Source organism: Salvelinus namaycush, chromosome 38, assembly GCF_016432855.1.
Source record: "Salvelinus namaycush isolate Seneca chromosome 38, SaNama_1.0, whole genome shotgun sequence".
NCBI classification, from domain to species: domain Eukaryota; kingdom Metazoa; phylum Chordata; class Actinopteri; order Salmoniformes; family Salmonidae; genus Salvelinus; species Salvelinus namaycush.
This window is the reverse complement of record NC_052344.1, coordinates 918537-990625: the sequence shown is the minus strand read 5'-3', so window position 1 is coordinate 990625 and position 72089 is coordinate 918537.

Sequence of the window (72089 nt, the reverse complement as noted above, 5' to 3'; positions counted from 1 at the left end):
CAGGTTTCTGGCTTGCAAAACGACCACCAGGGTTGTCACTAATGACCACAGCCACAAAGTAAAAATTGGCTGTATCATAAAAATTTATGAAAACTAAAATGTGCTTTTTGATCTTAATTCTAGGTTATGGTTAGGCATACGTTTAGCAGTGTGGTTAAGGTTAGCGGTTAAGTTAGAGTTAGGTTTAAAATTAAATGTTAAGAAGAGAAATTGAAGAAAGACAGTCCATTCGAAAAGTATTCAGACTCCTTCGCTTTTTCCACATTTTGTTATGTTACAGCCTAATTCTAAAATTGATTAAATACATGTTTCCCTCGTCAATCTCCACACAATACCCCGTAATGACAAAGTAAGAACAGGTTTTAGAACATTTAGCAAATGTATTACAAATAAAAAACAGAAATACCTTATTTAAATAAGTATTCAGACCCTTGCTATGAGACTCGAAATTGAGATCAGGTGCATCCGGTTTCCTTTGATCATCCGTGAGCTGTTTCAACAACTTGATTGGAGTCCACCTGTGGAAAATTATATTGATTGGACATGATTTGGAAAGGCACACACCTGTCTATATAAGGTCCCATAGTTGACAGTGCATGTCAGAGGCTGATGGACAGGGAGAAAATGGCAACTGTGCTTGAATTTGAAAGTGTGGCAAGTGAAGTGTGTGATAATAAATGGAAAATAGCGAAATCAAAGAATGGAACAAAATAAGCAAAAGTTGTAGTAGAAGACAAGGACCGGTCCAATAATGCATTTCTTATAGGACTGTGTTTTTGGACAAGGAGATTAATTTGGGAAATCCATTTGTAATATTGAGGACTGTGAAGAAAGCAGTGGGAAAGGTGGATTCAAGCAAGGTAACTAGAAGCGGCCCTGTTTTGGTTAATTGTATTGATGAAGAACAGAAGAAGCATGCACTGGATCTGGCAAAATTGTCAGAAGTATAATGTATTGATCCTCGGAGCAGGGCGCCTGCCAAAGGAGTTATAGCTGGAGTATCGTTGAATATACGTAGATGAGTACCTTAGTCAGAAACTCCCAAGAGTGGTTAGTGCACGTGGTCTGACCCATATGGTAAATGGAAGGAGAAAAGCCTGTCGACATTATTGTAATTTGAGGAGACTACGTGAATATGTGAAGCTTGGATTTGTGAGGTATGTGGTTAGAGCATTTGTGTCCAAACCAGTACAGTGCGGGAATTGTAAAGGATATGGTCATGTGTCAGATGTTTGCAGACGGTGGAAGTATGATCTTGAACAATCTGTGAATGGAAAATGTTGCAACTGTGGTGGGGATCATACTCCGGACGTCCTTGAGTGGCCTGTTAGGGTGAAGGAGGTCGAGGTGTCACGGATCAGGGATGCGCAGTGGATCTCCTATGTGGAGGCAGTGAAGAGAGTTGAAGATATGGCTGTGGATGCATTGCAACAAGCTGATAGTGTTTTAAGTCAATCGCGTGATCTGAATGCACTCATTGTGAAGGTGGATTTTGTGGCATTTATAGTGACAGCGATTAATTTGTACAGCACAAGTGTCTAAGAAGCCAAGAAGTTTTTGGGGCTCCAAGGCTTCAGGGCAGAGCATTACAAGGACCATTGTTGCTAGGAAATGTTCTGCCCTCACAGGAGGCTTCTGAGCCTGTGTTCTGAACTGATTTCAATTAGGTTTTTACAGGAAAGCAGGTTGATTTTGTTTAGTTCATTTCTTTTGTGGTAGTTTGTATGATATTGTATTTATTTTTACCCAAATGTTTTCCTTTTTGGGATCCTTATTATCCACCCGCTCAGTAGGTGGCGGAATGGACATTTAATTGTTGTGAACGCCATTATACCATAGAAGAAGAAGACGTGCATGTCAGAGCAAAAACCAAGCCATGAGGTCGAAGGAATTGTCCGTAGAGCTCCGAGACAGGATTATGTCAAGTCACAGATCCGGGGAAGGGTACCCACATATTTCTGCAGTTCCCAAGAACACAGTGGCCTCCACCATTATTAATGGAAGAAGTTTGGAACCACCGAGACTCCAAACTGAGCAATCGGGGGAGAAGGGCCTTGGTCAGGGAGGTGAGAGATGGGAGAACCTTTCAGAAAGACAACCAACTCTGCAGCACTCCACCAATCAGGACTTTATGGTAGAGTGGCCAAAGGAAAGCCAATCCGCAGTAAAAGGCACATGACAGCCGACTTGAAGTTTGCCAAAAGGCCCCAAAAGGACTCTCAGAACATGAGAAACAAGATTCTCTGGTCTGATGAAACCAAGATTGAACACTTTGGCCTGAATGCTAAGCGTCATGTCTGGAGGACACCAGGCACCACTCATCACCTGGCCAATACCATTCCTATGGTGAAGCATGGTGGTGTCAGCATCATGCTTTGGGGGTGTTTTTCAGTGGCAGGACTGGGAGACTAGTCAGGATCAAAGGAAAGATGAACGAAGCAAAGTACAGAGAGCAGAAAACCATAGCAGGAGTGGCTTCGGGACAAGTCTCTGAATGTCCTTGAGTGGCCCAGCCAGAGCCCGGACTTTAACCCGATTGAATATCTCTGGAGAGACCTGAAAATAGCTGTGCAGCGACGCTCCCCATCCAACCTGACAGACCTTGAGAGGATCTGCAGAGAAAAATGGAAGAAACTCCCCAAATATAGGTGTGCCAAGCTTGTAGCATCATACCCAAGAAAACTCAAGGCTGTAATCTTTACCAAAGGTGCTTCAAGAAAGTACTGACTAAAGGGTCTGAATACTTATGGAAATGTGATATTTCCGTTTCTTTTGTTGAATATATTATGAAAAATGTCTAAAAACCTGTTTTTGCTTTGTCATTATAGGGTATTGTGTGTAGATTGAGGAGGGGAAAAGCAATTTAATCCATTTTAGAATGAGGCTGTAACATAACAAATTGTAGAAAAGGTGAAGGGGTCTGAATACTTTCTGAATGCACTGTAGGTGGGGTTTTGATTTTGTGGCTGTGGTAACTAGTGACATCCACAAACCAGGTGAGAACGACTGCCCCATCTCATTGAAACCCCGGAAGTTCAAGGGTGACCGCTGTACTGCAGAAAACAGGATCCCCCATTATAGTGAATGGAACAATTGCAATCTTTGTGTAACCAATAATTGCTTCTAATACACCAGATGTATGTCTTCAACCAATTATTTAATAATTGGTTATACGTTATAAGGATAATTTAGTTGCTAACGGCTGAACTACACTCCAATGTACTTTGAAACAACATACTTTCAAGAGTTGTAATTTGTATTTTTAAAATACTTTTCTAAACTATTTTGTTTTATAGCAGTTCATATTTTGTGGCTCCCTTTCACCCTGCATTGGTGTCAGAAGACCGATGAGACTATGGTGTGATGAGAGCACGTGTGACTCCCTCCATTCCTGTGGCGGTCCTAATGAGAGCTAGTTTGATCATAGCACTTGATGGTTTTTGCGACTGCACTTTCAAAGTTGTTGAAATGTTCCATATTGACTGACCTTCATGTCTTAAAGTAATGATGACTGTCGTTTCTCTGCTTATTTGAACTGTTTAGTCACAATATGGACTTGGTCTTTTACCAAATAGGGCTATCTTCTGTGTAACTGATTAGCTCAAACGTATTAAGAAGGAAATAAATTCCACAAATTAACTTTTAACAAGCACACCTGTTAATTGAAATGCATTCCAGGTGACCTTCTCATGACGCTGGTTGAGAGAATGCCAATAGTGTGCAAAGCTGTCGTCAAGGCAAAGTGTGGCTACATTGAAGAATCTCAAATGTAAAATATATTTTGATTTGTTTAACACTTTTTTGATTACTACATGATTCCACATTTGTTATTTCATGGTTTGATGTCTTCACTATTATTCTAATTTGTAGAAAATAGTGAAAATAAAGAAAAACCCTTGAATGAGTAAGTGTGTCCAAACTTTTGACTGTTATTGTATATATCTGTACATTTTGGTAATTTAGCAGACATTCTTGTCCAGAAAGACTTACAGTCAGTGCATTCAACGAAGATAGATAAACAACAGCATATCACAGTCATAAAACGTTTATGTTAACTGTTACTGAGAATGTTTTTGCTGTTCAGCGGGCTACTTGCAATTTGTATTTTAAAATACAAAATACACCTATTTTAATGAGATACATTTCAGTTTATTTTGGTGCATTGATATTTATGATATTTTGTAATAGTTTTTTGTAAATGTATTTAGAAATGTTTGGCCATCGCTGTCTCCAATCTGTTCTCCATCCAACTCATATCAATGGGCTACCATTGTAATAGGAATCCTCTTCCTCCATAGTTCTGTGTCATTATGAATATAGTGGAGCCCCATTTGACCTCTCATCCTGACACGCCACAGCAGCCCATGATGCATTTTTCCCCCCATAAAGCAAAGAGGAAACCAGGTCTATGATATGCAGGGCCTATTACAAAGAGTTCATGTTTTATTAATGTATCTTGGGGAAGGGCATGGACTGTGGTTGGGGTCAAAGGGGGGTGATTACTAGGAATGAATAGTAATTAGGCTCTCTCTGCATAAGGATGGAGGGATTAAGGAAAGACAGATACCCTTTTTATATCTATCATTTCCATTATGGAATAGGAGGAAAGCCTTAGTGCATTCATCATGCACCATGTGTCTTTACTTATGTGTTTCAGTATCAATGAGCCATTTTAAGATGTCCCATTATCAATTCTATCCAGTTTAGCCTAAGGAAAAAAAAACGCATGGTGAGTGGGTGTTCGTAAGGAAAAAGCTGTGTACTTTTTCCATCCTAAACACCTGAGTCTGATTCGACCTTGGCTGAGTTGGCTCAATAATAACACAGGACTGACTTTATCCAGTTTAGCCTAAGGAAGAAAAAACATGGTGAGTAGGTGTTCGAAAGGTGAAAGCTGTGTACTTTTTCCATCCAGTCTGACTCGACCTTGACTCGTGTTTGTAACGTGCGCTTTCCACCACCTTTATCACCGCTGCTCTGGTGATAACCCTTGTGTACACTGAAGAGCAAAGAGAATGTGTATAACATTAGAGACTTCTCTGGAACCTAATTTTCTGATGGGCATTCAACATGGCACATTATTCCCTATAAAGTGCAATACTATTGACCTGAGCTCTATGGGCCCGTCTCAAAAATAGGGTGCCATTTCATAGCAACATGTATCCGCCCACCTGAGGTTCTGTCTTTTTTCAGCCATTTACAGTATTTCCTGTCGCACTTAAATCTTGCTAAATCGATTGCTGTCTTTTTATTCCTGCAACTCTTGCTTGTGCCTGTCATTTTATCATTTTAAAGTTACAACCACGGAAATGTTTGTAACGACTTGTCAAATGGCTGAAATGGGTTCAATGGAATACATTGTCTTTCCATTGCATCTATGAGAACGCATCATCTCGGGTACGTACAAATAAAGAAAAACTCTTGAATGAGTAGGTGTGTCCAAACTTTTGACCTTTTACTGTACGTCACAAGAAAGAGAAGGATAACTTTATTTTGATGGGTGTTCATTGTTTGTGGAATTGAAAAAAAGTTAAACTTGAATACAGTTGAAATGTTTACAAATTAGATGTGCTGAAATGAAAGCAACTTCTGAAAATGAACACTGATTATTGTGATATTATGTCTGATCTTGCAAAAATTGTAAAGTATATATATATTGATGTCTAGAGCCAAGTTTGTTGATTTTTAATCAGCAGGGTATCCTGCTATTGACAAACTTGTTAAATTATGCGGCAGAACGTGAAAACAACAGTAATTAATGAGGCGCGGTGAGTAGAGGTAGGCCTAGACAAGTTTTTGGTGGTTGCAGCCCTGTTCCACCCCTTTATGTTAATCTATTCAGACACATATAATTGTCTTTATTTTAACACAAAATAATAAAAAAACACCTGATACCATTAGAAAGTACATTCTAAGAAAACTAAAGTGAAATTTTACAAGAAATTGAACCGAAATCCCTGATCATTCATTATTTGTTTGTGACAGTAAAATGTTTTATGTGCTAAAATTCAGTCAATCTTTGGTTGATAATTTTTTTTTGAAAAGTTTGAACTATCTTCATCCATTGTACAACTGTTGCATTCATTATATATATATATATATTTTTAACAATTACGATGGACGTTGATATTTTCAGATGTAGCCTATATGTGCATATGAGTGCAGCTAGTTTAAATACATTTGAAGTTGGAAGTTTACATACACTTAGGTTGGAGTCATTAGAATTCGTTTTTCAACCACTCCACAAATGTCTTGTTAACAAACTATAGTTTTGGCAAGTCGGTTAGGACATCTGCTTTGTGCATGACAAGTCATTTTTCCAACAATTGTTTACAGACAGATTATTTCACTTATAATTCACTGTATCACAATTCCAGTTGGTCAGAAGTTTACATACATAAAGTTGACTGTGCCTTTAAACAGATTGGAAAATTCCAGAAATTTATGTTGTAGCTTTAGAAGCTTCTGATAGGCTAATTGACATCATTTGAGTCAAATGGAGGAGTACCTGTGGATGTATTTCAAGGCCTACCTTCAAACTCAGTACCTCTTTGCTTGACATCATGGGAAAAGCAAAAGAATTCAGCCAAGACCTCAGAAAAAATATTGCAGACCTCCACACATCATCCTTGGGAGCAATTTCCAAACACCTGAAGGTGCCATGTTCATCTGTACAAACAATAGTACATAAGTATAAACACCATGGGACCACGCAGCCGTCATACCGCTCAGGAAGGAGATGCGTTCTGTCTCCTAGAGATGAACGTACTTTGGTGCGAAAAGTTCAAATCCCAGAACAACAGCAAAGGACCTTTGGACCTGGAGGAAACAGGTACAAAAGTATCTACATCCACAGTAAAACAAGTCCTATATCGACATAACCTGAAAGGCCACTCAGCAAGGAAGAAGCCACTGCTCCAAAACCGCCATAAAAAAGTCAGACTACGGTTTGCAACTGCACATGTGGACAAAGATCGTACTTTTTGGAGAAATGTCCTCTGGTCTGATGAAACAAAAATAGAAATGTTTGGCCATAATGACCATGGTTATGTTTGGAGGAAAAAGGGAGAGGCTTGCAAGCCGAAGAACACCATCCCAACTGTGAAGCAAAGGGTTGGCAGCATCATGTTGTGGGGGTGCTTTGATGCAGGAGGGACTGGTGCACTTCACAAAATAAGATGGCATCATGAGAAATGAAATTTATGCAGATATATTGAAGCAACATCTCAAGACATCAGTCAGGATGTTAAAGCTTGGTCGCAAATGGGTCTTCCAAATGGACAATGAGCCCAAGCATACTTCCAACGTTGTGGCAAAATGGCTTAAGGACAACAAAGTCAAGGTATTGGAGTGTCCATCATAAAGCCCTGACCTCAATCCTATAGAAAATTTGTGGGCAGAACTGAAAAAGTGTGTGTGAGCAAGGGGGCCTTCAAACCAGATACACCACCTCTGTCAGGAGGAATGGGCCAAAATTCACCCAACTTATTGTGGGAAGCTTGTGGAAGGCTACCTGAAACGTTTAACCCAAGTTAAACAAGTTAAAGGCAATGCTACCAAATACTAATTGAGTGTATGTAAACTTCTGACCCACTGGGAATGTGATGAAAGAAATAAAAGCTGAAATAAATAATTCTCTCTACTATTATTCTGACATTTCAAATTCTTAAAATAAAGTAGTGATCCTAACTGACCTTAAACAAGGAATTTGTACTAGGATTAAATGTCAGTAATTGTGAAAAACTGAGTTTATATGTATTTGGCTAAGGTATATGTAAACTTCCGACTTCAGCTGTAGTTTCAGGAGTAGCCTTACTATGGTGCACTTCAGTTGTGTCAATGCAAACCTATTGTATGCTAATGGTAGTGTTCTATTTTACTAGCTTGATTTTGCCACAATAAGTGACACAAAGGACTCTGGTCTAGCAGGGTTTCCCTAACTCTGTCCTGGGTCCCTGGACGTTTAGTTTCCCCCCTAACACTACACAGCTGATTCAAATACTGTAATCAAAGCTTGATGATGAGTTGGTTATTTGAATCAGCTGTGTAGTGTAATGGCAAAAACCAAAACGTGCACCTGGGGTATAATGACACCCGGAGGTATTATTCTCTCAAGTTGACACACATGGAAGGAGGACTACATGCATTTGAATAAGTGGAAAGAATAAAAGGAGATTGTACTATATAGAACACAACTATCTATCCTTTAACTATGGTACAATGAATACATGGTTATTCCCTCCTGATTTTTCTCTCCCAATATTTCTCACTTCATATAGGAAACTCGTAGTTTTGCAGGTGTAATGTCTTCGACACTGCAGCACCTTACAAGGTGAGAACCTTCACATGCAAGCTCTCAATGCTTCACCTTAAGTGTATTGGGAAATTTATTTACCCTTACTTACTGTAGCTTACTGTAGATATTCGCTATTAGACATGCGGAGTGAATCTGTCAACACACATCTGGATAAAAAGGTGCTAAATAGAACTATATACAGTGCATTTGGAAAGTATTCAGACCCCTTTTCTTGTGACGTTACAGCCTTATTCTAAAATTGATTACATTGTTTTTATTCCTCATCAATCTACACACAATCCCCATAAAGACGAAGCAAAAACTGGTTTTTAGATGTTGTTTGCAAATGTATAAAAAAACAAAAAAATGAAATATCACAATTATATAAGTATTCAGACCCTTTACTCAGTACTTTGTTGAAGTACTTTTGGCAGAGATTACAGCCTTGAGTCTTCTTGGGTACAAGAAGATACAAGCTTGGCATACCTTTATTTGGTGAGTTTCTCCCATTTTTCTCTGCAGATCCTCTCAAGCTCTGTCAGGTTGGATGGGGAGCGTTGCTGCATAGCTATTTTCAGGTCTCTCCAGAGATGTTCGATCGGGTTAAAGTCCGGGCTCTGGCTGGGCCACTCAAGGACATTCAGAGACTTGTCCCAAAGCCACTCCTGCATTGTCTTGGCTGTGTGCTTAGGGTCGTTGTCATGAAACTTCGCCCCAGTCTGAGGTCCTGAGCGCTCTGGAGCAGGTTTTCATCAAGGATCTCTCTGTACTTTCTCCGATCTTCTTTCCCTTGATCTTGACTAGTCTCCCTGCCGCTGAAAAACATCCCCACAGCATGATGCTGCCTCCACTATGTTTCACCGTAGGGATGGTGCCAGGTTTCCTCCGGACGTGATGCTTGGCATTGAGGATAGAGTTCAAAGTATTCGATATTGGTTTCTTCAGATCAGAGAATCTTGTTGCTCATGGTCTGAGAATCCGTTAGGTGCCTTTTTGCAAACTCCAAGCGGGCTGTCATGTGCCTTTTACTGAGGAGTGGCTTCCATCTGGCCTCTCTACCATAAAGGTCTCATTGGTGGAGTGCTGCAGAGATTGTTGTCCTTCTGGAAGGTTCTCCCATCTCCAACGAGGAACTCTGGAGCTCTGTTTGAGTGACCATCTGGTTCTTGGTCACCTCCCTGACCGAGGCCCTTCTCCCCCAATTGCTCAGTTTGGCCGGGCGGCCAGCTCTAGGAAGAGTTAGTGGTTTCAAACTTCTTCCATTTAAGAATGATGGAGGACACCGTCGTTTGGGGGACCTTCAATGCTGTAGAAATGTTTTGGTACCCTTCCCCAGATCTGTGCCTCAACATAATCCTGTCTCTGAGCTATACAGACAATTCCTTCTACCTCATGGCTTGGTTTATGCTCTGACATGCATTGTCAACTGTTGGACCTGATATAGACAGGTGCGTGCCTTTCCAGATCGTGTCCAATCAATTTAATTTGCCACATGCGGATCAACCAATCAAGTTGTAGAAACATCTCAAGGATAATTAAATACTGGATTCACCTGTGCTCAATTTAGAGTCTCATAGCAAAGGGTCTGAATACTTATGTAAATAAGTTATTTCAGTTGTTTATTTTTTATACATTTGCTAAAATTCCTAACAAACTGTTTTTGCTTTGTCATTATGGGGTATGGTGTGTAGATCGATGAGGGAAAAAAATATATTGAATACATTTTTGAATAAGGCTGTAACGTAACAAAATGTGGAAAAAGTCAAGAGGTCTAAATCCTTTCTGAATGCAATTTAGGGATCTATAGTTTTTCATAGTTTTTACACTTTTTGGTGCTAGGTGGAACGCTTTGCAAAAGCGTTCTCCCTCTAACCTATTTATGTAGAGATCTTCATAGATTAAGATAGCGCCGGAGAAGAAGGCTGACGTTTTACGTGTTCCTTTCCAATTGTGTTTTTTCGTTCGTTTATTTGCGTTGTTTGCAAATTATTTTTTACTTATTTTGTATATAATGTTGCTGCTACCGTCTCTTATGACCAAAAAGAGCTTCTGATCATCAGACCTGCTATTACTCACCACAATCTGGCAAAATCCTTTGTTTCCTTTAACGAGTCCGACGAGCCCGACGTGAATGACATACTGCTTTCCCGGGAACAGGCCCAGATCTCCGTCATTTGCGTGAAGAGAAGGCGGAGAAAAAGGGGCCGGAGGGCCTTCTGAGAATTCGTAGGCGATCGAATAAACCCCCACTGCCTTCTATTCTGCTAGAAAACGTGCAATAAAATTGATGACCTACGTGGAAGATTAAACTACCAATGGGACATTCAAAACTGTAATATCTTATACTTCACGGAGTCGTGGCTGACGACATTATCAACATACAGCTGGCTGTTTATAGGCTTTATTGGCCGGATAAACGAGCGGCGTCTGGTAAGACTATGTATATTTGTAAATAACAGCAGGTGCACGATATCAAAGGAAGTTTCAAGGTTTTGCTCGCCTGAGGTAAAGTATCTCCTGATAAGCTGTAGACCACACTATCTACCTAGAGTTTAACTGCATTTTTATTTTCTGTCATACTACCACAGACTGAAGCTGGCATTAAGACGGCACTCAATGAGTTGTATTCCACCATAATCAACCAGGAAAAAGCTCACCCAGAGCCGGCGCTCCTAGTGGCCGGGGACTTTAATGCAAGGAAACTTAAATCGGTCTTACCAAATTTCTATCAGCATGTTAAATGTGCAACCAGAGGGAAAAAACTCTGGACCACCTTTACTCCACACACAGAGATGCATACAAAACTCTCCCTCCATTTGACAAATCTGACCATAATTCTATCCTCCTGATTCCTGCTTACCAGCAAAAATTAAAGCAGGAAGCACCAGTGACTCGATCAATAAAATAGCGGTCAGAAAAGCAGATGCTAAGCTACAGGACTGTTTTGCTAGCACAGACTGGAATATGTTCCGAGATTGCTCCGATGGCATTGATGAGTACACCACATCAGTCATTTTGTAACAGCACTAGCTGTTCCGGAAGACTGTGTGATTATGGTCTCTGCAGCCGATGTGAGTAAGACCTTTAAACAGGTCAACATTCACAAGGCCGCAGGGCCAGACGGATTACCAGGACGTGTACTGTAAGCATGCGATGACCAACTGGCAAGTGTCTTCACTGACATTTTCAACCTCTCCCTGTCCGAGTCTGAAATATCAACATGTTTTAAGTAGACCACCATAGTCGCTGTGCTAAAGAACACTAAGGTCACCTGCCTAAATGACTACCGACCCGTAGCACTCACGTCTATAGCCATGAAGTGCATTGAAAAGCTGGTCATGGCTCACATCAACACCATTATCCCAGAAACCCTAGACCCACTCCAACATATGTGAGAATGCTATTCATTAACAACAGCTCAGCGTTCAACACCATAGCGCCCTCAAAGCTCATCAATAAGCTAAGGACCCTGCGACTAAACACCACCCTCTGCAACTGGTGGTAAGGGTAGGCAACAAAACATCAACCAAGCTGATCTCAACACAGGGGCCCCTCAGGGGTGTGTGCTCAGTCCCCTCCTGTACTCCCTGTTTACTCATGGCTGCAAGGCCAGGCACGAAACCAACACCATCATTAAGTTTGCCGATGACAATGACGAGACAGCCTATAGGGAGGAGGTCGGAGACCTGGCCGTGTGGTGTCAGGATAACAACCTCTCCCTCAACGTGATCAAGAGAAAGGAGATGATTGTGGTCTGCAGGAAAAAGAGGACCGAGCATGCCCCAAAGCTTCCAACCATCCAGGACCTCTATACCAGGCAGTGTCAGAGAAAGGCCCAAAAAATTGTCAAAGACTTCAGCCATCCTAGTCATAGACTGTTCTCTCTGCTACCGCACGGCAAGCGGTACCGGATCGCCAAGTCTATGTCCAAGAGGCTTCTAAACATTTTCTACCCCCAAGCCAGAAGACTCCTGAACATCTAATCAAATGGCTACCCAGACTATTCACATTGCTGCCCCCCCCCCCCCATGTATTTAACACCCGTTTACAACCGTTTGCCCCCGTACATTGACTCTGTACCGGTACCCCCCTGTATATAGTCTCTCTATTGTTATTTTACTGCTGCTCTTTAATTGCTTGTTACTTTTATTTCTTATTCTTATTGTTAGGGGCTCGTAAGGAAGCATTTCACTCTAAGGTCTACACCTGTTGTATTCGGCGCATGTGACTAATACAATTTGATTTGATTTGTATATTGTTCTACCTAGAAACCTCTATGAAGGGTTCTGCCTAGAATCCTTTATGAAGGGTTCTACCAATAACCATTTTGTCTTTGGAGGGTTCTTCTTAGAACCCTCTATAAATAGTTCCACCATTCTTTTTAGCCTTTAAAATTAAATGATTTATGACAATACATATCATAAGGTCTTTCTTTGAGTGCCTAGTTACACTCTACCGCAGTGGTGTTAGGAAACTCCTGGTTTACAGGCCACATCAGGCCTGCAAGTCACATTATGTTGGCTGGCAAAGTGACATTTAATTCCTACTGGAATCCAGACAGAATTAGGATAATCACCCCCCTTCCTGCTTTCAGAACAACTGCCAGGGTTGGGAAGATTGACTATTGAGACTACCTCAATCCTCTAAACTGGACCAACTATCTCAGTAACTGGTGAAAAAACTGCAAACAGATTGGATTAGTTTAGAAACATTTATGCTATGTATCTTTGTGTAGCGTAAAATTAATCAATCAATCAATGTACATGCAAAAACACAGATGTTCAAACATTTAATTCTTGTAATCACGCTACAATAGAGAATGCTGGGAAATATTATATATGGTTCTATGTAGAACCCTTCTTGCCTTCCAAAGAAGAATTTTTGGTATGTAGGCATGTGTTCACCACACCATCAGAGGCATGTTACAGTACAGCTGTTTAGGCCAGCCTGAGCCTGTATGTGACTGTAGGCTATGTGACTGATGTGGCTGTCGACTATTGCACTCATGGGAAATTATCATCAGTCACCTTTATTTATGTCTATGGATCCCTTGATCTGCTGCTGTACATATATAGTGAGAGAGAGAGAGAGAGAGAGAGAGAGAGAGAGAGAGAGAGAGAGAGAGAGAGAGAGAGAGAGAGAGAGAGAGAGAGAGAGAGAGAGAGAGAGAGAGAGAGAGAGAGAGAGAGAGAGAGAGATTGCCTGCGTGTGGGCAGGCAGGAAGCGAGTGCTGAGCTGTCCTGTCCACGATCCTCCACTCTCCTTCTCCAGCACCACTGCCACCATCCTCTACATGCCAGAGATACCTCCTGATATTTTCTGTCAGCTCTAATTACCTCTGACAGCTTTAGGAAAACTGTCACAGAGCTGAAATTGTTTGATAAGGCTCTAGGGCTGAAGGTTCTACATCTGATCTGTAATTTGATGGGTTGCGTTTCGGGAAACATAAATCCAGAGGCGTTGACCACATCAAAGCTGTAGGATGGGCAGTGTTATATTTAGCCCAGGCCTATGCAGTCCGAGCTGGGTAGCCACATCATTTTGGTGGCTGATTGAAATCCATCCAGCTTGGTTGGTACTGCTGGGGCTCTCCATGCCAATGCCTGCTGGGAATACCTCAGGCATGTTATGTTACTGCATGGGGTTAGGGGAAATAAGGGAGATGTGTATATTGCTATGTAGTTAACATGCCACTGTCCTCTCATTATAGCAATGGAGACAATTTTTGATATTTATGGAATATATAGGGGTAGATGAAGACCTTTAGGTGTAGCAAAAGGATGGTAGCTCTCCAGGAACAGGGTTGGAGAGCCCTGCATTTTCTTACTCACTCACTCACTCACTCACTCACTCACTCACTCACTCACTCACTCACTCACTCACTCACTCACTCACTCACTCACTCACTCACTCACTCACTCACTCACTCACTCACTCACTCACTCACTCACTCACTCACTCACTCACTCACTCACTCTCACTCCCGGGCTCGCCAAACCTGTTTCTGGAGAGCTACAGTCCTTTGGGTTTCAATCCTACCCCAGTTGTAACTAACCTGAATCAGCATATCATCCAGCTAATTATTAGAATCAGGTCTCTCTCTCTCTTTCTCTCTCACTCTATCCCTCTCTCTTTCCTGCCCTCGCTCTGCCTCTGCCCTGGGGGATGAGGTTTGGGTTATGTGCATCCTCCACGTCCCTGTGTGGATTATAGTCTGGACCTGGGACCTGTCCTGGGTTACATAATTCCTGTCAGGTCAACTCTGTGATAATCTGGCAGCAGCATGCCTCCAGTCTTGCGTAACTGTAGCTGTTCATTAGCTCCTATACACTACTGTTTCAACTCACACATCATCAGCATCACATTTAATTCCTGCACAGGAAACACTCCTGCCAATCCCTGTGTCCATTCATTTTTGTGCAGAGGAGACTATCTATTCTGGTGTTCTGGTGTTATTATCAGAGTAGTCATATTTTGTCATGTAAGCCTGTCAGTGTGGTCTTTCATTTGGAAAAAATCATATTAAAACTTCAAAGCCCATTTAAGAAGAACTTAATAAAAAGTTCTATATTTTCTAATCTATACCACCGCTCCAAAGTTTTAGAACACCTACTCGTTCAAGGGTATTTCTTTATTTTTTACTTTAACATGGCTTGGATAGGATGGTGAAAAAAACGTGAATGGCAGAGTTTTGATATTCACTTAGAAGACTGGTTAAAGACTGCTGTCCAACTTGGAACCCGACCAGTTACTACAGTGCCTTCGGAAAGTATTCAGACCCCTTGACTTTTTCCACATTTTCTTACGTTACAGCCTTATTCTAAAATTCTCAGCAATCTAAACACAATACTCCATAAACAATTTATTACAATTAAAAAACTAAAATACCTTATTTACAAAAGTATTCACTTTGCTATGAGACTCGAAATTGATCTCAGGTGCATTATTTTTTCCATTGATCATCCTTGAGATGTTTCTACATCTTGATTGGTCCACCTGTGGTAAATTCAATTGACTGGACATGATCTGCAAGCCATGAAGAAGTCGAAGGAGGCACAGATCTGGGGAAGGGTACCAAAACATTTCTGCAGCATTGAAGGTCCCCAAGAACACAGTGTCCTCCATCATTCTTAAATGGAAGAAGTTTGAAACCACCAACACTCTTCCTAAAGCTGGCCGCCTGGCTTAACTGAGCAATCGGGGGAGAAGGGCTTTGTTCAGGGACCTGACCAAGAACCCGATGGTCACTCTGACAGAGCTCTAGAGTTCCTCTGTGAAGATGGGAGAACCTTCCAGAAGGACAACCACCTCTGCAGCACTCCACCAATGAGGCCTTTATGGTAGATTGGATAGACGGTAGCTACTCCTCAGCAAAAGGCACATGACAGCCTGCTTGGAGTTTGCCAAAATGCATGTAAAGGACGCTCAGACCATGAGAAACAAGATTATCTGGTCTGATGAAACCAAGACTGAAATCCTTGACCAGAATGCCATGTCTGGAGGAAACCTGGCACCATCTCTACAGTGAAGCATGGTGGTGGTAGCATCATGCTGTGGGGATTTTTTTCAGCGGCAGGGACTGGGAGACTATTCTGGATGGAGGCAAAGATGAACTGAGCAAATTACAGAGAGATCGTTGATGAAAACCTGCTCCAGAGCGCTCAGGACCTCAGACTGGGGACGAAGGTTACAGGACAACGAACCTAAGCCCACAGCCAAGACAACGCAGGAGTGGCTTTGGGACAAGTCTCTGAATGTCCTTGAGTGGCCCAATCAGAGCCCAGACTTTAACCCTATCGAACATCTCAGGAGAGACCTGATAATAGCTGTGCAGCAACACTCCCCATCCCAACCTGACAGAGCTTGAGATTTGCAGAGAGGAATGGGAGACTCCCCAAATACTGGTGTGCCAAGCTTGTAGCATCATATCCAAGAATAATTGTGTCTGTAATCACTGCCAAAGGTGCTTCTACAATGTACTGAGTAAAGGGTCTGAATACTTATGGAAACTTGATATATCTATACACTACTGTTCAAAAGTTTGGGGTCACTTAGAAATGTCCTTGTTTTTTTAAAGAAAAGCACATTTTTCATCTAATAAAATAACATCAAATTGATCAGAAATACAGTGTAGACATTGTTAATGCTGTAAATGACTATTGTAGCTGGAAACGGCTGATCTTTAATGGAATATCTACATAGGCGTACAGAGACCCATTATCAGCAACCGTCACTCCTGTGTTCCAATGGCCCGTTGTGTTAGCTAATCCAAGTTTAGCATTTTAAAATTCTAATTGATCATTGGAAAACCCTTTTGCAATTATGTTTGCACAGCTGAAAACTGTTGCTCTGATTAAAGAAGCAATAAAACGGGCCTTCTTTAGACTAGTTGAGTATCTGGAGCATCAGCATTTGTGGGTTCGATTACAGGCTCAAACTGACTCTAACCAGAATAGAAAGAGGAGTAACTGAGCAAGAGGACAAGTACATTGGAGTGTCTAGTTTGAGAAGCAGACCCCTCACAAGTCCTCAACTGGCAGCTTCATTAAATAGTACCAGTCTCAATATCAACAGTGAAGAGGCGACTCCGGGATGATGGCCTTCTAGGCAGAGTTGCAAAGAAAAAGCCATATCTCCGACTGGCCAATAAAAATATAAGATTAAGATGGGCAAAAGAACACAGACACAGGACAGAGATATGGCTTTTTCTTTGCAACTCTGCCTACAACGCCAGGATTCCGGAGTTGCCTCTTCACTAATGTAATTGTCCTTTTGCTCCGGTGTGCACCGGGGCCTCCCACTCCTCTTTCTATTCTGGTTAGAGCCAGTTTGCGCTGTTCTGTGAATGGAGTAGTACACAGTGTTGTGCGAGATCTTCAGTTTCTTGACAATTTCTCGCATGGAATTGCCTTCATTTATCAGAACATGAATAGACTGACGAATTTCTGAAGAAAGTACTTTGTTTCTGGCCATTTTGAGCCGGTAATCGAATACACAAATGCTGATGCTCCAAATACTCAAACTGTTTTTGCTTTGTCATTTTTTTTGTGTAGATTGATGAGGAAAAAAACAATTTAATACATTTTTGAATAACGCTGTAACGTAACAAAATGTGGAAAAAGTCAAGGGCTCTGAATACTTTCCGAATGCACTGTATATCCTACGTCACCCAAATTTGCTCTTTGTATAGAATAGAATGGAATGGAACAGATCAGAACAGAAAATAAAAAACTTAATTGTACCCCAAAGCCTTCTGGGATGCAAGGGTACCTCGTAGGGAACCGAGGGCAGTCTCATTTACAAGCCAACTGCAAGAGGGAACCTTTTCATGTTGCTGCCAACCCTCTTAAACTTCCACCATTTCCCTTCTTGTCCTTTTATTATACAATCTCACCCTAACTGGAAACACTAGTGTTAGCCCCAGCTTGTCTGTAACAAGCCTGTCCTCTTACTCTGTGTGTGTGTCCAAAATGGCACCATATTCCCTACACGGTGCGCTAGGGAATAGGGTGCCATTGGGGACAGAGCTTCTGTGTTTTAAATAAATGCTGCAGGAAGGGACAGAACAAGCCACAGGGCTTTTGTAGCAGACTTAGTAAAACAGAAATCCCATTTGATCATTTAGTTGGGGAACAAGGTTTATTGAGTTAGTTCTGCTCTCACATTTCATTGCCCCCCCCCCCATCTCCCAATTTAGCCTACCATGTAAAAATGGTGGCATATTGCCCAACTCCAAACTGGACCAGTAAAACATTTGTAGTAGGAAAAGGTAACTAAAACATACAGTATCTTGATTCTGAAATGCAAAACAGGTGTTAGCACTACACTTGTAGTACTTTTCCTGTGGTGAAACATTCTGTTTTTGTGGTCAAGAACATTATGGGGATAATATTATTGACTATCAATGGTTTGGGGCTGACAGATGACAATTGACAGACAAGCCATTTGATCTTATGGATCAACACTATACAATTGAACGTCTTATAAACAAATCACTCCTCTAAGTGACTTTGGGTCCTTGAAAAGCGCTATATAAAAACAATGTACTGTATTATTGTTATTATTATTACTTCTCATAAACAAGCTATATCAACAACCTGATCTCTAACTCTAACCAGCTCTTTCTCTAACCATGTTACAGGACCGTGGACCTTCTATTTGACCCCAGCCTGACAATATCAGTTCTCCTACTACTGCAGCCTGCTGCCCCTGAATAATGCCTGGACACTGCGGCCACTCTATTGGAAAGTGTCTGGTACAAAAGTATTCACCACCCTTCACATTTTTACTATTTTGTTGCGTTACAACCTGGAATTAAAATGGCTTTTTGGGGGGTTTGTATCACTTTATGTACACAACATGCCTACCACTTTGAAGCTGCAAAAGAAATAAGAAAACTTGAGCATGCATAACTATTCACCCCCCAAAGCCAATATTTTGTAGAGCCACCTTTTGCAGCAATTACAGCTGCAAGTCTCTTGGGGTATGTCTCTATAAGCTTGGCACATCTAGCCACTGGGATTTTTGCCCATTCTTCAAGGCAAAACTGCTCCAGCTCCTTTAAGTTGGATGGGTTCCGCTGGTGTACAGCAATCTTTAAGTCATACCACAGATTGTCAATTGGATTTAGGTCTGGGCTTTGCCTAGGCCATTCCAAGACATTTAACTGTTTCCCCTTCAACCACTCGAGTGTTGCTTTAGCAGTATGCTTATGGTTATTATCCTGCTGGAAGGTGAACCTCCATCCCAGTCTCAAATCTATGGAAGACTGAAACAGGTTTTCCTCAAGGATTTCCCTGTATTTAGCGCAATGCATCATTCCTTCAATTCTGACCAGTTTCCCAGGCCCTGCTGATGAAAAACCTCCCCACAGCATGATGCTGCCACCACCATGCTTCACTGCGGGGATGGTGTTCTCGGGGTGATGAGAGGTGTTGGGTTTGCACCAGACATAGCGTTTTCCTTGATGGCCAAAAAGCTAAATTTTTGTCTCATCTGACCAGAGTACCTTCTTCCATATGTTTGGGGAGTCTCCCACATGCCTTTTGGCGAACACCAAACGTGTTTGCTTATTTGTTTCTTTAAGCAATGGCTTTTTTCTGGCCACTCTTCCGTAAAGCCGAGCTCTGTGAAGTGTACAGCTTAGTGGTCCTATGGACAGATACTCCAATCTCCGCTGTGGAGCTTTGCAGCTCCTTCAGGGTTATCTTTGGTCTCTTTGTTTTCTCTTTGATTAATACCCTCCTTGCCTGGTCCATGATTTTTTGTGGTCAGCCCTCTCTTGGCATGTTTGTTGTGGTGCCATATTCTTTCCATTTTTTAATAATGGATTTCATGGTGCTCCTTGGGATGTTCAAAGTTTCGGATACTTTTTTATAACACAACCCTGATCTGTACATCTCCACAACTTTGTCCCTGACCTGTTTGGAGAGCTCCTTGGTCTTCATGGCGCTTGGTTGCTTGGTAGTTCCCCTTGCTTAGTTGTGTTGAAGTCTCGGGGGCCTTTCAGAACAGGTGTATATATACTGAGATCATGTGACAGATCATGTGACATTTAGATTGCACACAGGTGGACTTGATTTAACTAATTATGTGACTTCTGAAGGTAATTGGTTCCACCAGATCTTATTTAGGGGCTTCATAGCAAAGGAAGTGAATACATATGCACAAACCACTTTTCTGTTGGTTTTTTTTAATCATTTTTTGAGACAAGTTAAAAAAAAATGTAATTTCACTTCACCAATTTGGACGATTTTGTGTATGCCCATTACATCCAAATAAAAATCTATTTAAATTACAGGTTGTAATGCAACAAAATAAGCAAAATGCTAAGGGGGATGAATACTTTTGCAAGGCACTGTATGTGCTCCACTTCACTCCAGTTACTTAATTGATCCATTTCACTGTCCATCCCCAGCCTTAAGAGGATACTGACACTAACGTTTAAACTCTGTGAACACTGACCTTATGGGGCTCAGAATCAAAGGAGGCCTGTGTAGATGTTTGGATAAAGATCAGGAGTACTGTATGGTAGGCTGTGAGTGAGTGTGTAGTATGTATGTGATTGTGTGGGAGTGAGGTTATGAGTTCTCTTTTTGATAAGGCCCATTTAGATATCGTACCACAATGCTTTCCATTTCTGAAAACGTAATGCCCTGGTCAAATGTAATCATATGTAAAGAATAATACTTTCACCTGATATCACATTAAAGGAGCTTATCTGCAATATTCAAACATTCTGCTACAGTTTCACAGTCTTGTAACTTTCCACACGGATGTTGTGTCGAAAAGGGTGTCACGTTATACATTGAGCCACGAGCCACTGAAAAGAGGCAGTGCCATTACAAGTGGTGCCTCTATACCCTCTGACCCATGATTCAGAGCAATCCTATTGGCCGGACTCAGTGATGGCATTGTGCTGACTGCATGTCTGTGTGGGCCCAAGCTCTGGCAGGGCTGCCTGGTCAGCAGTTTGTGCCCATACGCACATGCACGCACGCACACACAAACACACACATGCTGCTCTGCTTTGCTTTAAAGCCCATAGACTCCCATAGAGATCATCACAGTTCTTTCTGCTCCAGCCTCTTCTGTTCTGCTGCGGCAATGGTCAGATCATTATTTATTTAGATAAGGAAGCAGGTGACCACATGTCACTATGATGACCACATGTCACTACATTGTCCAGGAACTGAACCCATTGGACTCCCTAATCCATAAGTCTCAGTAGCTGTGACGGGGAGACACTAACAAGCAAAGCTGCCCCCCTTGCCACACGTATGACACTTACACAATACCCAAGGTCTCTCCCCGGGCTGCTCCAATCCTTCACACCTGACTGCTCCCAATGAAATGGAAAACAAAATGGAGGACAATGGAGGTGAATGGCAATCTGAGTCTATTATCACTGTGTCCTCCCTCAATTATGGCCTGTTCCACTGATCCCCTGTCTACATGATATGGTTTATTAAGTAGCTTCAGGTGGCAGAGATGGCCAGCTGCCGCCACCTCTACAGCGGCAGTAGAAACCAATTTACTGTAGCTTCAGCATTCGTCTTAACACGGTCGGTCTCGTAGATGATTTCCCCTAGGTAATTTCCTAGCCAGGTGGTAATACAACGCTTCTGTTTGTTTGTAGTGTTATAGGTTATACTTAGGCTATGTCTTGTATGTACAATGAATTGATAATGCGAGCCACCGTGACAATTTGAATTGAAATGAGCTTGGAAGATGATAAGAAAGATTATCGTTCACATTAAATCGGTCCATTTCCCCATCTGAATCCCAGAATGCACTCAGCATGTATTAGTGGCTTAACACTCTCGAAGCAGCATGAGGTAGATCAGTGTTTCCCAACGTCAGTCCTCAGGTACCCCAACAGTACACATTTCTATTGTAGCCCCAGACAAGCACACCTGATTCAACTTGGCAGGTGTGTTTGTCTGGGGCTACAACGAAAATGTGTACTGTTAGGGATACTTGAGCACTGGAGTTGGGAAAACAGTGAGTTAGCTTGACCAGAACAGAGGGAAACACCAGAGTTAGAGAGTCTGAATGTTTACTCTGCCCAGCCACAGCTCCTCTGTGTGGGCTTCTAATGGGCCATCTAATGGCCTCTGTGGTGGGTCGTACCTTGGGTGTGAGAGCCTGAGACACAGACACAGAGGGTACTAGAGTCAGGGGGGTAGCGAACTAGTTCACTGTGCCTGCCTGCGGCCTCCCCTGCGTGGTCCTCTGATGTCTCAGTGGTATGCCTGGACTCGACCGGAATACAAAGTAGTGTGGCTTAGATTGGCCAGAGTCAGGGGGTCGCGAACTCATTCACTGTTGCCTACTCCTCCTCTGTTTGTGCTTCTGATGACCCAGTAGTGGGCCCGTACCCGATTGTACTGTACTATCCCGGTTCTCCTCAGACCCACACAAACAGGGAGGTAATGAGAATTAATGGCGGAGCGACAGCGTCAGCTCTGAAAATCTCTAAAACGACGTCCAGCTAATTGCATGTCATTAGGCATCGCACGCTCAGCAGTTTGGAAAAATAGACTCCTGTCCCATCCCTCGGCCTGTAATTACCTAGCTAGTGCGCGGTAATCAAAATAATCTATTCCGAGCTGTGCCCCAGCCCACCATAGATAAGAGGGCGTTATTGAATAATTAAATAACTAGTTATTGCAATCGGCTACCCGTTGTTTTCTCTTAGGTCAACGGTCTCAGAAGGCAAACTCATCTTTACGTAAACGCCAATGGAGGCGTTTAAATACTAAGTGCTTGTGATGATTGGTGTGTGTGTGCATGGCGCGGTTAAATTGTTTGATGAGTACAGAGCAAATGACCACATATGTGTTTGTTAGAGATGCGGCTATACACAAGGAAGACAACGCTTGGTCTAACCCATTCGTTGCCAATTGGCTGTCTGTTACTTGATCAGGGACAGTATCCATGTCGATATTGTGGACCTTCCCTAGGATTCCCATCATATTCCACATTGACATTACCTTGCTCTCTAGTAGCTCAGATATGTAACCAATGACCAACATGACCAATGATCAGCTATAGACCTGCATTGGGCTGAGAAAGAGTCATGCTACTGTGAATGCTGGAATGGACATCACAGCACATACAGTAGCCTGGATGGCCAGAGGGTCACTGGCGTAACAAGTGTTCTCAGGACATCCATCTGTATTCTTGGAAATAGGTTTACAACTCTATAAGAGCGCTGACCCATTCAGCCACTGCACCATGCACTGTCCACAAGGACTAGGTTAGTGCATTAGAGCGTCCAGTGCAGACATGTAACTCGATAGGCAGAAGAAGTAGTGTTTTTTCTTGAGCAATTTAGATAAAGTGTTTTGTGGGAATTCTGCCTGGCCACCCAAGAGAAATGCATGGAGAATTTCGAATGTATGTCGCACCCTGACCCCAAACAGACGCACAAACACATAAAACAGACCTAATTTAACCATAATGAATGTTGAGTATGTTGTGAGGAGGGAGATCTGTCCATAAAGGGTTACAATACATGTCAGGAAGAGGAAGGAGCATACTGTATGTCATTAAACTAAATGTCACATAATAGGTTGGATCGTCTCTGTGCCACTCCCACCCATAATACATGACCTTTTAAAAAGGTATGCGTGACCTTACTTTGGAATATGTAAAGACCTGCTATCTCTCTCTCTGGTGTGTCCTATCCACACACACACACACACACACACGCACGCGCACACGCACACGCACACGCACACACACACACACGCACACACACACAGACAGAGGGGATTTGACCACACTGGGGCCAACTGTTTCCAGGTACGAAGTTACCCTCTCCAGGCTTTGGCTGATAAGTTTCTGTAACGTGGAAAACCTTGACTTTCATAGCCTGCTGTTTATCTTTCACTTCTGTGTTTGTGTACATACTCCTCCTCTCACCTTTTGGATTTTCCGACATCCCAGCTGAGGCAAATTTTCCATTTGTAGAATGTTCCACCGTGACCCCCCCCCCCCCCCCCCCCCCCCCACACACACACACACACGCACACACACAGGCGCGCACACACACACACACGCACGCACGTGCACGTGCCAGAAATATCAGCGTCCACTACTGCCACCGCCAATGAGCCGTGTTAATGATGATAACAACGGTAGTGAAATCTGTCAAAAGAAAAGGTAAAAATGTGCTTGAGGCATAGCCGCAAGATGTAGAAATGATTTTAATATACAGTACCAGTCAGAAGTTTGGACACACCTACTCATTGAAGGGTTTTTCTTTATTTTTACTATTTTCTAAATTGTAGAATAAAAGTGAAGACATCACAATTACAAAATAACACATATGGAATCATGTAGTAACCAAATAAGTGTTAAAGAAATCAAAAATATATTTTATATTTTATATGTTTCGAAGTAGCCACCCTTTGCCTTGATGACAGCTTTGCACACTCTTGGCATTCTCTCAACTAGCTTCATGAGGTAGCCACCTGGAATGCATTTCAATTACATTTTTTTCCAACTGCTTACACACAAAATCCTTTCATGTCACACGATTTTTGAAACCTCTCAATCAAAGTGCAAAACTACACACCAAATATCCAAAACCATAAGCTATTTCTCAGCCTTTGACTCAGTTGTCAATTGCATACAACACTTTTTTCAAAACACTACACACAATTCTCCAGCTAAAACACAAAAATCTAACAGGAAGTGACTTGCTTTCCTTTTGAAAAAAGTGTTTTATGCAATTGACAACTGAGTCAAAGGCTGAGAAATAGCTTATGGTTTTGAATATTTGGTGTGTAGTTTTGCACTTTGAGTGAGAGGTTTCAAAAATCGTGTGACATGAAAAGATTTTGTGTGTAAGCAGTTGGAAAAATTTTTAATTGAAATGCATTCCAGGTGACTACCTCATGAAGCTGGTTGAGAGAATGCCAAGAGTGTGCAAAGCTGTCAAGGCAACGGGTGGCTACTTCGAAAAATATAAAATATAAAATATATTTTTGATTTCTTTAACACTTTTTTTGGTTACTACATGATTCCATATGTGTTATTTTGTAATTGTGATGTCTTCACTTTTATTCTAAAATTTACTTACAGCATTGATGCTTACAGCATTGATGTTGTTAAATATGGTCAAACCGTGGTTGATCACATGATCAACAAGTGTTGCCCTAATCTCATCAGAGATGGCTCTCCTTCCTTCTCTTCTTTGCCCTCGTCCTCTTCTTCCTCTTCCTCTCCCTTCTACTCCTCTTGCTCTCTGTCCATTGTTGGCATCCATTGTTCAAAACAGGTAATCTGACCTTTGACATTGTTTACAGTTGAGTCGATTCAACTTGAGTCGATTTACAGTGGCGTCCATAATTCGAAACTTCAGAAATGAGAACAGGTATGCCACTATCTAATGACTATTTTAGCATTACAGTAATGTACTGTAAAATACGTATGACTGCATAGTATTGCATAAACATTTGTAACTCTAAGCCATCCATTTACTGCACTGCATTGAATGAATGAGGTTGGTTATCATGCTGTACTACATTTTTTTGTACATCGTTTACAGTTCCTATACTGAACACATACTGTGTTTGAATTCTGTACAGAGTGGAAAGGCAAAGACATCATAGAGGACGAGGACGCTTGTTTACAGATGTACAAGAGACTGCAATTATAAATATGGTTTTGGCCAACAATGCAATTAGGATTCGAGAGATAAGAGAGCATATCTTGAATAATGACACCATTTTAACAACATCAATGCTGTAAGCCTGTCGACCATACAAGGCATCCTCCAATGGCACCGAGTGACGATGAAACAACTTTACAAGGTGCCATTTGAGAGAAACTCTGACAGAGTCAAGAATATGCGACATGACTTTGTAGAGGTATGTATGCAACACTACTTCCAGTACTTCAGACATACCATATTTACTCATCTGTATATCCTTTTGTCTGGATGCCCATGTAATTCGCCATTAATTTATTTATGTGGATGAGGTTGGCTTCAACCTCACCAAAACCAGGCGCCGCGGAAGAAATGTAATAGGACAGAGGGCAATTACCAATGTCCTTGGACAGCGTGGGGGTAATATAACTATGTGTGCTGCCATCACTCAAAACGGGGTCCTCCATCACAATGCCACACTGGGTCCGTACAACACCGGCCATATGCTCACTTTTCTGGATGCAATTTACACAATGCTTGTCCCTGATCCAGATCAGGAGCCTGCTAGATTTGTGGTTTTAATGGGACAATGTTAGTTTTCACCAGGCTGTTCTGGTCCAAAACTGGTTTGCCACCCATCCACAATTTGTAGTTTTGTACCTACCCCCATATTCACCTTTTCTATATCCCATAGAGGAATTCTTCTCAGCCTGGCGCTGTAAAGTGTACGATCGCCAACCCTTTGCCCGCATGCCGCTTCTCCAGGCAATGGAGGACTCATGTGGGGACATAGAGGTTGCCTCTGTCCAAGGTTGGATACGCCGTGCTAGGAGATACTTCCCTCGATGTTTGGCAAGAGAAAACTTATCTTGTGATGTGGACAAAGTATTGTGGCCAGACCCAGGCCGGAGAAGAGATGAAGCGTAGCTTAGCACTGGTGACTGCCCCCCCTACCAATTCTTGGACTGCCCCCCCAGGACCCCACACACACAATTGTGTTCTTTACTCTATTCTAAAGAATATACTTTTGGTTTATATATGTTTATGGTTTTGTTGTATGCTACTGTATACAACAGTAATGTTTGGCCTAATAAATATTTTCTGTTTCTACATTGCATTGGTGTTTACAGTGTACTTGTTACCCTTCTCAGCAGATTACTTTCACTGTAGAACATTGTATTGAAATGTAGATATAAGCCTATGAAAGACCAAAGAGCTTTAGATTTAGAACAACAGTGTTTACATGGTATATCCAAAAATGTACTATTATGAAAGCAATGTTTGCCATTTCATGCAAATGCTTCATTCTGACATGTGTTTATGGTATTTTGAATGCAGTGTTACATTTTGAAGGAGATGTGAGGCATTTTGCATTTTGTGTGTGCAGTTTTGGGAATTGTGTGTAGAGTTTTGAAAAAAGGATACAGTTTTGAAAACATGTGTAAAGCAGTTGGAAAAAACTGTAACAGGTGTGCCTTGTTAAAAGCTAATTGTGGAATTTCATTCCTTCTTAATGTCTTTGAGCCAGTCAGTTGTGTTGTGAGAAGGTAGGGGTGGTATACAGAAGATAGCCCTATTTGGTAAAAGACCAAGACCATAATATGGCAAAAACAGCTCACTTAAGCAAAGAGAAACGACAGTCCATCATTACTTTAAGACATGAAGGTCAGTCAATTCCGGAAAATTTCAAGAACTTTGAAAGTTTCTTCAAGTGCAGTTGCAAAACCCATCAAGAACTATGATGAAACTCTCCCTCATGAGTACCGCCACAGGAATGGAAGATGCAGAGTTACCTCTGCTGGAGAGGATTACTTCATTAGAGTTACCAGCCTCAGAAATTGCAGCCCAAATAAATGCTTCACAGGGTTCAAGTAACAGACACATCTCAACATCAACTGTTCAGAGGAAACTGAGTGAATGAGGCCTTCATGGTCAAATTGCTGCAAAGAAACCACTACTACACCAATAAGAAGAAGAGACTTGCTTGGGCCAAGAAACACGAGCAAAGGACATTAGAACGGTGGAAATCTGTCCTTTGGTCTGATAAATCCAAATGACAGATTTTTGGTTCCCAACGCTGTGTCTTTGTGAGACGCAGAGTAGGCGAATGGATGATTTTTGCATGTGTGGTTCTGACCGTTAGGCATGGAGGATGTGTGATGGTGATGGTTGGGGGTGCTTTTCTGGTGATACTGTCTGTGATTTATTTAGAATTCAAATGCACACATGGCTACCACAGTATTCTGCAGCAATACGCCATCCCATCTGGTCTGCACTTAGTGGCCCAACACACCTCTAGTCTGTGTAAGGGCTATTTGACTAAGAAGGAGAGTGATGGATTGTTGCATCAGATGACCTGACCTCCACAATCAACTGACCTCAACCCAATTGAGATGGTGTGGGATGAGTTGGACCGCAGAGTGAAGGAAAAACAGCCAACAAGTGCTCAACATATGTGGGAACTCCTTCAAGACTGTTGGAAATGCATTCCAGGTGAAGCTGGTTGAGAGAATGCCAAGAGTGTGCAAAGCTTTCGTCAAGGCAATGGGTGTGTCGCAATTCAACGGCTCAGACACAAGAGGTATGTGGCAGGGTCTACAGTCAATCACGGATTACAAAAAGAAAACCAGCCCCGTCGCGGACCAGGATGTCTTACTCCCAGACAGACTAAACAACTTCTTTGCCCGCTTTGAGGACAATACAGTGTCACTGACACGGCCCGCTACCAAAACCTGCGGACTCTCCTTCACTGCAGCCGACGTGAGTAAAACATTTAAACGTGTTAACCCTCGCAAGGCTGCAGGCCCAGACGGCATCACCAGCCGCTTCCTCAGAGCATGCGCAGACCAGCTGTCTGGTGTGTTTACGGACATATTCAATCAATCCTTATTCCAGTCTGCTGTCCCCACATGCTTCAAGAGTGCCACCATTGTTCCTGTTCCCAAGAAAGCTAAGGTAACTGAGCTAAACGACTACCGCCCCGTAGCACTCACTTCTGTCATCATGAAGTGCTTTGAGAGACTAGTCAAGGACCATATCACCTCCACCCTACCTGACACCCTAGACCCACTCCAATTTGCTTACCGCCCCAATATGTCCACAGACGACGCAATCGCAACCACACTGCACACTGCCCTAACCCATCTGGACAAGAGGAATACCTGTGTGAGAATGCTGTTCATCGACTACAGCTCAGCATTTAACACCATAGTACCCTCCAAACTCGTCTGCACAGCTATTTTCAAGTCTCTCCAGAGATGTTAGATTGGGTTCAAGTCTGGGCTCTTGCTAGGCCACTCAAAGACATTCAGAGACTTGTCCCGAAGTCACTCCTGCAATGTCTTGGCTGTGTGCTTGGGGTCGTCGTCCTATTAGAAGGTGAACGTTCATCCCAGTCTGAGGTCCTGAGCGCTCTGGAGCAGGTTTTCATCAAGGATCTCTCTGTACTTTGCTCCGTTCATCTTTCCCTTGATCCTGACTTGTCTCCCAGTCCCTGCCGTTGAACAACATCCCCACAGCATGATGGCGCCACGTTTCCTCCAGACATGACGCTTGGCATTCAGGCCAAAGAGTTCAATATTGGTTTCATCAGACCAGTGAATCTTGTTTCTCATGGTCTGAGAGTCCTTTGGGTTCCTTTTGGCAAACTCCAAGCCGGCTGTCCTGTGCATTTTACTACGAGGGGCTTCCCTTTGGCCAATCTACCATAATGGCCTAATTGATGGAGTCCTGCAGAGGTGGTTGTCCTTCTGGAAGGTTCTCCCATCTTCACAGAGACACTCTGGAGCTTTGCCAGAGTGACCATCGGGTTCTTGGTCACCTCCCTGACCAAGGCCCTCCTGCCTCCATTTGTTCAGTTTAGCTGGGCGGCCAGCTCTAGGAAGAGTCTTGGTGGTTCCAAACTTATTCCATTTAAGAATGATGGAAGCCACTGTGCTCTTGGGGACCTTCAATACTGCAGAAATGTTTTGGTACCCTTCCCCAGATCTGTGCCTTGACACAATCCTGTCTAGGACCTCTACAGATAATTATTTTGACTTCATGGCTTGGTTTTTGCTCTGACAAGCACTGTCAACTGTGGGATCTTATATAGACGGGTGTGTGCCTTTCCAAATCATGTCCAATCAATTGAATTTACCACAGGTGGACTCCAATCAAGTTGTAGAAACATCTCAAGGATGATCAATGGAATCAGGATGCACCCGGGCTCGATTTTGAGTCTCATAGCAAAGTGTCTAAATACTGATGTAAATAAGGTTTTTCAGTGTTTTCTTTTTAATAAGTTAGCAAACATTTCTAAAAACCTGTTTTCACTTTGTCATTATGGGGTATTTTCTGTAGATTGATGAGGAAAAATAATTGTTGAATTGATTTTTAGAATAAGGCTGTAACTTAACAAAATGTGGAAAAGGGAATATAAAGCACAGTAAAGACTGTAGATTCTAATACATACTGTAATGGAAAACAAAGTACATGTTTAATGTATTACTGTATGTTTGAAATGTGGAGCTATACTACTTTGTAACATGTTTATCTTGTATACTGTATTACTGTAGAGTTTACTGTACTGCATGCTATTTTGTTTTTGTAGAATTGAAAGACGACTAGCACGTGGTGGTAGAAAGTGCTCCTTTTTTAAGGAGGATGCTGCCATTGTGCAAATGGTCATTGAACATAATGCCATAAGACCGAAGGGAAAATCCAACAACAGATTATTGAAACCCCTGCCATCTTCCATAACATCAGAGTGAGCTTATCAACCATAGCCCGTAACCTTAAGAAACACCATCTCCGGATGAAGCAAATCCACAGAGTCCTATTTGAAAGTTATTTTCAAAGAGTGAAGGATAAACGGTACGGATATGTGCAAGTAAGTAATGTAGTAGTATTACACTCTTGAAACATTAGTGACTCATTGATGTTGCTAGTGAAATTTACTATACAGCAATTATTGTATTTACTGCCATTTCAGAGAATCATGGAGTTGGATGCAAGTCCCATCCCCCAGGTACTCATATTCATAGATGAGGCTGGATTAAATTCAACGAAGACTCGGAGGAGAGGAAGGAACATCATTGATCAATGCGCCATCATTGAGGTACCTGGCCAGCGAGGGGGAAATTTCACCATATGAGCAGCTATGAGCCACAATGGGGTCCTCCGCCACACTTGGACCTTTCAACACTGCCCATCTCCTTGACTGCCTGAAAAGCTTACATGACAATCTTTTTCAGCCAGAGCAGAGAGGGCCCGGTTATCCTGAACAGCAAATGTATATTCTAATTTGGGACAATTTGAGTTTCCATCGGGCCGCTCAGGTCCGCAACAGGTTCCATGTCCACCCCAGGTTTACAATTCTCTATCTCCCACCATATTCCCCATTTCTACACCCCATTGAGGAGTTGTTTACAGCATGGCGGTGGGAGGTATATGGTCACAAACCCCATGAACGTATGGTCCTTCTCCAAGCAATGGAGGAGGTCTGTGGCGACATTCCAGCAGAGTCTTGTCAGGGGTGGATGCGTTATGCCAGAAGCTACTTGTCTGTGCCAGGAGAATATCGGCTGTGATGATAATGGAAATATGTGGCCGGACCAAAACAACAGACATGACTGATTTTGTTTTCGCAAGGGAGTATTTGTTTCTTGACACATGATTTTGATTTTACTGTATTTAGACAGTTTCTTTATTTAATCCGTACAATTGATCTAACACAGTACAGTAGTACAAACAGCACTATTTTTCTTCCTTTGCCTTTGCAAAATATATTTCCTGTGTGTTTGCATTTTTACTGTACAGTCTTGGCCAAAAGTTTTGAGAATGACACAAATATTAATTTTCACAAAGTCTGCTGCCTCAGTTTGTATGATGGCAAGTTGCATATTCTCCAGAATGTTATGAAGAGTGATCAGATGAATTGCAATTAATTGCAAAGTCCCTCTTTGCCATGCAAATGAACTGAATCCCCCCAAAAAACATTTCCACTGCATTTCAGCCCTGCCACAAAAGGACCAGCTGACATGTCAGTGATTCTCTCGTTAACACAGGTGTGACTGTTGACGAGGACAAGGCTGGAGATCACTCTGTCATGCTGATTGAGTTCAAATAACAGACTGAAAGCTTAAAAAGGAGGGTGGTGCTTGGAATCATTGTTCTTCCTCTGTCAACCATGGTTACCTGCAAGGAAACATGTGCCGTCATCATTGCTTTGCACAAAAAGGGCTTCACAGGGAATGATATTGCTGCCAGTAAGAATGCACCTAAATCAACCATTTATCGGAACATCAAGAACTTCAAGGAGAGCAGTTCAGTTGTTGTGAAGAAGGCTTCAGGGCGCCCAAGAAAGTCCAGCAAGCACCAGGACCGTCTCCTAAAGTTGATTCAGCTGCGGGATCGGGGCACCACCAGTACAGAGCTTGCTAAGGAATGCAGCAGGAAGGTGCGAGTGCATCTGCACGCACAGTGAAGCGAAGACTTTTGGAGGATGGCCTGGTGTCAAGAAGGGCAGCAAAGAAGCTACTTCTCTCCAGGAAAAACATCAGGGACAGACTGATATTCTGCAAAAGGTACAGGGATTGGACTGCTGAGGACTGGGGTAAAGTCATTTTCTCTGATGAATCCCCTTTCCGATTGTTTGGGGCGTCCGGAAAAAAGCTTGTCCGGAGAAGACAAGGTGAGCGCTACCATCAGTCTTGTGTCATGCCAACAGTAAAGCATCCTGAGACCATTCATGTGTGGGGTTGCTTCTCAGCCAAGGGAGTGGGTCACTCACAATTTTGCCTAAGAACACAGCCATGAATAAAGAATGGTACCACCACATCCTCGAGAGCAACTTCTCCCAACCATTCAGGAACAGTTTGGTGACGAACAATGCCTTTTCCAGCATGATGGAGCACCTTGCCATACGGCAAAAGTGATAACTAAGTGGCTCAGGGAACAAAACATCAATATTTTGGGTCCATGGCCAGGAAACACCCCAGACCTTAATCCCATTGAGAACTTGTGCTCAATCCTCAAGAGGCGGGTGGACAAACAAAACCCCACAAATTCTGACAAACTCCAAGCATTGATTATGCAAGAATGGGCTGCCATCAGTCAGGATGTGGCCCAGAAGTTAATTGACAGCATGCCAGGGCGGATTGCAGAGGTCTTGAAAAAGAAGGGTCAACACTGCAAATATTGACTCTTTGCGTCAATATTCTTTGCAAAGCTGTCATCAAGGCAAAAGGTGGCTTTTTAAAGAATGTCAAATATAAAATATATTTTGATGTGCTTAACACTTTTTTGCTTACTACATGATTCCATATGTGTTATTTCATGGTTTTGATGTCTTCATCAAAAGAAAATATAAAACAATTAAGAAAAACCCTTGAATGAGTTGGTGTTCAAATTTTTTTGATCGCTGGTGTTCTCAAAATGGTTTAAAAAAATCTGTTTTACCTGTCAGGAAACTTATGGCTTCATTCCCAAAACCAATGAGAAACCAAAAACGTACGTTCCCACAACTTCAAAGGAACCAATTGTGCTAGCTGAGATGCATTGTTTACACGTTTCTTAAAGGTGTAGCTCTCTTTCATTCATCTCCTCTGGTGTGTAGGATCATGTAGTGTAGAATAAAGTTGTGTACACAGGTAACGTTCAGTGTCAGGGTGACCCTTTTCCACTCCTCTTGTTTATTTTTTATTTCACCTTTATTTAACCAGGTAGGCCAGTTGAAAACAGGTTCTCATTTATACAACTGCGATCTGGCCAAGATAAAGCATAGCAGTGCGACAAAAACAACAACACAGTTACACATAAACAAAAGTACAGTCAATAACACAAAAGAAAATAACAATATAAATATCTACGTACAGTGTGTGCAAATGTAGAAGAGTGGGGAGGTAGGCAATAAACAACCGGACAACCGGCCCTCAGATTTGACACACTGAACTCTATCTGAGAAGTAGTTGGTGAACCAGGAGAGGCAGTCATTTGAGAAGCCATGGCTATAGAGTCTGACGATAAACATGTGGTGATTGACAGAGTCGAAAGCCTTGGCCAGGTCGATGAAGACGGCTGCAAAATACTGTCTTTTATCGATGGCGGTTATGATATTGTTTAGGACCTTGAGCGTAGCTAAGGTGCACCCATGACCAGCTTGGAAACCAGATTGCATAGTAGAGAAGTTACGGTGGGATTTGAAATGGTAGGTGATCTGTTTATTAACTTGGCTTTCAAAGATTTTAGAAAGGCAGGGCAGGATGGATATAGGTCTATAACAGTTTGGGTCTAAGGTGTCTCCCCCTTTGAAGATGGGGATGACCATGGCAGCTTTCCAATCTTAGGGTTTCTCAGATGATACGAAAGATGCGTTGAATAGGCTAGTAATAGGGGTTGCAACAATGGTGGCGGATCATTTTAGAAAGAGAGGGTCCAGATTGTCTAGCCCAGCTGATTTGTAGGGATCCAGATTTTGCAGCTCTCTCAGAACAACAGCTGTTTGGATTTGGGTGATGGAGAAGCGTGGGGGGGGGGGGGGGGGGGGGGGGCAAGATGCTGCAGGGGGTACTGAGGTATTCGCCGGGGCAGGGGTAGCCAGGTGGAAAACATGGCCAGCCGTGGAAAAATACTTATTGAAATGATCAATTATGGTAGATTTTTCGGTGGTGACAGTATTTCCTCTCCTCAGTGCAATGGACAACTTTACAGTGTCCCAAAACTGTTTGGAATTAGTGCTACAGGAAGCTAATTTCTGTTTGAAAAAGTTAGCCTTAGCTTCCCTAACTGACTGAGTATATTGGTTCCTGACTTCCTTGAAGAGTTGCATATCGTGGGTGCTATTCGATGCTAATGCAGAACGCCACATTATGTTTTTGTGCTGGTCAAGGGCAGTCAAGTCTGAGGTGAACCAAGGGCTATATCTGTTCTTAGTTTGCTTTTTTAAGATGCACTTTTGAAGACCAAACAGGCATCCTCTACTGATGGGATGAGGTCAGTATCCTTCCAGGATACCCGGGCCACGTCGGTTAGAAAGGCCTGCTCGCTGAAGTCTTTTAGGCAGCGTTTGACTGTGATGAGGGGTGGTCTTGTCTAGGACCAGCGTCATATGCGGCTGCTTGCTCAGGTGCTGTTCACGTGCAATCAGACGGGTGAAGTGGGCTTGGCTGGCATTCTGTGGCATACAACTGCTTGCTGGCCAAAAGTAAACAACGAATCAGCATTTAAACTGAACATGCCTCCCAAGTGATTGACTTTTTTAGGACACCGTTTCTTCTTCGAACTGGACTACTCTGGTGCCTGTCCCGGGAAGTCATGTGCATGCTCTATTGCACACACCTGGACAAACACTGGTAGTTGCAAACTGTTGCCAGGCACACCAGGCATTCACACCAAAATACCTGAAATCAGTGGTTCAACCTTGTGCTGCGTTCATATTGAAACATTATGCCATGCATTGCTTTCATCACCAGAACATTGTGCAATGTTAGCCACATGCACAATATAGACCCAGCTCCCCTCTGTTCTTGCCCCACAATCAAAGCACCTGTCCCAGCTCTTTTGATCCTGAGGTACAATACACACTGTGGAGGTTTTGATTTCTTCATCCAGTCAAAAGGTACTGCCATGCCCATTAGGGAGCTAGGGAGGTTGGGGATGGTGGCTGGGGAGATCTGATCAAGATGCTGCAGCCAGGGCTCTGATTTCTGTTATGATAAAGGTTACATCTTAAATGGCACCCTATTCCCTATATAGTGTAATACTTTAAGATACCAGAAGATACAGAAGTCCTGTACATGAATACCCAAACACAAGAGACAAATAGATGACACCAGACCATATTATGACCAATAGTATATAGGTTGCTACAACTTTCTTTTGGGCATGAGAAGGCAGCACAGAGAGAGTGGATTATTTCTGTTTTCGTTTGTCTCCTCCTTGGCCAGTCATGAAGTGGAGGGAAGGATGACAGGGTCTGTCTGTTTCTCTCTCTCTCGCTTTCTCTCTCATGGTGTTTAGTTGAGTTGTGATCTTGATCCTGTTGTGTGGTGGAAGGGCGTAGGGGCACGGGGATGTACAGTACTCTGTGTGCCTTCTCCTCAATGAGATGGTGTTAAGTCAGGAACTGAACTGAGCTGTACTGTACTGTAGTGCTCACCCCACCTAGGTGTAAATAGGGATTAACATACCAGAAGTAATTAGCTTGTCTGTGTGATGATCTAACTCACTGTTGTTTCCTACTTAAGTTACTGTCTGAGACAGGATACAGTGGGAGAAAGAATTTGTGAACCCTTTAGAATTCCCTGGATCTTGCGTTAATTGGTCATAAAATTTGATCTGATCTTCACATCAATAGACAAACACAGTCCACATAAACTAATAACACACAAACAATTATACATTTTCATGTCTTTATTGAACACAGCGTGTAAGCATTCACAGTGCAGGTTGGAAAAAGTATGTGAACCCTTGGATTTAATAACAGGTTGACCCTCCTTTGGCAGCAATCAATCAATCAAATGTATTTATGAAGCCCTTTTTACATCAGCTGATGTCACAAAGTGCTATATAGAAACCCAGCATAAAAACCCAAACAGCAGGCAATGCAGATGGAGAAGCATGGTGGCTAGGAAACACTCCCTAGAAAGGTAGGAACTAGGAAGAAGCCTAGAGAGGAACCAGGCTCTGAGTGGTGGCCAGTCCTCTTCTGGCTGTGCTGGGTTGAGATTATAACAGTACATGGCCAATATGTTCAAAGGTTCATAGATGACCAGCAGGGTCAAATAATAATAATAATCACAGTGGTTGTAGAGCGTGCAACAGGTCAGCACCTCCGGAATAAATGTCAGTTAGCTTTTCATAGCCGAGCATTCAGAGTTAGAGATAGCAGGTGCGGTAGAGAGAGAGAGAGTCGAAAACAGCAGTTAAGGGACAAGGTTGCACGTCCGGTGAACAGGTCAGGGTTCCATAGCCGTAGGCAGAACAGTTGAAACTGGAGCAGCAGCACGACCAGGTGGACTGGGGACAGCAAGGAGTCATCAGGCCAGGTAGTCCTGAGGCATGGTCCCAGGGCTCAGGTCCTCCGGGAGGGGAGGGAGAGAGAGAGAATTAGAGGGAGCATGCTAAAATTCACGCAGGACACCGGATAAAACAGCAGAAATACTCCAGATATAACAGACTGACCCTAGCCCCCGGACACAAAAACGATTGCAGCATAAATACTGGAGGCTGAGACAGGAGGGGTCGGGAGACACTGTGGCCACGTCCAACAATACCCCCAGACAGGGACAACCAGGCAGGATATAACCCCACCCACTTTGCCAAAGCACAGCTCCCACACCACTAGAGGGATATTTTGAACCACCAACTTACCATCCCGAGACAAGGCCGAGTATAGCCCACGAAGATCTCCCCCACGGCACAAACCCGAGGGGGGCGCCAAACCCGGACAGGAAGATAACGTCAGTGACTCAACCCACTCAAGTGACGCACCCCTCCTAGGGACGGGATGGAAGAGCACTAGTAATCCTGTGACTCAGCCCCTGTAATAGGGTTAGAGGTAGAGAATCCCAGGGGAGAGAGGGGAACTGGCCAGGCAGAGACAGCAAGGGTGAATCGTCGCTCCAGTGCCTTTCCCTTCATCTTCCCACCCCTGGGCCTATTGAAGAGATGAGTCTTCAATAAAGACTTAAAGGTCGAGACCGAGTCTGCGTCTCTCACATGGAAAGGCAGACCATTCCATAAAAATGGATCTCTATAGGAGAAAGACCTACCTCCAGCTCTTTGCTTAGAAAATCTAGGGACAGTAAGGAGGCCTGCATCTTGTGACCGTAGCGTACGTGTAGGTATGTACGGCAGGACCAAATCGGATAGATAGGTAGGCGCAACACTATATAATGCTTTGTAGGTTAGCAGTAAAACCTTGAAATCAGCCCTAGCCTTAACAGGAAGCCAGTGTAGAGAGGCTAGTGCTGGAGTAATATGACAACATTTTTGGGTTCTAGTCAAGATTCTAGCAGGCGTGTTTAGCACTAACTGAAGTTTATTTAGTGCTTTATCTGGGTAGCCGGAAAGTAGAGCATTGCAGTAGTCTAATCTAGAAATGACAAAAGCATGGATTAACTTTTCTGCATCATTTTTGGACAGAAAGTTTCTGATTTTTGCAATGTTACGAATATGAAAAAAAGATGTCCTTGAAGCAATCTTGATATGTTCGTCAAAAGAGAAATCAGGGTCCAGAGTAACGCAGAGGTCTTTCACAGTATTATTTGAGACGACTGAACAACATTAATTGTCAGATCCAACAGAATATCTCTTTGTTTCTTGGGACCTAGAACCTGCATCTCTGTTTTGTCCCAGTTTAAAAGTAAAACATTTGCCGCCATCCACTTCCTTATGTCTGAAACACAATAACCGCAACCAAACGTTTTCTGTAGTTGCGTATCAGACCTGCACAACGGTCAGGAGGAATTTTGGAACATTCCTCTTTACGGAACTGTTTCAGTTCCACAATATTATTGGGATGTCTGGTGTGAACCACTCTCTCTTGAGGTCATGTCACAGCATCTCAATCGGGTTAAGGTCAGGACTTACTGGGTCACTGCAGAAGGTGTATTTTCTCCTGTTCAAGCCATTCTTGTCACGCCAACTATGAATTTTTAAGGTTAGGGTTAAGTTCGTCCAAAATCTTAAGGTTAGGCGTTAACTCTTAATGATTAAGGTAAATGTTACGTTTTGGTATAGGCTTAAAATAAAAATATCGAAACTACTTTCTAATCGCTGGATTCAAATTTGCAACATTTATAATCAAAGGCAGGTGCAACCTTTGGAATCAGAGCCCATCCACCTTGGCCACCCACAACGCCCTGGGAAAACTAAAACCAACTTGAAGGTAACAACACTCACTCTTGCCCCTGGTGGCCGGTTATTAAGATCTGCTCATTTCATGAATCAAGTCCTATGAATACATATATATTTATTTTTACTCCGGACTCCGACATTGCTCGTCCTAATATTTCTATATTTCTTAATTCCATTACTTTACATATACACATATATATATTTCAAGTCGGAAGTTTACATACACTTAGGTTGGAGTCATTAAAACTCGTTTTTCAACCACTCCACAAATTTCTTGTTAACAAACTATAGTTTTGGCAAGTCGGTTAGGACATCTGCTTTGTGCATGACACAAGTCATTTTTCCAACAATTGTTTACAGACAGATTATTTCACTTATAATTCACTTTATCACAATTTCAGTTGATCAGAAGTTTACATATACTCAATTAGTATTTGGTAGCATTGCCTTTAAATTGATTAACTTGGGTCAAACATTTCGGGTAGCCTTCCACAAGCTTCCCACAATAAGTTGGGTGAATTTCGGACCATTCCTCCTGACAAAGCTGGTGTAACTGAATCAAATTTGTAGGCCTCCTTGATCACACATGCTTTTTCAGTTCTGCCCACAACTTTTCTATACGATTGAGTTCAGGGCTTTGTGATGGGCACTCCAATACCTTGATTTTGTTGTCCTTAAACTATTTTGCCACAACTTTGGTAGTATGCTTGGGGTCATTGTCCATTTAGAAGACCCATTTGCAACCAAGCTTTAACTTTCTGACTGATGTCTTGAGATGTTGCTTCAATATATCCACATTTTCATTCTCATGATGCCATCTATTTTGTGAAGTGCACCAGTCCCTCCCGCAGCAAAGCACCCCCACAACATGATGCTGCCACCCCTGTGCTTCACGATTGGGATGGTGTTCTTCGGCTTGCAAGCCTCACCCTTTTTCCTCCAAACATAATGATGGTGATTACGGCCAAAGCTGAGCTGTAGTCAATGCGGTATTCCTCTTGTGGGATGGGGCAGTTTACAGTGTGATGGCGATTGCATCATCCTTGGATCTATTAGGGCGGTATACGAATTGCAGTGGGTCTAAGGTATCGGGGAAGATGGAGGTGATATGATCATTAACTAGCCGCTGAAAGCACTTCATGATGACAAAAGTGAGTAGTACTGGGTGATAGTCATTTAGTTCAGTTACCTTCACTTTCTTGGGTACAGGAACAATGGTGGGGACAGCAGACTCGGATAGGGAGATATTGAATATGTCTGTAAACACTCCAGCCAGCTGGATTCGGCTAGGGATGCTGTCTGAGCCGGCAGCCTTGTGAGGGTTAACACACTTAAATGTCTTACTCACGTCAGCCATGGAGAATGAGAGCTCACAGTCCTCGGGAGTGACCCGTGTTGGCGGGAATGTGTTATCCTCAAAGCGGGTGAAGAAGGTGTTTAGCTTGTCCGGGAGCAAGTGGCTGTTTTTTACTTTATAATCTGTGATTGTCTGGAATTCTTGCCATATACGTCTCATGTCTGAGCCGTTGAATTGTGACTCCACTTTGTCTCTGTACTGACATTTTGCCTGTTTGTTGCCATACGGAGGGCATAACTGGACTGTTTCTATTCAATCAAATTTCCAGTCACCTTGTCATGTTAAGTGCAATGGTTTACGCTTTACATTTTGTGCTAATGCTGCCATCTATCCATGTCTTTTGGTTTGGTTAGGTTTTAATTGTAACAGTGGGAACAACATCCCTATACACTTCCTGATGAAGTCAGTCACTGTGTCAGCGTACTGTATACGTCAATGTTATTCTCAGAGGCAACTCAGAACATGTCCCAGTCCTCGTGATTAAAACAGTCTTGAAGCATGGACTCCTACTGGTCAGACTAGCATTGAATAGACCTTAGCACGAGTACTTCCCGTTTGAGTTTCTGCCTATAGGAAGGGAGGAGCAAAAAAGAGTCATGTTTGTCCCCAGCACAAGGTGTACTTGTGTAATGATCGTGCTGTTTAGTCAGCTTCTTGATATGACACACCTGTCAGGTGGATGGATTATCTGGGCAAAGGAAATATGCTCACTAACAGGGATGTAAACAAATTTGTGCACAACATTTGAGAGAGGTAAGGTTTTTGTGCATATGGAACATTTCTGGGATATTTTATTTCATGAAACATGGGACCAACACTTTACATGTTACGTTTATATTTTTGTTCATTGTAAAAAAGATGTGCTATTACCATCAAGTATCATCAGTATTCTCACGGCCTGCTAGAGGCTTGTGAACTGCCATAGTGCAGTGGTATGAGCAGTGGGGTTTGGCTCTGAGCATCAGGAGTTCACTCCCAGTAGTGGGAAATTGCTTTTATTTTGGGGGGTGAGTGCTGAGGAAGGCATATCAATGTTCTCAGGACCTTTTCAAACTTCCAAAATCACAGTGTGTTTTTCACTGGGATCAGTGTGGGTAATTGCTGTTTTTTTATTTAAAAAATTAAGTCGATAAATCAAGTTGTTGCTGGCTAAATTGACTGGGGAAAAAACTATCCCATTGCAAATGAATGCTTTTTAGTAATCTATGGGAATATCAGTCAATGTAAATAAATTGGGTTGTCATGCGTATCGGTCAATGGGTTAATTTGCTACATTTGGTGGAATTACATTGGGGTGTGTGTATTTTATACATGCATACATGCATACTATGTTGAGCGGAATATCACTGTCTGAAAGGCTAGAGCTGCTGTTGCAGCTCCTCAGCTTGTTGTTTCTGGAGTGGTACTTTAAACCTAGTCATTGCGCAACACTTCTAAATGCAATCGCGTGTAAAAAAAATAGTTTGGATGGCCACGATTTAAAGGAGCTATAATTTTTATTACTCAACTAGTAATTGAAGCACGCCTCCCATTCGTCATTCAAATGCATAGGCAACGGTAAGCAGGCTATCGGCGTGTCACCAACTACTTTGCAACGTGAGCTGGAGGCAGTATGCATTTTGAAAACATATACTTTCCGTTATGGAAAGTGGTTAGTGGTTTCCCACGAATTGCATTTTGGAAAATGTGTGAAAATTAAGTTTTATTGGCTCCTTCATGCATATTGGTCCAGTACATTTCTGAAATGTAAATAAACACCTTCCCGGTCACGTTGTCCTGAGCCAACTTTTCCCAACGGAAACCCCGTGTGTGTGTGTGTGTGTGTGTGAGAGAGAGAGAGAGCGAGCTCATTTTCACCTTTATCCAAAATATGCACGGGTTACCATGTATGCTGGAGCGAGTGTGAGAATGAGTGTGTGAGCAACCAAGCATGCATTGTTCATGACCCGTAATCATCTGCGCAATCCACAATGGCACGAAAGCCAAAACACACAGCACAGGTACTCTCACACACACCAACAGACATTGTAACAATAATCGACAGGACAATGGTAATCAAAGGGAACACTTATACAATTACTAATCAATGGGAATAGGGACCAGGTGTACGTAATGACAGTTCTGGAGGGATCCGTGACAGCCAATCCAATTTGTGGGAGGTGCTTCAGGAAGCATGGGATGAAATCTCTTCAGATTACCTCAACAAATTGACAACTAGAATGCGAAAGGTCTGCAAGGCTGTAATTGCTGCAAATGGAGGATTTTTTGACGAAAGCAAAGTTTGAAGGACACAATTATTACTTCAATTAAAATCATTATTTATAACCTTGTCAATGTCTTGACTATATTTCCTATTCGTTTTGCAACTCATTTCATGTATGTTTTCATGGAAAACAATTAAATTTCTAAGTGACCCCAAACTTTTGAACGGTATTGTATATCAGAATATATAAAGCAAATGGGCGGCAGGTAGCCTAGTGGTCAGAGCATTGGGCCAGTAACTGAAAAGTTGCTAGATTGAATCTAACAAGGTATAAATCTGTCGTTCTGCCCCTGAACAAGGCAGTTAAACCCACTGTTCCTAAGCCGTCATTGTAAATAAGAATTTGTTCTTAACTGACTTGCCTAGTTAAGCAAAGGTTACAAATAAATAAAAATAACAATTATCGGGCCTTGTAAATGCCTAATTCAGCCTAAATATGTATTGCGCATTACATACACTGTAAAACATTTCCTGTGCAATTGGCCAGTAATTTGATTCACATTAATCTGTTTTACGGAACCAAATGTGTTACTTGTAATCTAATTTATGGTATTTTATTGGAATTACCAATGCAGTGACATATTTCCCCAGTGTTCTTTGCAAGTTTTCATTTTTATAGCAACTTACAGTCAGTACATTCAACCAAGGTTGATTAAAAAAACACATCACGGTCATAGCAAGCAAAACATTATCTTATGATATATCTCTGAATAGTGCCAATACATCCCTGAGATATTCATGGTAACTTGATGCCAGAGCAATGAAACACAGTACAATATAGTAAAAGTGACCATTAAACTGTAAGAAAACGTAGTTTCACCCATCCCTCTCTCCCTCCCTGTTTTCTTCCCCCTTTACCCAACCCAAGCTTATCCCAACCTCCCATCCATACCCACCCTTTCCCATCCCCACCCACCCTTGCCCACCCAAGCCAAGCTTGTTCCAACCTTCTATCCATGCCCACCCAAGCTAATTGTCCCTACCTTCCATCTTTTCCCACCCAAGCCAAGCTTGTCCCAACCTCCCATCTTTCCAACCCTCCTGTTGTTACACATAACTGATCGCTCACATTCTCCCAGTTGCTTGGGGATTTGTTGATTTATTAATTTTAGAGGCTTAATTAAAACTAATGTTTCTGGTTTCTACATATAACCACAGTTTTGTTGGTACAAAACGGAGCTACGCACATGCGATACTCACATGCACTTCTCTATATGTTCAATTGAGACTGATTGAATACCCTACAGGTGCTGTTCTGTACAGGTGATATTAGAGCACTGCCAATATTCACATTTTCTCATTTGCACATGCATATCTTACAGGTAATGACTGTTGTTACTTTGTGCTTTTGAACTAATTTGTGGCTGACTGAGTACCTGTTTCATAGACTAGAATAGAGTTTGTTTTTATTTATTTTGACATTTTAGCAATTTAGCAGACACTCTTGTCCAGAGTGTGCATTGCATAGGTCAAGACATGCACAGAGTGCATACCAAGGCAGTCCCAGTTCACATAATGCCAGCCTGGTTCATGGTGTTCTGCCCAGAGTTAGAGCTGTAGCAGCCAGTAGTCATCTCTGTAGCACCATGTGTTCCTCCTGTTCTGTTCCTGCCCTGGGGTGCACACTACACTGTCACTCATTCATTAATGTGTGTCAGGGGACCCACCTTTGAAGCTACCCCCCCTTATGCACCCCACTCTATCTGTAAATCTCACATAGTTTAATATCAGGTGTCTTTCATTTGGCACACTGGTCCCCTAATGTTATTTTTCTCTCTCGTTCCCTCTTCCCCCCCCCCCCCCCCCCCTCTCCCCTGATCCCTCACTCCTCGTAAATGAAGACACATATGTTTCCTCTAATCCTCAGCCAGATTTGTTAGGTCAGATTGTCGAAGGCTGGTTTCAAGAGGCTGTTCCCTGCCAGGAGCTTTTATAAGACACCTTGGAGTAGTGAGAGATACCTGTTCTGTGGTTTCACATGTGAACTCACCAGTGAGAAAGCAGCTCGTCTTCTAGCTTTGTTAGGTTGAATTTGCAAGCTATGCACCTACTGCTACCGAACAGAACAATATCCTCATTTAGAAAAAAATCAACCCCTGTAAAACTTTACATAGAGGAAGTTGCTCATATGTTTCTTGTTAGAAGTGTTGCTGTCTCTGGAAAAAGGCTGAGGCCTTATCAGCGATTTTCTTATCGTAACAGCCCAACCCGTGCTTAGGTAATTCTTCCCATTCCCTCTATTTGTGACCAACCGTCTCAATTCGGTCTTTTGTAGCACAATTTGAAATGTTGTTTTTTAAGTTGGATAAAAGTAGAGACTCAGAGCTAGAAAATAGTATATCATACACTACAGTTGAGGAACAATGGGAAAGTAATTTTGTATATGTATATATTTGTTTCATTTTTCACAATTTCAAACATTCCATTTATATTTTCCAACGGCGCTATACATTTGGGTGAGGTTTTTTTCTCGCCTGAGTAGTCTTGTTTCACAGCCAAAAATAAAATCAAACCATCTGGTGTTCAGCAAAATAACAACACAATGTCAAATACAGGGAAAATAAAATGTAAATAAAATGTAAAATAATTAACATCCAATTACATTAACCTGTCACGATCGTCATAATGATTAAACCAAGATGCAGCGTGGTATATTTCCATCCCTTTTTTTAGGAAGCGAAATCTCAAAGAACATAAACAATAAAGCGAACAAAACGAACCGTGAAGCTCAAAATAGTGCTAACAGGCAACTATACATAGTCAAGATCCCCCCCCAAGCACAATGGGGAAATGGCTACCTAAATATGATTCCAAATCAGAGACAACGATAAACAGCTGCCTCTGATTGGGCACCATACCAGGCCAACATAGACATATAATTCACCTAGATAACTCACCCTTAATCACACCCCGACCTAACCAACATAGAGAATAAAAAGCTCTCTATGGTCAGGGTGTGACATAACCGTTTCTCTCGTGTGGGAAACTTTCAATCTTGCGCAGACATTTAGAAACAAAACATGCCAATTTAAAAAATAAGCCAAGGGAGTTTTTTGAGCGAGAATTAAGATGACTTTCGAGTAGTAAGACATGTATAAAAGCAACAGATACCAATAATAAGAAGGGGCTAGAAGCGGCTTATATGGTGAGCTACCGAGTGGCTAGGAAAGGCAAGCCCCATACTATTGTGGAGGACTTAATTCTTTCTGCTTCGCGGATTTGGCAGGGACAATGCTGGGGGAAAAGGCCAAAAAAACTATACAGACAATGCCTTCATCAAACAACACTGTTTCACCATGCATCAGTGACATGGCAGGAGATGTTTTGAAACAATTACTGTTTCGCATACAAGCCAGTGAATTATATGCGTTACAGCTGGATGAGTCAACAGACTTGGCGGGCCTGGCACAGCTCCTGGTATATGTCTGTTACGTTTATGGGGGGTCAATTAAGGAAGACATCCTCTTCTGCAAACCACTGGAAAAAAGGACAACATGAGAGGATATTTTTAAAGTACTGGACAGCTTTGTGACATCAAATGGTGGTCAAGATGTGTTGGTATCTGTACTGATGGCGCAAAAGTCATGACAGGGAGACATAGTGGAGTGGTGACACACGTGCAAACAGTTGCTCCCGGCGCCACTTGAGTACACTGCAGCATCCACCGAGAGGCTCTTGCTGCTAAAGGAATGCCTGACAGCTTGAAATACTTTTTGGGCACTACAGTGAAAATGGTTAACTTTGTTAAAGCAAGGCCCCTTAACTCTTGTATATTTTCTGCATTAACCTGTCTAGCCCCGGGGTTCCGCTAGCGGAACTCCTCCCACATTCCACTGAAAAGGCAGAGCGCGAAATTCAAAAAATATTTTTTAGAAATATTTAACTTTCACACATTAACAAGTCCAATACAGCAAATGAAAGACAAACATCTTGTGAATCCAGTCAACATGTTCGATTTTTAAAATGTTTTACAGCGAAAACACCACGTATATTTATGTTAGCTCACCACCAAATACAAAAAAGCACAGACATTTTTCACAGCACAGGTAGCTTGCACATAACCAACCAAACTAACCAAGAACCAACCAAACTAACCAAGAAACAACTTCATCAGATGACAGTCTTATAACATGTTATACAATAAATCTATGTTTTGTTCGAAAAATGTGCATATTTGAGGTATAAATCAGTTTTACATTGCAGCTACCATCACAGCTACCATCAAAAATAGCACCGAAGCAGCCAGAGTAATTATAGAGACCAACGTGAAATACCTAAATACTCATCATATGTAACAGTTTTCTTCCAGGGGTGAAGGAGAGGACCAAAGTGCAGCGCGGCTAGTGTTAAACATGTTTAATAAAGAACAAGTGAAACACTACAAACAACAATACAAAATAACAAATGTGCAAAAACCGACACAGACCTATCTGGTGCAGACAATCACAGAGACAGGAAACAAACACCCACAAACTCCCAACACAAAACAAGCCTCCTATATATGATTCTCAATCAGGGACAACGATTACCATCTGCCTCTGATTGAGAACCATATTAGGCTGGACATAGAAACAGACAAACTAGACACACAACATAGAATTCCCACCCAGCTCACGTCCTGACCAACTAAACACATACAAAACAACAGAAAACAGGTCAGGAACGTGACATCATAAAACATTTCTGAAAAATACATGGTGTACAGCAAATTAAAGACAAACATCTTGTGAATCCAGCCAATATTTCCGATTTTTTAAGTGTTTTACAGCGAAAACACAATATAGCATTATATTAGCTTACTACAATAGCCTACCACACAACCGCATTCATTCATTCAAGGCACGTTAGCGATAGCAATAGGCACGTTAGCGATAGCGAATAAACCAGCAAAAGATATTAATTTTTTCACTAACCTTCACAAACTCCATCAGATGACAGTCCTATAACATCATATTACACAATACATGTATGGTTTGTTCTAAAATGTGCATATTTAGAGCTGAAATCCATGGTTATACATTCTGAAAACTTAGCATCTTTTTCCCAGAATGTCCGGATATTTTTCTGACACTCACCTATTCTGACCAAATAACTATTCATAAACTTTACTAAAAAATACATGTTGTATAGGAAATGATAGATACACTAGTTCTTAACCTGTCTAGGACAGGGGTTCCTCTAGCGCCACTCCTCCCACATTCCACTGAAAAGGCAGAGCGCGAAATTCAAAAATATATTTTTTAAATATTTAACTTTCACACATTAACAAGTCCAATACAGCAAATGAAAGATAAACATCTTGTGAATCCAGCCAACATGTCCGATTTTTAAAATGTTTTACAGCGAAAACACCACGTATATTTATGTTAGCTCACCACCAAATACAAAAAAGCACAGACATTTTTCACAGCACAGGTAGCATGCACAAAACCAACCAAACTAACCAATAACCAACCAAACTAACCAAGAAACAACTTCATCAGATGACAGTCTTATAACATGTTATTCAATAAATCTATGTTTTGTTCGAAAAATGTGCATATTTGTAACGTCCTGACCAGAGTTCGTATGTGTTTTGCTTGTTTAGTGTTGGTCAGGACGTGAGCTGGGTGGGAATTCTATGTTGTGTGTTTAGTTTGTCTGTTTCTATGTTGGGTTAAATGTGTTGCCTGATATGGTTCTCAATTAGAGGCAGGTGTTTGACGTTTCCTCTGATTGAGAACCATATTAAGGTAGGCTGTTCTCACTGTTTGTTTGTGGGTGATTGTTCCTGTGTCAGTGTTGGTGCTAGACGGGACTGTGACGGTTAGTGTGTTTTGTCAGTCTGTATAGTGTCTTGTTTTGTTTTGATTAAATTCATTATGTCTAATTACCACGCTGCACATTGGTCCTCTGATCCTTCTCGCCTCTCCTCGTCTGAGGAGGAGGACGATGTAGACTGCCGTGACAATATTTGAGGTATAAATCATAGTTTTACATTGCAGCTACAATCGGAAATAGCACCGAAGCAGCCAGAGTAATTACAGAGACCAAATTGAAATACCTAAATACTCATCATAAAACATTTATGAAAAATACATGGTGTACAGCAAATTAAAGACAAACATCTTGTGAATCCAGCCAATATTTCAGATTTTTTAAGTGTTTTACAGCGAAAACACAATATAGCATTATATTAGCTTACTACAATAGCCAACCACACAACAGCATTGATTCGTTAGGCACGTTAGCATAGCGAATAAACCAGCAAAATATATTAATTTTTTCACTAACCTTCTCAAACTCCATCAGATGACAGTCCTATAACATCATATTACACAATACATATATGGTTTGTTCGAAAATGTGCATATTTAGATCTGAATTCCGTGGTTATACATTGTAAACATGTAGCATCTTTTTCCCAGAATGTCCGGATCTATTTCTGACACTCACCTATTCTGACCAAATAACTATTCATAAACGTTACTAAAAAATACATGTTGTATAGGAAATGATAGATACACTAGTTCTTAATGCAATCGCCGTGTTAGAATTCTAAAAATAACTTCAGTACGACATCCAGCTTACGTTATGGCGAGAGAGCGCCCAAAATCTGGGCGCAAACTAATAGTAAACAATTTGACAGATATATGAAATAACATCATAAATGGGTCCTACTTTTGATGATCTTCCATCAGAATGTTGTACAAGTGGTCCTTTGTCCAGAACAATCGTTGTTTGGTTTTAGAATGGCATTTTTCCCTCTCGAATGAGCAAGCAAAACTAGCCAAGTGGCGCTAAGCTCTCCTTCGTCACCAAACGCAAAGAACGCAACACGCCTAAACTCCCCAAAAAATTTCAATAATCTAATAAAACTATATTGAAAAAACATACTTTACGATGATATTTTCACATTTATCAAATAAAATCAAAGCCGGAGATATAAGACGTCTATAACGAATGCTTTTCAGAAGCCAATACTGGTGACCTTTATGCGCTTCCTGAACAAAGGAATTCTGGGGTCATGTCATTCCAAGCTCTATCTTTTGACCATAGAAATACCTAGAAACCCCATTTCACCTTTCACAGCCTATTGACATCTAGTGGAAGGCGTATGAAGTGCATGTATACTAATAGATATCAAGCACATTTATAGGCAGGCCCTGGAACAGAGCCTCGATTCCAGATTTTTCACTTTCTGACAGGAAGTTTGCTGCAAAATGAGTTCTGTTTTACTCACAGATATAATTCAAACGGTTTTAGAAACTTGAGAGTGTTTTCTATCCAGTAGTGATAATAATATGCATATTGTACGAGCAAGAATAGAGTACGAGGCCGTTTAAATTGGGCACGATTTTTCCCCAAAGTGAAGATAGCGCCCTCTATCCTCAACAGGTTTTAAGCAATGATATGGGCAGCGACCATGTAACGCTTTTACAACATACAGAAGTGCGCTGGTTATCAAGGGGCATTGTATTGAAAGATTTTTTTAAATTGTGACCACTTGCATGATGACAAGTTTCTCACACAACTGGCCTGTCTGGGTGATGTTTTTTCTCCTCTGAATGATCTGAATTTAGGATTACAGGGACTCTCCACAGCTATATTCAATGTGCGGGACAAATTGAGGCTATGATTAAGAAGTTGGAGCTCTTTTCTGTCTGCATTAACAAGGACAACACACAGGTCTTTTCATCATTGTATGATTTTTCTGTGTACAAATTCACTCAAACTTACGGACAATGTCAAATGTGATATAGCGAAGCACCTGAGTGAGCTGGCTGCACAATTACGCAGCTACTTTCCCGAAAAGGACGTAACAAACAACTGGATTCGTTATCCCTTTCATGCCCTGCCTCCAGTCCATTTACTGATTTCTGAACAAGAGAGCCTCATCGAAATTGCAACAAGCGGTTCTGTGAAAATTGAATTAATTAATCAGAAGCCACTGACAGATTTCTGGATAGGGCTGCGCTCAGAGTTTCTTGCTTTGGCAAATCACGCTGTTAAGACACTGATGCCCGTACCTATGCGAGAGTGGATTCTCGGCCCTCACTAGCATGAAAACTAAATACAGGCACAAACTGTGTGTGGGAAATTATTATTGAAGACTGAGACTCTCTCCAATACAACCCAACATTGCGGAGTTATGTGCATCCTTTCAAGCATACCCTTCTCATTAACCTGTGGTGAGTTATTCACCATTTTTGATGAACAAATAAGGTTTTATATGTAAGATGGCTAAATAAAGAGCAAAATTATTGATTATTATTATATTATTATTTGTGCCCTTGAGCTATAAGACCTCTTTGTCACTTCCCACAAGCCCGGGTTGTGACAAAAACGCACAATAATTCTTATGTTTAATAAATGTATCGTATAATGTGGTGTGGCAGGCATACAATGATAGCAAAAAACAACATTTGAGAGTGCGCTGACCCTGGTGCTAGCAGCAGGAGGTTGAATGTTTGAAGGAGTACGGGACTATAAAAAGTTTGGTGACCACTGGTCTACACCACTCAGCATCGTTCACACCCTCTTATTAAGACTTAGCCCAACCCATCTCTTTAAGGATTCATATGTGAGGCCATGTGCTAAACAGAGTGAGTATGGTAGTGTACTAAACAACCAAAGGTTTCAAGACTAAAAGATAGTTTCTGCTACATCTATTGACGTCTGTAGACAGTTGTCACATTGTCATCATGAACATTCTACTGTTGTCCGACGTTAAACTTGACATTGTCATTATGAAAAAGTATAAAAATAAAAAGTAAAGGCTGCATGGTCCAATATAGCATAACTGGTGTATTTTAACACCAATACACACATCTCTTAAAGAAATTTTGAGTATATGTCAATCTAGCAAACCAGGCAACTAAAAGCAACTTTCTAAATGTTTTGGTTCGTTTCTAGCTTGTTAGCTAGCTAACGTTAAGTTCTGCATGCAGATTGGTTGTTGTTTGAATGTTGACAGTTCTGTAAGTCACTTTAGATAAAAGCATCTGCTAAATGGCCATATTATTACACATCTAGGTTGAGTAGATACTGTAGACATATACAGTAGATGCAGCATTAGCTCCGGATCTCTCTATTCTCTGTGACCCATTTATCTCTAGGCTTCACTCAGGTAAATCTCTATTGATATAATTAACTAGCCATTTAATCTCTTTTCCAGGTCAGACCAAGAGAGAAAGTAGGTCAAGCGCCGATCACTCCTCGTCTACATCTCAAATGGCACCCTATTCCTTATATAGTGCACTACTTTGACCAGAACCCAATGGGTCTTGGTCAAAAGTTGTGCACTATATAGGGGAAAGGTCGCCGTTTGGGATGCAAGCCTTCCTCTCTCTAAGGGAGAAGTTAAGCTCATTTAGTTAAGCTCATTGAATCTATCTGCCATACTACTCCTACCTCTCTTAATGATGCATTCTCAGGCTACACCCCAAATGGCACCCTATTCCCTACAAAGTGCACTACTTCTGACCAGAGGTCAAATGTAGTGTACTATATACGAGATAAGGGGGCCATTTGAAACACATTGTCATAGGCCTACACAATTTAAACTCTACAAACAAGCCTTCCCAATTATCTATCTCATTCATGACTTCATCGGAAACAGTTAAGATAATCCATAAACAATTTAGATTTCTTGCATGGAAGGAATGTCTTCAGATCTCCTAAAGATGTATGGTTTAAAAAGGTAGCCCTGGACAATTGTCTTAAATTACATACCATGCGTTGTTAATACTATTTAATTATTGAATTAATTCTTGACTTGTAACAAAATGCTAAAATAATCAAACGAGGCAAACATCTGTCACTTTACGTTTAATCTTAAGTATCTAGGCTGGGCTATCTCTGAAGTACAGTATCTTTAGGCTCTGTGTGAAAGTTTAGTTTATGCATACAGTATGCTATAAATAACCTTGAGTTTCACTGTTTTACATAAAGCTTTTATTTAGCTAACGAGTCTATCTGGCTTTACTTCTTTTCAGAAGAGTTCAGTCAGCCATGCTTCATGTCTGTAGTTTAAAGGAATACTCCACCCAAAAACGATGTTTTGGTATTTGTTTCAATAGTCCACTGTTGATAAAGTCCCAAAAAGTCCCAAAATGTGCATGTCAGCAATCACAGTGCTACAGAGGGAAGTGAGTACGGCTCATTACATCACTGGGGCCGAGGTCCCTGCCATCCAGGATCTCTATACTAGGTGGTGTCAGAGGGAGGCCCTAAAAATTGTCAAAGAGTCACAGGGCTCTATTTTCGGCGTTAAGGCGGTGCTAGTGTCAAACGCACGTTAGTTTGCAATTTCATCATGTAAAAACTGATGTCACTGGCATTTTCCAGCCCTAACGCCAGGTTCGGCAATTTACCTGTCTTATATCAGCTTGCTTGTGGTCAGAGGGCAGGTTGTAAATATTTGAGGTGTGTCCTTAAAAATATGATCCACAGTGCTAATTTCAGGCAGCGCTGATGGGGATATTTACGACCAACCAAAAGCAGTTGGTTATGTCATTAATTTTGACAGCAGAAATGCAGCCTATCCAGCCGTGAAGCACACTGCCCATATGTTCATGGAACAAGAGTAGCCCGATGTGCTTTTGCTGCCTGTATACTTTGTATTTAGAAACATAAAAAACGAAAGTTTTTTCCCAATTAATTTTATTTGATTTAAAACCAAGCATAGCCTCCTCTCTTCTCAATTAAGTTTTTTTTAATCTGTCCAATGCAATCGTGAAGTAGTCAAGGCTGTCGATGAAGGGTTTGGATACTGAGACAACTTGGAAATAATTGTGTTCATTATTTTATGGCTAATAAATCCTATTAGTTGAATTGAATAAATGCACTGCACGTTTTACAGAGCAATTATTTGATTGACGATACGTTCATAATTTAGTAGGTATATTGGTAAATGTTATTCACACTACACATAGCAAGCACATGCTTGGGTTCCATCCTGACATCCCTGGTCTACCTGACTCAAGAAATTAATGCTAGAACATTGGTCACCAGGATTAGCTATTTGTATCTAGCCTCCTAATAATTGCATAACGCTGCAAGATAGGCACATGTTCATTATAGTCACACTGAGAGGTGATGCAAGGCTCACTACCTTGACCTAGATCCTCCAGAGACGCACAGGGCCTGTTGTATTTACTCGCATAATAATGGAGTCAGATTGATGAATGTAGTTTATTATTATATTCAACATAATTCTCATTTAACTACACCATAAAACTGCTAAATAGTTATTCCAGGTAGCTATTGGTTAACTATCTACATTGACCCTTTTTGCACTAACTGTTTTGACACATCACATACTCTGCTGATACTGTTTATTATCTATCATGTTGCCTAGTCACTTTATCCTTACCTATAGGTAAATATCTACTTCAATTACCTCGTACCCCTGCAAAATAGGACGGGTTGTGCAGGCTCTACGCTCAAGACCTCCAGTGCGCCTCCACGGCCCAGTGTATCCTGTGCTCGCTCTCAGAACCAGGCCTCCGGAATGTCTTACCAGCCTGGTGAGTCCTGTGCCTACTCCCAGAGCCAGGCCTCCTGTGTCCCTCCAGTCCGAAGCCTCCAGTGATGATCCATGGCAAGAAGCCTCCAGTGATGATCCATGGCACGAAGCCTCCAGTGATGATCCATGGCAAGAAGCCTCCAGTGATGATACATGGCACGAAGCCTCCAGTGATGATCCATGGCACGAAGCCTCTAGTGATGATCCATGGCAAGAAGCCTCCAGTGATGATCCATGGCACGAAGCCTCCAGTGATGATCCATGGCAAGAAGCCTCCAACGACGGCCACCAGTCCGGAGCCTCCAGCGACGGTCCCCGGTCCAGAGCCTCCAGCGACATTCTCCGGTCCGGAGCTTCTAGCGACGGCCTCCGGTCCGGAGCCTCCAGCGACGGCCTCCGGTCCGGAGCCTCCAGCGACGGTCCCCGGTCCGGAGTCTCCAGCGACGGTTTCCAGTCCGGAGTTTCCAGCGGCGGTCTCCAGTCCGGAGCCTCCAGCGGCGGTCTCCAGTCCGGAGCCTCCAGCGGCGGTCTCCAGTCCGGAGCCTCCAGCGACGGCCTCCAGTCCGGAGCCTCCAGCGACGGTCTCCAGTCCTGAGCCTTCAGCGACGGTCTCCAGTCCGGAGCCTCCAGCGAAGGTCCCCAGTCCGGAGCCCGCAGCGACGGTGCCCAGTCCGGGGCCCGCAACGAGGGTGCGCAGTCCGGGGCCCGCAACGAGGGTGCCCTGTCCGGGGACCGCAGCGAGGGTGCCCTGTCCGGGGACCGCAGCGAGGGTGCCCAGTCCGGGGCCCGCAACAAGGGTGCCCAGTCCGTGGCCAGGTACGAGGATCCCCAGTCCGGGGCCCGCGACGAAGGTCCCCAGTCCGGGGTGTGCGACGAGGGTCCCCGCACCAGAGGTGCCACCAAAGTGGGGTGAGCCAGAGGTGGAGCGGGGTCTGCGTCCCGCACCTCACCCAGACCCTCCCCTATAGGGTCAGGTTTTGCAGCCGGAGTCCGCACCTTTTGGGGGGGGGGGGGTACTGTCACGCCCTGACCTTAGAGAGCCTTTTTATGTCTCTATTTGGCTGGTCAGATGTGATTTGGGGTGGGCATTCTATGTTTTGTTTTCTATGTTTCTTTGTTTCTATGTTTTGGCCGGGTATGGTTCGCAATCAGGGACAGCTGTCTATCGTTGTCTCTGACTGGGAACCATACTTAGGTAGCCCTTTTCCCTCCTTTCAGTTTGGGAAGTTTTCTTTGTTCGTGGCACTTTGCCCTGTAAGCTTCACAGTTGTTTTTCGTTTGTTGTTTTGTTGGTTAGGACAAAGTAGATGTCCTAACCGACTTGCCTACACTATAGTTTGTTAACAAGAAATGTGTGGCGTGGTTGAAAAACGAGTTTTAATGACTCCAACCTAAGTGTAAACTAAGTGTAAACTTTCAACTGTACATGTGTAGCTAGTCCTTGTGTTATTCTTTTTCTATTATTTCTCTTTGTTTCTCTCTGCATTGTTGGGAAGGGTACATAAGTATGTATGTCACTGTTAGTCTACACCTGTTGTTGATGAAACATGTGAAAAATACAATAATAATGTTATTGTATTTATGTATTTAGAGTGTCCTCTCAGGCTCTGAGGTTTACCCTACAACTGACCCCTCGACTCGCTAGCTCTCAATCAATCTTTCAAGTAATGAACCTCAAAAAATAGAAAAGGGGGGGTTCTAAATCTGCAAGCCGTTGGTTTCACAAAAAAAACTCTGCTTCGGCTTAAAAGACAATTATTGTGTATGCTATTGGAATCCTCGTTGTGCTGGCTGTGTGTATGTGTGTGTGTGTGTGTGTGTGTGTGTGTGTGTGTGTGTGTGTGTGTGTGTGTGTGTGTGTGTGTGTGTGTGTGTGTGTGTGTGTGTGTGTGTGTGTGTGTGCTTGCAGGCATACAGTGCTTTCAGAAAGTATTCACACCCCTTTGACAAAATTGCTTGGACTCACTCCGTGTGCAATAATGACTACCTCATCTCTTTTCCCCACACATACAATTAAGGTTCCGCAGTGAATTTCAAACTGAAATTCAACCACAAATGCCAGGGAGTTTTCCAATGCCTCGCAAAGAAGGGCACCTATTGGTAGATGAAAAAAAGCATACATTGAATATCCTTTTGAGAATGATGTTCTGAATTACGATTTTGATGGTGAATCAATACACCCAGTCACTACAAAGATACTCATTTGCCGGAGAGGAAGGAAACCGCTCAGGGATTTTGCCAATGATTACAGAGTTTAATGGCTGTGATAGGAGAAAACTGAGTAAGGATCAACAGTGTTGTAATTAGTCTACAATACTAACCTAAATGACCGGTGTGAAAAGAAGGAAGCATGTACAGAATAAAACATTTTCCAAATCATGCATCCTGTTTGCAATAAGGCTCTAAAGTAAAACTGTAAAGGATTTGGCAAAGAAATTAACTTAATGCATCCTATTTGCAAATAAGGCACTAAAGTAAAACGGGGGAAAAAAGGCAAATTAACTTGAACCACTCTTCCTATTTTCAAGCATGGCGGAGGCTGCATCATGTTATGGGTATGCTTGTCATCGGCAAAGACAAAGGAGTTTTTTAAGGAGACAAAAGAAACGGAATAGAGCTTAGCTCAGGTAACATCCTAGAGGAAAACCTGGTTCAGTCTGCTTTCCAACAGACACCGGGAGACAAATTCACCTTTCAGTAGGACAATAACCAATAAAACACAACACACTGCCAAAGGTGAGTCAGTATTGAGTCAGGAGGTTATGTTATATATGTATTGAGTCAGGAGGTTGAATACTTACTGTATGTAATCAAGATATATTAGTGTTATATTTCTCTATTTAAAAAGCATATATTTTTACATATGGTCAAATTTTTTATCCACTTTGACATTATAGAGTATTGTGTGTCGATCAGTGACAAAAAATTACAATGAAATCAATTTTAATCTCAACAAAATGTGGAAAAGTCAAGGAGTGTGAATACTTTGTTTGTTTTTGGACTCACTGGAGCATACTTTGGAGTTATCGTTTAAAGTAAAGTCTGACAACAGACTGTATATGGCTTATGCTAGTAACGGTAGACAACGATGTTTTGAGTGTGGGGATATTGGCCATAAACGACATGCTTGCCCGAAAAGGGAGAAGGCGGAGGGAGCGGTGCAGGTGGTCCTCGTAACGCCTGGGCCCACTGATGTAGGGAGAGGTCGGCCGACAGCGGTAGAGAATTCACAAGCACCTGTTGCTTAGGGACAACTTGTCCGTGTTGAGGGTACAGAGTTGCAACTTGTAGTAGAGGGGAACATAGTGTCTGTTATGCAGCAGAAAAATATTGTTGTAGGCGGTAAGGACGGATCTGAGGAGCCATTTCCTCAGACTGGTGAGGAGATGCCCAGTACGAGTGATGGGGTACAGGAGGGGATTCATGTGGAGCTAGTTTCCCAGGTAGCGGAGGAGATGCCCACTACAAGTAATGGGGTACAGGAGGGGGTTCGGGTGGGGCTCGTCTCCCAGGTAGTGGAGGAGATGCCCGGTACGAGTGATGGGGTGCAAGTGGGGAGTGTTGAGAGTGGCTGAAGGGAGTCAGGGGTCTGTGGCCTCAGTTGAGGAGGATCAGGAGAAGGATATGGATATCTCTCTTAGCAGCTGGCGACGACTCAATTTACAATCTAGAGGAGGTAAATGGGTTCCTGGATCAGACTTATGGGAAATCTGTCAAATTGGCAGATTTTTTTGATGTTGATAAGTTTGTGAGGTCAGCTGTGATGTTACAGAAGACGGTGGTGTTAGACCAGTTGAGTGAGAAGAAGTGTTGTCACTTGAGGAAATTTGTTACTACTGTCACGGCAGCAAAAGGTAGTAGGAAACGTGGTAAGGTTAAGAGAAAATTAAAATAATGATGATGATTATGCCTTATAGGGTGTTTTTTCTCTTGGTTTGGTTTCTCTGTGGTTTCTTCTGCCTTTCCTTTCTCTTTTCTAGATGGAGGTACTAAGGGTAGGTTCTCTCAATGTTAACGGGCAGGAATAAGAGGACTTGGGTATTAGAAGTAATAAAACAGAAAAGGCTTAATGTCGTTTTTCTACAGGAGATACATAGGGATGAGGCTAATGAGATTGACTGGGGTATGTGTTGGGAGGGGCAGCATATACTCAATCATGGTACTAATTTCAGTGCTGGCGTGGCAATTTTGTTTTCCTCAGGCTTAGGGGTGACTGTGGTATCTACAACAGAGATTGTCAAGGATCAGGCTTTATTAGTCAAGGCGGATGTTATGTTTTTTAATTAAAAAAAAAATGTTTATGCTCCTAATGAGGGTACAGAGAGTATTGCATATTGCTGTATTTTATAAAATAAAGAAAACCTTAAGACAGTGTGACCAAGAGGGGTGTATGGTTTTAGGGGGAGACTGGAACTGTACAGTGGATTTTACTGTTGACCGCACTGCTGAAGAACCTCACCTGCGGTCAGCTACTTGCCTGTCTGGTCTATTAACTGAGTGAGCTTTCTGATGTGTGGAGAGTAAGGAATGCAACAGTTAGTTAGTACACATGGTTAAAATTCTCCACTCCTTGCCAGTGCTTCATCTGCAGTATGTGACTGACACTTCCAATTCTGATCAGTGGAAGGAGGGTCAGGATTATGTGTTCCCTGCACTGATTGTTAGTGCTGCTGCGGGAGCTCCAACTTCCTTCTACTCATCCCCAGAAAATAAGATATGCATATTATTAGTAGATTTGGATAGAAAACACTCTGAAGTTTCTAAAACTGTTTGAATCATGTCTGAGTATCACAGAACTTATGTAGCAGGCAAAACCCCGAGGACTAACCATTCAGATTCTTTTTTTGAGGTCACCGTCTGTTCAATGAATTTTCATTGGGATACTAGATTTCTAATCAACCTGTTTGCAGTTCCTACCGCTTCCACTGGATGTCACCAGTCTTTGGAAATAGGTTGAGGTTATTCCTTTGTGAAATGAAGAAGAACGGCCACCTGGAATCAGTGTAACGTTATGTGTACTGTTTGAGAGTTGCGCAAGACTAGAAAAGTAGCGTTAGTTTGTTGACCTCCTGTATTGAAAACAGATAGACCTGTCTTCAATTTGATCGATTATTAACGTTTACAAATACCTTAAGTTGTATTACAAAAGTAGTTTGAAATGTTTTGGCAAAGTTTAGAGGTAATTTTTGAGATATTTTGTAGTGACGTTGCGCAAATTGGAAGCTGTTTTTTTCTGGATCAAACGCGCCAAATAAATGGACATTTTGGACATATATGGACGGAATTAATCGAACAAAAGGACCATTTGTGATGTTTATGGGACATATTGGAGTGCCAACAAAAGAAATTCGTCAAAGGTAAGGCATGATTTATATTTTATTTCTGTGTTTTGTGTTGCGCCTGCAGGGTTGAAATATGCTACACTCTCTTTGTTTACTGTTGTGATATCATCAGATAATAGCATCTTATGCTTTCGCCGAAAAGCCTTTTTGAAATCTGACATGTTGGCTGGATTCACAACGAGTGTAGCTTTAATTTGGTATCTTATATGTGTGATTTAATGAAAGTTTGATTTTATATCATTTTTTTAAATTTGGCGCTCTACATTTCCCCTGGCTATTGGCCAAGTGGGACGCAAGCGTCCCGACTATCCCAGAGAGGTTTAAAGTGGAACTCAACTATACTGTCGTGGAATGCGTTTCAAATGCTTTGAAATCTTTCAAATTGGTCACAATAAATCTAATTTGAGTTTGAGTCAGCTATGGAAGCAAATTCATTTATTTAATGTCTGAGCTTTGTTTATTGTTTTTTAAATGCCAATCAGTTTAAAAAAAAAGTTTTTTACTTAGATATTTTTTTTTGCAAAAATTCCAGCACTGCAGCATGTCAAATGTTTTATTACTCGTATTAAAATAATTCCTGAATTGTTTTGTTGTTGAGTGTCTGGCTATTTCTGCCAATATGTGTGGAACTCATTCTTCTTTATTTGCAGTCACATGGCATCAAATCAGGTGAAATATATATAACAGTTATGTGTCCTCAGCTGAATAGCTGTGTTGGCTTTACAGTATCTACAGTTGAAGTCAGAAGTTTACATACACTTAGGTTGGAGTCATTAAATCTTGTTTTTCAACCACTCCACAAATTTCTTGTTAACAAACTATAGCTTTGGCAAGTCGGTTAGGACATCTACTTTGTGCATGACACAAGTACTTTTTCCAACAATTGTTTACAGACAGATTATGTCACTTATATTTCACTGGGTCACAATTCCAGTGGGTCAGAAGTTTACATACACTAAGTTGACTGTGCCTTTAAACAACTTGGAAAATTCCAGAAAATTATGTCATGGCTTTAGAAGCTTCTGATAGGCTAATTGACATAATTTGAGTCAATTGGAGGTGTACCTGTGAATTTATTTCAAGGCATACCTTCAAACTCAGTGCCTCTTCGCTTGACATCATGGGAAAATCAAAAGAAATCAGCCAAGACCTCAGAAAAATTATTGTAGACCTCCACAAGTCTGGTTCATCCTTGGGAGCAATTTCCAAACGCCTGAAGGTACCACGTTCATCTGTACAAACAATAGTACACAAGGTTAAACACCATGGGACCATGCGGCCGTCTGTCTCCTAGAGATGAACGTACTTTGGTGAGAAAGTGCAAATCAATGTCAGAACAACAGCAAAGGACCTTGTGAAGATGCTGGAGGAAACAGGAACAACAGTATCTATATCCACAATAAAACGAGTCCTATATCGACATAACCTGAAAGGCCGCTCAGCAAGGAAGAAACCACTGCTCCAAAACCGCCATTAAAAAGCCAGACTACGGTTTGCAACTGCACATGGGGACAAAGCTCGTACTTTTTGGAGAAATGTCCTCTGGTCTGATGAATCAAAAATAGAACTGTTTGATCATTATAACCATTGTTATGTTTGGAGGAAAAAGGGAGAGGCTTGCAAGCCGAAGAACACCATCCCAACCATGAAGCACGGGGGTGGCAGCATCATGTTGTGGGGGTGCTTTGCTGCAGGAGGGACTGGTGCACTTCACAAAATTGATGGCATCATGAGGATGGAAAATTATGTGGATATATTGAAGCAAAATCTCAAGACATCAGTCAGGAAGTTAAAGCTTGGTTGCAAATGGGTCTTCCAAATGGACAATGACCCCAAGCATGCTTCCAAAGTTGTGGCAAAATGGCTTAAGAACAACAAAGTCAAGGTATTGGAGTGGCCATCACAAAGCCCTGACCTCAATCCCATATAAAAATTGTGGGCAGATCTGAAAAAGCGTGTGTGAGCAAGGAGGCCTACAAACCTGACTCAGTTATACCAGCTCTGTCAGGAGAAATGGGCCAAAATTCACCCCTTCTTATTGTGGGAAGCTTGTGGAAGGCTACCTGAAACGTTTGACTAAAGATAAACAATTGAAAGGCAATGCTACCAAATTCTAATTGAGTGTATGTAGACTTCTGACCCACTGGGAATGTGATGAAAGAAATAAAAGCTGAAATAAATCATTCTCTCTACTATTATTCTGACATTTCACATTCTTAAAATAAAGTGGTGATCCTAACTGACCTAAAACAGGGCATTTTTACTAGGATTAAATGTCAGGAATTGTGAAAACTGAGTTTAAATGTATTTGGCTAAGGTGTATGTAAACTTCCGACTTCAACTGTTTATCAACTAATGTAGGTAGCCCATTCATTTTCATTTCTATAGCTTTGTTTTTAACTACAGCTATGTTTATGTTTGAGTGGTATAAATATGTTTCGCAAAGCAGTACCAGCTTTCATGAGACATTCCCTCATCAGTGAGGACAATAGGCACACTAATCAGCAATAATATATATTATATAGAGAGTTTGGGACTATAAGGTTCAATCTGCAAAAAGAGGATTCTGAGATAATTGGCTTTAAAGTTCCGAACCCTCATTGGTTTGAATGGTGTCAGCAATTTCTATCTTTTGAACTAAAGGCCTACTTGGTATTTAGAGTACCATATAGGTTGAGAACATTGAACAGAACAATATTTTGACAATAATCCACATAGAACCAGACACTTTTACGTATGTGTGGCCCCGGGAATCAAAACCACAATCCTGCTATTGCAAGTGTTACGCTCTACCAACTGAGCCATACAGTTGCAAGCCCCACGCGTCCCATTGTCTTGTGTCTGAGTAATTAAGACACAAAGACTTGGCCTCGATGTCCCCCTTGCTCCCTGCTCCCGACGCCACTCATCTCTTCTTCTGATTGGCTGTCGGAGAGAGAAGTGGAAAGTGACCACATTACCTCCTGCCATGTCAGCACCGGGCATGTCCAATATAGCATGTGTGTGTTAGAACTCACATAGCGGTAGCTCTCCTCAAATAAACACACACGCACGCACGCACGCGCGCGCACGCACGCAAGCACACACACACACACACACACACACACACACACACACACACACACACACACACACACACACACACACACACACACACACACACACACACACACACACACACACAGAGACGCCAAGGGAGCAATAAGGCACAATTGAAGGAAAAGCTTGACTATTTATAGCACTGTAGAATCTTTATATGGTTATTGTGTTTATTTTTTCCTATTCTATTATTAGTTGAGTGTATTTTGAAAAATAATGCTTTTTTTGGTTGATTGTTGTGGGTAGAGCTATTTATGAACACGACTAACAATTACACAAGGCCTCATGATTAAGATCACTTTATTGGTGAATTGTACACAAGGTTCAACAGAATCTTTCATTTTACGCCAACCCCTCCGAAGGACACATTGAGAAGTTTTTTGAGAGGTGCTGTGGGCTGCCACACCGGAACCGTTGTTTAAGTGCCTTGCTCAAAGGCACAACAGGAGGCAATGGCATCTAGGATTTGATGCCAGCAACCCACCAGATTTTTCCTGTCAGACCGGGATACTAACAGGCAACCCTCTGGTTGCTGGCTCACCTCTCTAACCACTAGACTACCTGCCACCCTTGTGAGAGAGATAAGTGGGCTGTAGTCACTTTGCTTCTCTCTTTCTACATGGGACCTACTGTTTATTTTTACACTAGCTATACTTTTTTTATTTGCTCTCCATTATATAATGTTTTGGTATTGTATTTAAGTGCAGGTATGTTGTTTTTATTTTATCCACTGCTTACGGTGCAGTAGGGTTTAGAATGTTTTGGGAGAGGATTCATATCTCTGTGTATACAGAAGCTACTCTCTCCCCATCTGTCTGTCTGTCTGTCTGTCTGTCTGTCTGTCTGTCTGTCTGTCTGTCTGTCTGTCTGTCTGTCTGTCTGTCTGTCTGTCTGTCTGTCTGTCTGTCTGTCTGTCTGTCTGTCTGTCTGTCTGTCTGTCTGTCTCTTCTCCTCTTTTTCTCCCTGACCGTCTAAGTCCCTGTTTTTTTGTCACTCTCTCTCTCTCTGTCTCCCCCTGTTTCTCTCTCTGTCTCTCTCTCTCTCTCTCTTTCTTAGATTGTCAACATTATTGTTCCACAGTGATTACATAGACCTTTATTATCTTTTTTCAGATCCCTATATTTTCTGCCCAAAATAGACGACCACACAGTCCAAATGGTGTATTTATGTGCAAATTGTCACTCTGCATGAGCGGAGAAGTGCTTATTATGGATCCACAATGCTCATTTGAAATGATTGTATATCGCAAATCCAATGTGAATCACTGTCCCCTTGTCTCCGGGTCCATGCAATCCGGGTTTCTTTGGACATCCCTACCTCATTGAAGTTCAATTGTAAAATGGTTAAGGTAAGGGTTAAGGTTGGGGTTAAGGTTAGTTAAGGTTTATGGTTATATTTAAGGTTTGGGTGAGGGTAGGGGTTAACTTTAGGTTTAGGGTTTTAGGTAGGGACGTCCCAAGGATTCCAGATTGCACTAACCCTTGTCTCCTTCTCTGGGCTTTATTTTAACAAACCTAACACAATGGTAAATCTTACCTCTGGTAGTAGGGCTAGAGATCCGGGAGTGTGTGCAAAATATTTTTGTAATTTTCACTACGCGGAATGGTGTTGCGAATGGGCTGGCTGCCCATCATTATGCACACCTGTCACCTTTGTTACACGCATCAGCGCTTCATTGGAATAACCTATACTCCTTCACGTTTTGATTGCCTTCCCTATATCTGTCTGTTCCTCTGTTTCATCCCCGTGTCAGTATTGATGTCATTATGTTTTTCATGTCCAGACGCTGTAAAGTCCTGTTTCATGTCTGTTTATTAATTAAATGTTCACTCCCTGTACTTGCTTCTCATCTCCAAGCATCTGTCCTTACAGAATGCTAACATCACAATTTGAAGCATCAGGGAGTTTTTGTTTTTTGTTTTTGTTGGTGAGGTCGGGTCCGGCAGCCGCTGCCGATGGAACCGAGGGTGCCTCGGCTGGCTTTTCGGGCTTCCACGCCTTAGCTGGCTCGAGAGGTTTCCTTGCCTCGGTTGGCTCGGCAGGGTCCCATGTCATGCCTCAGCCGGCTCGTCAGGCTCCTACGCCTCAGCAGGATCGTCGGGCTCCCACGCCCCAGTCGGCTCGTCGGGCTTCTACGCCTCAGCTGGCTTGTCTGGCGCCCATGCCTCGGCCGGCCCATCAGGCCCATCCTAGAGTGTGGGGGGGTATTATTTAAATGTTCACTGACTGTCTTTGCATTGTCATCAACTTCAGTGAGAATGCTGTTCATTGACTACAGCTCAGTGTTCAACATTATAGTGCCCACAAAGCTCATCACTAAGCTAAGGACCCTGGGACTAAACACCTCCCTCTGCAACTGGATCCTGGACTTCCTGACAGGCCGCCCCCAGGTGGTAAGGGTATGTAACAACACAAAGGAGCTGATCGTAGACAACAGAAAAAGGAGGGCCGAACACGCCCCCATTCACATCAACAGGGCTGTAGTGGAGCGGGTCGAGAGTTTCAAGTTTCTTGGCGTCCAACAAACTATCGCGGTCCAAACACACCAATACAGTCGTGAAGAGGGCGCAACATCACCTTTTCCCCCTCAGGAGACTGAAAAGATTTGACATGGGTCCTCAGATTCTCAAAAAGTTAGACAGCTGCACCATCGAGAGCATTGTCACCGGTTGCGTCACCGCCTGGTATGGCAACTGCTCGGTATCTGACCGTGAGGCGCTAGAGAGGGTAGTGCGTACTGCCCAGTACATCACGGGGCCCCAGCTTCCTGCCATCCAGGACCTAAATTCTAGGCGGTATCAGAGGAAGGCCCAAAAAATTGTATAATACTCCAGTCACCCAAGTCATAGACTGTTCTCTCTGCTACCTTACAGCAAGCGGTACCGGAGCGCCAAGTCTACGTCCAAAAGGCTCCTTAACAGCTTCTACCCCCAAGCCATAAGACTGCTGAACAATTAATCAAATGGCCACCCGGACTATATACATTGACATCCCCCCTTTGTTTTTACACTGCTGCTACTCGCTGTTTATTATCTATGCATAGTCACTTTATCCCTACCTACATGTACAACTTACCTTGACTAACTTGTACCCCGCACATTGACTCGGTACCGGTTCCCTCTTTATATAGCCTCGTTATTGTAATTTTATTGTGTTACTTTTTTAAAATATTAGATTATTTATTCAATGTTTTCTTAACTTCTTGAAAGGCATTGTTGGTTAAGGGCTTGTAAGTAAGCATTTCATTGTAATCGGTGCATGTGACAAATTAATTTGATTGATTTGATTTGATTTGAATTGAATCCGGAATCACGGAATATTCTCTTCCTAGCATAGGCTACAGTAATGGGTAATAGCAAGAGTAAAAAAAAAACATCCAGTGTTTGCTCAATATGTTTGGAGTGTTGACAGTCAACATTGTTGTAATTGGTTTCAACGAGTATAGGCCTTTACGCATCGCACCTCTCTTCAAATAAAAAAATACTAGGTTCCTGCAAATTGTATTGTATGTGTGAGGTTCTCAATAAGCATATAGCCTAGGCCTAACGTTGATTTGACCTATGTGAATAGTTCCAACAGTGCAGCAATATCTAACATGTAATATCTAACAATTTCACAACAAATACCTAATACACACAAATCTAAGTAAAGGAATGGAATTAAGAATATATAAATATATGGACGAGCAATGTCAGAGTGGCATGGAATAAGATACAGTAGATAGTATAGAATACAGTATATACATATGAGATGAGTAATGCAAGATATGTAATCATTATTAAAGTGACTAGCGATCCATTTGTTAGATTTCAAGTCTGTATGTAGGCAGCAGCCTCTCTGTGTTAGTGATGGCTATTTAACAGTCTGATGGACTTGAGATAGAAGCTGTTTTTCAGTCTCTTGGTCCCTGCTTTGATGCAGCTTTACTGAGCTCGCCTTCTAGATGATAGCGGGTTGAACAAGCAGTGGTTCGGGTGGTTGTTGTCCTTGCTGTTGAACCAGATTTTATTATAGTAGGGTAAGAATAGCCTATAAGGACTTGTTTTTTTATAAAACGAAACAGAAAACAAGCAATTGTTACAGGAAAGTAACACGTTTTTAAACACCATTGTCACTGGATCATCTCATGTCTCATTCCAAGATGGGCATATATTCTACATGGAGGAGTTTTAACTCATATCCAAAATAATAACAGGAGCTGGCTAAAATAATGTACAATAGCCTACATATATAAAAAGGGCATGCTCCCAAACTTGATCTTTTAATAAATCTTTGGTGATTAAAATGTATTTCAAAGCAGTCTCACGAGCCAAACCGTTTATGATAGTCTTGACTACTTGACTAATGCATTGGGCAAGACAGAAACAAAAACTACCATCATTGAGAGGAGATGAGGCTATGCTTGGTTTTTAATCAAATGAAACAAAATTGTAAAAATCATTTGGTTGGTATGTTTTTAAGTACTAGGTTTATGGGCTCAAAAAGCACATATTTCTTGTTCCATGTGGCACTGTGCTTCATGACTCGATAGGCTGCACTTCCGCTGTCAAAATACATGTTATAACCAACCGCCCTCTTAGGGCTGAGCGTCTCGGGCTCTGCACACTCTTAGATTGCATCCTACCTGGCAGGCCGCTTTTACCAGGTGACGTGGAGATGATCTGTGCCTACACCACGTACTGTCATGACTGGTATCCCCCAAGGGCTCGATTCTAGGCCTTCACTCGACTCTGTCATATCCTCACAGGGTCTCTGCTATCATTGCTATGCAGATGACAATCAGCAACTTTTCTCCTTCCACCCTTTTGACACCCAGGTGGCGACACGCATCACTGAGTGCCTGGCAGATATCTCAGTTTGGATGTTGGCCCACCAACTCAAGCTCAACCCTGACAGGATGGAGCGTCTCTTCCTCCCGGGGAAGGCCTGCCCGCTCAAAGACCTCACCATCACAGTTGACAACTCCACGGTGTCCCCCTCCAAGAGTGCAAAGAACCTTGGCATGACCCTCGTTTTCTGCAAACATCAAAGCAGTGACTCGCTCCTACAGGTTCATGCTCTGCAACATCGGAAGAGTATGACACTACCTCACACAGGAAGCGGCGCAGGTCCTAATCCAGGCACTTGTCATCTCCATTCTGAACTACTGCAACTCGCTGTTGGCTGGGTTCCCCACTAGTGTCATCAAACCCCTGCAACTTATATAGAACACTGCTGCCTGCCTGGTGTTCAACCTTTCCAAGTTCTCCCATGTCACGCCGCTCCTCTGCACACTCCACTGGCGTCCAGTCGAAGCTCGCATCTACTGTGCTACAAGACCATGGTATTTACCTACGGACCAGCAAGATGAACTGCCCCTCACTACCATCAGGCTATGCTCAAACCTAGCACTCCGTCCTACCACCTCTGGTCTCATGGCCCTCCCACTCAGCTCCCACTCAGTCTAGATACTCCTCTCTGTCCTGGCACCCCAATGGTGGAACCAGCTTCCCCCTGAAGCTAGGACAGCAGAGTCCCTGCCCATCTTCCAAAAACATCTGAAACCCTACCTCTTCAAGGAGTATCTTAATTAATCCCACATAATACTACAGCCCCCCCACACCATTTTCTCACCTCCGACCCCCCCTAACTGTGAGTCACTCTGGATAAGAGCGTCTGCTAAATGACAAATGCAAAGTGTTTAATGTTACCGCTAAGACCAGCTTTTGATTGGTCTTAAATATCCACACCAGCACTGCCTAAAATTGGTACCTTGGCACACGTTTTTTAGGACACACCTCTTTTTTAGGACACACCTCAGATATTGCAACCCCCCTTTAACAGGTCGAAATTGCAAGCGAGCGTGCGTTTGACAATTGCGCTGGCTTAATGTCAGACGAAAACAGAGCCCTCTCTCTCTCTCTTTCTCATTCTCTCTCTACTCTGAAAACTTTTACTTTTACTTCACTACATTCTTAAAGATAATCATTTACTTTTTACTCCATACATTTTCCCTGACACACAACAGTACTCGTTACATTTTGAATGCTTAGCAGGAAGGGAAAATGGTCCAATTCACATACTTACTGTATCAACATCGCTTTTTATCTCTACTGCCTCTTATCTAAACACAAACTGGTCTGGTTTGCTTAATATAAGGAATTTGAAATGATTTTTTTTCTAACCATTGCGTACCTTTCAGCTCATGCTGTCGGTCACGCTGGTCTAATGTAAATTTTGTTAGGAGTCCTATACAAGCACTCGCCTTGGAAGGCGGTTCCATCCCGTTGCCACAATGTCTGTGCTCACGTGGGTGTGGTTACTGACTTGGTAAAACTTTTAAATAAAAAACAATTCTCATTTAGAAGGCCAAGATCACATTTAATCTTCTCACAAATAGTTTCATATTTAATCCTATAAATTCCACAACATTTGGATGTAAACCTGACAACTGGGAAATATACACATTCAGAGATACAGTTATGTTGTTATACCATCCTTAATTAGACCCAAAAACAAAAACTGTTCTGACATTATTATACTTTAAGTACCCATGGACCCTTCCAACAGTTTGGATTACAAAAATATTGTTTCATTATCCAACCTTGGATGTCACAGTACTACAAAATCTCTCTTTGTTGTAACAAAGATATTTTTATCTTCCATTTCTGAAAGAGTGGGAGAGAGAGAGTTCCTGCAGGTATTTACGACTGTCATAAAACAGCCAACTTCACCCCTATCCAACTCTGCAGGAGAGAGAGAGAGAGTGCTGTAGAGCGGACCCACAGTAACCTGATCCTTCAGATCTTCACAAGAGAGTCATGACAGTATCTTTACTTTTACTTAAGTATGACAATTGGGTACCTTTTCTACCACTACCCACCACTGATCTCTAGGAATTTAACCTCTCTTGGGTACGTGAGACGTTAGCGTCCCACCTCTTCAACAGCCAGTGAAACTGCTGGGCGCCAAATTCAAATACAGAAATACTCATTCTAAAAATTCAGAAAACAAAACATATTTTACATAGGTTTAAAGATTAACTTCTTGTTAATCCAACCACGGTGTCAGATTTAAAAAATGCTTTACGGCGACAGCATACCTTACGATTATTTGAGAACATAGCCCAGCAGACAAATCGTTACAAACAGTAACCAGCCAAGTAGAAGAGTTACACAAGTCAGAAATAGAGATATAATTAATCCCTTACCTTTGATGATCTTCATATGGTTGCACTCAGCAGACATTCATTTACTCAATAAATGTTCCTTTTGTTCGATAAAGTCTCTTTATATCCAAAAAGCTCTGTTTTGTTTGCGCGTTTTCTTCAGTAATCCACAGGCTCAAACGCAGTCAAAACAGGCAGACAAAAAATCCAAATTGTATCTGTAAAGTTCATAGAAACATGTCAAACGATGTTTATATTCAATCCTCAGGTTGTTTTTAGCCTAAATAATCGATAATATTTCAACCAGACAATAACGTCGTCAATATAAAATGTAAACAAGAAAGGCACTCTCGGTCTCGCACATGAAAAAGCTCTGTGACACTTTAGGGTCCACTCATTCAGATTGCTCTTACTTCCTCATTTTTCAGAATACAAGCCTGAAACAATTTCTAAAGACTGTTGACATCTAGTGGAAGGCATAGGAACTGCAATTTGAGTCCTAAGTCAATGGATACTGTAATGGCATTGAATAGAATACAAAACAAAAACAAAAACTGCTCCCCGAATGGATTTTTCTCAGGTTTTCGCCTGCCAAATCAGTTCTGTTATACTCACAGACACTATTTTAACCTGTTATGGCTGCAGCCCGGTGTCGGTACACTTATGACAACAGCCCGTCCAAGTGCAGGGTGCGAAATTCAAAATATATTTTTTATAAATATTTAACTTTCACACATTAACAAGTCCAATACAGCAAATGAAAGATACACATCTTGTGAATCCAGCCAACATGTCCGATTTTTAAAATGTTTTACAGCGAAAACACCACGTATATTTATGTAGCTCACCACCAAATACAAAAAAGCACAGACATTTTTCACAGCACAGGTAGCTTGCACAAAACCAACCTAACTAACCAAGAACCAACCAAACTAACCAAGAAACAACTTCATCAGATGACAGTCTTATAACAAGTTATACAATAAATCTATGTTTTGTTCGAAAAATGTGCATATTTGAGGTATAAATCATAGTTTTACATTGCAGCTACAATCGGAAATAGCACCGAAGCAGCTAGAACAATTACAGAGACCAAATTGAAATATCTAAATACTCATCATAAAACATTTATGAAAAATACATGGTGTACAGCAAATTAAAGACAAACATCTTGTGAATCCAGCCAATATTTCCGATTCTTTAAGTGTTTTACAGCGAAAACACAATATAGCATTATATTAGCTTACTACAATAGCCAACCACACAACAGTTGATTCGTTAGGCACGTTAGCGATAGCGAATAAACCAGCAAAAGATATTAATTTTTTCACTAACCTTCTCAAACTTCATCAGATGACAGTCCTATAACATCATATTACACAATACATATATGGTTTGTTCGAAAATGTGCATATTTAGCGGCACAAATCGTGGTTATACATTGGGAAAACTTAGCATCTTTTTCCCAGAATGTCCGGATATATTTCTGACACTCACCTATTCTAATCAAATAACTATTCATAGACTTTACTAAAAAATACATGTTGGACAGCAAATTAAAGATAGATCTTAATGCAATCGCCGTGTTAGAATTCTAAAAATAACTTCATTACGACATGCAGCTTACGTTATGGCGAGAGAGCGCCCAAAATCTGGGCGCAAACTAATAGTACACATGTTCGACAGATATATGAAATAACATCATAAATGGGTCCTACTTTTGATGATCTTCCATCAGAATGTTGTACAAGGGGTCCTTCGTCCAGAACAATCGTTGTTTGGTTTTAGAACGGCCTTTTTCCCTCTCGATTTAGCAAGCAAAACTTTCCAAGTGGCGCGAAGCTCTCCATCGTCAACAAACTCAGAGAACGGAACACGCCAAAACTCCCGAAAAAAATTCAATAATCTGATTAAACTATATTGAAAAAGGGGCATCCCGGGTGGCGCAGTGGTCTAGGGCACTGCATCGCAGTGCTAGCTGCGCCACCAGAGTCTCTGGGTTCGCGCCCAGGCTCTGTCGCAGCCGGCCGCGACCGGCAGGTCCGGGGGCGACGCACAATTGGGCTAGCGTCGTCCGGGTTAGGGAGGGTTTGGCCGGTAGGGATATCCTTGTCTCATCGCGCTCCAGCGACTCCTGTGGCGGGCCGGGCGCAGTGCGCGCTAACCAAGGGGGCCAGGTGCACGGTGTTTCCTCCGACACATTGGTGCGGCTGGCTTCCGGGTTGGAGGCACGCTGTGTTAAGAAGCAGTGCGGCTTGGTTGGGTTGTGCTTCGGAGGACGCGTGGCTTTCGACCTTCGTCTCTCCCGAGCCCGTACGGGAGTTGTAGCGATGAGACAAGATAGTAATTACTAGCGATTGGATACCATGAAAAATTGGGGAGAAAAGGGGATAAAATTTATAACAATTAAAAAAAAAAAAAAACTATATTGAAAAAACATACTTTACGATGATATTGTCACATTTATCAAATAAAATCAAAGCCGGAGCTATTAGCCGTCTATAACAACAGCTTTTCAGAAGCCAATCCGGAAGTCCTTTCTGCGTCTTCCTGAACAAAGGAAATTGGGGTCCTGTCATTCCAAGCGCTCTCTTTTGACCATAGAAAGAGCTAGAGACCCCATTTCACCTCTCACAGCCTATTGACATCTAGTGGAAGGCGTATGAAGTGCATGTATACTAATAGATTTCAAGCAAAAGATTAGGTAGGCCCTGGAACAGAGCCTCGATTTGAGATTTTTCACTTTCTGACAGGAAGTTTGCTGCAAAATGAGTTCTGTTTTACTCACAGATATAATTCAAACGGTTTAAGAAACTTGAGAGTGTTTTCTATCCAATAGTAATAATAATATGCATATTGTACGAGCAAGAATTGAGTACGAGGCCGTTTGAAATGGGCACCTTTCATCCAAGTTACTCAATACTGCCCCTGCAGCCCAAAGAAGTTAACAGTTTTGGAACCTTTAGAGTGTTTCCTATCCAACTCCACCAGTTATATGCATATCATATCTTCTGGGCCTGAGAAGCAGGCAGTTTAATTTGGGCATGCTTTTCATCCAAAATTCCGAATTCTGCC